This window comes from Sceloporus undulatus, chromosome 6 (genome assembly GCF_019175285.1).
Source record: "Sceloporus undulatus isolate JIND9_A2432 ecotype Alabama chromosome 6, SceUnd_v1.1, whole genome shotgun sequence".
NCBI lineage: Eukaryota > Metazoa > Chordata > Lepidosauria > Squamata > Phrynosomatidae > Sceloporus > Sceloporus undulatus.
In genome coordinates this window covers 53553751-53625839 of record NC_056527.1, presented here as the reverse complement: position 1 = coordinate 53625839, position 72089 = coordinate 53553751, and the positions used below count along the sequence as shown (strand labels likewise).

Below are 72089 nucleotides of genomic sequence, written 5' to 3'. Positions count from 1 at the left end.
GCAAAATCATTATGTTCCAATCATATAATTTTATTTTCCTGTATACTCTAATGGGGCATATCTCTATGTAAATGTATATCAGAGAGTATATTGGATTAATGAAGTATGACGCATGATTAAGTCTAAGATAGACATGTAATTTTTCCTTCATGTTCCTTCCCCATCACTGTTATTTCTGTATTTAAGCATTTAATTTCCTCCTTACATTTGTTCCTTCATCCTGAAGCATCTAAGAAGACCCAAGGCCTCTTCATACATCTTTGAAAAACTGTATTCTTTATGGAGACCTTCCTCACATTCAGAGAACTACCCCAAGTATAAGTGTCTGAGTATTTAGTATTTACATTTCTATACCACTTATCAATCAACTCAGCACTCTCTAAGCAGTTTACAGTCTGTAAGCCAACTACCCTCAACAAGCTGGGTACTCATTTTAGCAACCTGCAAAAAGATAGAAGACTGAGTCACCCTTGGAGCCTTGGGATCGAACTTGTAACTCAAATATTTGATATTTGATACATTCAGAAAATTACCCCAGATATGTGACTGAGTGTTGTAACTCAGATATTGGTATTTCCCAGTGTATAGAATTGAATTACTGTGACACATCATGCAGCCATTACTGCTCAGCATTCATAGATTTTCTGCAGCTGGTTTGCTTTGATCCTTGTAAGACTAGTGTTTCTTCCTGATTAATATTTTACACAGTCCCTGCCATTTGAAATTAGTGGCATAGGTGGAAAAAATGCATTTAAGGAGAAATGAAAATTTGTATGAAGAAATTGCAGTTTCTTTAGATGTTATTTGCATCATTCACCTCCACTTCTTTCTCTTTCCCTCTCTCTTTTAGTACCTGGGATGCAAAACAGGGTCCTGCGAAGGATGCTTATAGCTTGGCCAATAATCCACAGTACAAACTGGAAGTTCAGTGCCCACAAGGTGGTGCTGCTGTGTGGGTTCTTCTCAGCAGACACATTACAGACAAGGTGTTCATTTTCTGCTTTTCCAAATACATAATGTAGAAGTGCAGTTTAGCCCTAGAAGTGCCAGTTTCATGACTTGTGATACCATGAGGAGGAGGGCAAGAAGAACACTGTTTGTCTATTGATATCTTCTTGGGAAGCCCTTCTAGTTGTCCCATAACCCATACAGGTATATCTGGTGGGAACAAGAGAGAGCATCTTCGCTGTAGCTGTTCCTAAGCTCTGGAACTCCCTTCCTAGAGAGATTAGAGTGGTGCCCTCCTTGCTATTCTTTCATAGATAACTGAAGACCTTTTTGTTTTCCTAGGCCTTTGAGGTCTGACAGCTCAAAAGGAAAAAGTCTTTTATATGCTCTTTTTAAATCTGTGGTTGATCTTTTCAATGATTAGTTTTTAACTGCTTTTAATTTTATTGAATTCCTCCTGGAAGTCAAGATGATGAAATGAAAAAACTCTTATACTTTGACAGCATCATTAGAAGGTGTAACTCACTCAAAAAGACATTAATGCTTAGAAAGTTGGAGGGGATTAGAAAGAAAGGAAAACCACACATTGGATTGCTAGACTCAGGGAGGTCACAGGCATGAATCTACATGACGTAAGCAAAACAGTGGATATGGGGTCTTGGAAATGTGTCATCCACAGGTTTACCATGAGTCAGGGCCAACTCACAGGCAGTTAACAACAACTACAGAATTTTATTGACAATTTAACTACGTTTTAATTTTTGTATCAAGTCATTTTTTAGCTATACTTGTTTTGACCTTTGTAAGCAGCCTTGAATCTCTGACTGGGAAGAAGGTGGAATATAAATTATACCAACAAGAACAGCACATTACACATAATTCTTTCCATTCCACTAACTGCAACCAAGCTGCTGCTTGTATTTCCTGCAGATGCATTGGTAATTCCCAAGATGTTTAATGAGATGTACCATAGGAGAACACCTATTGTGCTGTGAGAAATTAAATGACAAGCTTTTGTGAGGCAAGAGTTTTGCTTATAGAAAGGTTAACTGCTATATCCCTGTATAAACCCATACTTGACTCTTAAAAACTTGCTTCCAATTAGCCTCCTGCTGATGTTCTAATTTGCATGCCTATATCAGTGGCTGTTGGATCTGAAGGCAGGTCATCCTTGAATGCTCTAAAAGTAAAGCCTGTCAGGTAGAAGCATGAATTTGCCTGTCAGAAATCTGGGACACAGAGACTGCATCAGCATTTTGGACTGCAGGTGAATTACAGAAAAGTCAGGCATTAGATGAATAAGAAAGTAGAGACCACAAATACATATTGTTTATACCCTGGGTATAAACTAGTAAAGTTGTATTTGTAATTGATTTTTGTGCAGGATGATTTTGCACGCAATCGAGAATTCATCACAATGGTTGTATACAAAACAGATGGAAAAAAGGTTTACTACCCTGGTAAGTGTAAACATCTCACCTCCCCATATGACAGAGTGGACCCAATTTTGGCCTCTGGGGCCACACAAACTGCCAGAAATGCCCCTCCCATAAAAATCCACTTCTGGTTACAAAACCAAGCATGTTTATATCGGAGGTGCTATTTAAAGATAAATTGCTGGTCTGGGAGACTTCAAAAAGAAACATTTCACCATTTGGGGGGGTTTGGGGCCAGAATGATACTTTTTAGCAAAGTCTTATTATTATTAAAATAAATAATAATAAATAAAATATTTATTTATATCCCTCCTCTCCCTACCAGGATCTAGGCGGGTAACAACAGTCCAATACAACAGATATACAGACAATAATAAAATTTCCTTAATTCCCTTAACCCTCCCTCCTTCTCCTAAAAAATATACATAAACATCAAGATACAATACAATATCCTCAATACAGTGTACTTAGTTACAAGGATCGACACAGCTCAGTCTACACTGGGATGGGGAAGATGTACCTGCAGATCACATGCAGCCTTCACATCCATTTTTGTGGGCCCCATTACCTCTGCCACTGGTATTGGCAGCCACCATCACCCTAATTCACACTGTCAGAACTGCAACATCTTTTTTTCTGTTCTTCCCTTATCACTTTCTACCCTACAGTTTCACAGGGCATCGTGGTACAAAAGACACTCTACCACTCTTCTGTACCGTACAGAGACAATGTAGTTACAGCCAGATTTTTTCTACTACTGCAGGTGGCAGCAAAGGCAGTGACTGCCATCAAATTTCAGTGGTAGCAACAGCAGAAAGTTAAACTGTAGTGCTTCCTCCAAAGAATTCCCCAATCATAGGAAGTTGCCCACCCTTTAATCTAACCTAAAGATTTTTTCAAACATGAATCTAAAAATGTCTTTTGTTTTTTCAGCTGATCCACCACCATATATTGATGGTATTCGAATCAATAGTCCACACTATCTGACCAAGATGACATTGACTTCTCCAGGGACTCATACGTTCACACTGGTGGTTTCTCAGTATGAGAAACAGAACACAATTCACTATACCCTCAGGGTATGTACTTACAAACACCCTTGCAAGTAAGACTTGGAGGCGCTAGGAAGAATGGTTGCCACAGCCATCAAATCAGGGAGTCTGCTTTGGGGTAATTCTTACAACAGATGGCTAAGCACATTATTATAGAGCCCTGCTCTATGGGGTGATGTAGAGATTTTTAATTTTATATAAACTTCGTACAAATGATACAGGTAGAAATTGCTGTAGCAAAAAGTTCTTACATACTAAGTCTCAATTCTTCAAGAATTTGTATGTGCTGATTGTGAATGCATGATGACTTGAAGTGGCTTGAAGAAATCTTATTTATGTGATTGCAGCCATCAGATACAGATTTGTCTGTATTTAGTGACCTTTCCATGTGCACTGGCTATTGGTCTGCCTAGGGTCAGGGTAAAAGTTAACCACTGGAATTAAACCTGAAGAAAATTTATAAGTGAATTTGTCAGTTTTCCCTTGTTTACAACATCTGAAGAACCAATAAGGTTTCAAAGTTGTGAAAATCTTGCAAGGCAATACCTTACTTTTGCATTATGCCTTGTGTTGCATATGGCCCATAGTTGTGGCCTACAGACAAAGGTATTGGCCGTTACTAAAAGCTGCCTAATATGCCACTGCAGGCCTAAAAAAGAGAGGACAGTTTATATTCTGTGTGTGTCAGCCCCCTTCCTGTAAAATAGTTTTGAAGGGTGTTTCCCCCCCCCCCCTTAAAAGTTTTACTTTTTGTGTAGAAAAGGAAGACAAAAACAACTATTTTCATAGTTAAATATGTGTGGTTAAAAAAGGTGCCATGACTGCTTTGAAGAACCAGAAGATTGCTACAGGCAAGACTGTCACTGTTCTAACCATTATTGATTGGGGATTGTCTTATATTTTTTGGTTTGGTTTTTTGAATTGCTGTTTGTTTGTTTTTTGGAGCACCCAGATCATGGGATTCCTCTCAAAAGGAAGCTGTTCTCTCTCTTTCTCCCTCTTTTTAAAATTAAAGGAAGCAATAGTGAAAGTACTATAAATAATAATAAATAATTCTCACATATTTTACAAGATATGCAAAAGTATTTCTTGAAAAAATCTATGTACATGTGATTTTCATTCAGAAAGATACCATAGTTTCCACTCAGTTCCAACACTATATTTTCTTATAAGAGTTCCTTTTGTTTTTTGCAATATGAACAATTCTACATTGTTTTTCTTTTTGCTTTAACACAGGTGTATTCAGCATGCAAATTTACCTTCTCTAAGATCCCAACACCATATACAGTATCCAAAAGGGTAAGGAATGATTGGATTCATTCTAGTCATCCAGGAGCATTGGGTGATGGGAGATAGATGCACAAAATAAGACACAAGTTCTAGACGTATGAAGAGAACTGCCTTGCAAGAGGGCAGTCCTGACAAGCTATTGTTGAAACTCAATAGAACTCAGAGCTGCTATCTATTAATGAGTAAGAATTACTTGCAAAACAGCCAACTGTACTTATTAAACTATATTACAAGCTTGTATGTATATTGCAGTCCTCACTTTTTCTTTCTTCACAAAATTAACATTTGTAAAAGAGAAGAAAATACTTGTTTGATTTGTATGCTGATGAACAAAGAAAAACCATTGCTGAAGAGAGGTAAATTTATGTTTGAACTGAATACTGTTGGACTGAAGAAGAACTGCAAAATAGTTGACTTCAGATTTGCCATCTCCATGTGTTTTCTGGGCTACCTAGAATTCCTTCCACACATTTCACGTTGACTTTGTACATTGGAGGATTTTTTTAAGAATCTTGAACAGCAATTTATTACAATGAATTATCATATAAGTACAGTTGGTTGTTTTGCAAATAATTTCCATTGCTTGTTGTGTTCTGTCAGTGTCATTCCATTTCTCTTGGGATATGGTAAATGAAGTGGGTGCTGACTTTTTTTTGGTGTATCTCTTAATACAGCAGTGGGGAATTAGACTGCAGCTCCCATAATCCCAAGATCATATAGCCAAAGGTGAGGACTGATGGAAATTACAGTCCAACAACATATGGAGAGTGATATCTTCCAGTCTCTGCTCTAAAGTCTTGTCTGGTCATAGGATTTTCATGGTAAAAAAAAATTCAGAAGTAGTTTATCTGTGCCTCCTTCTGTACAGTAGTAACAAGCGTTATCTGTGGTCTCTAAGAGTTCCACCTCCTTCTGCCCTGTAGCTGTTCGGCACTTTTCGTCTGGCTCCTCCGCAAAAACCTATCTGACAGGAGAACCTACTAGCAGCACCTCTACCATCAGCATAGCCTCTTTGCTCACACAGTTTTACCACCACAGTGGGAGCTTGCAATCCTACTACCATGTAAAGGTGATGGATCCAAAGCCTTAGTTTGCCCTGTTTAAAATATATTACGTGGGCTTCTTGCACTCTGCGGTGAGAATCAAGTGAAACGCAACAGTCCCTCTTTTAAAGAATTTAAGCAATTCAAGGTTTTTAAGGGACCTGAACTAAAGGAAGAGCACATTTTTCCATCCTTTTAATATGATTTATCATATTTTCTATGGAATAGACAGTATGATTAGAACAAAAAGTTAATCTGACTTGTAGTGTAATTTGAGTCACTTTGAAACTGATACTCTAATGATCCTTGAAGGTTGGAAAGGGATGTAGAGGAAGGTTAAATTAAATACTGCATTTATATATGAATGCTAAGAACTGAACTGACTTGCCTTCAGGTGAATGGACAGTGGAAAGGTCGCAGTGCTGGCGGATGTGGCAATTTTAGAGAGACCTCCAAGAACAATCCTATTTACCAGTTCCAGTTGGAAAAGACTGGTTCACTCCTTATTGAGCTCAGAGGACCAAGGTTGGTGCAGAATAAAACAAGTAGCTCAGTAAAGTGCAATATGATACCTTCATTTAAGACTTGTTATGCAACAATGTTTAATATTGATAGAATTCAAAGACATAGCCATTTTAGTCCAGATCAGTACGCAAAGGGATCCTGCAGTAACTTTGAGACTATTGTTTGCTAATGCTATTGCAAACTGAGAGCAGATTGTAGCATAAGCTTTTGTAGACTTGTCTGCTTCATCAGCCTGCAAAGCTTAGGCTACCAGCATCTTTTTTCTCAGTGTCAAAGGCCCTATACAGACAGGCCAAAATAAAGCTGCTTCGGGTCACTTTGGAGGTATGCTGTTTACATGATGCATGCGTCCTAAGAGTCCGGAAGCTGCACCAAAGCTGTGCACCAGTCCTTAGGACTGGATCATGGCTTTGGTGCGGCTTCCGGGCTCTTAGTATGCATGCATTATTTATTTTGGCCTGTCAGTATGGGGCCAAAGTTACTATAAGATTCCTTTGTATAATGTTACATATTGTGTTTGTTTTAGTCCACCTGTGAGGGTCTAATCAGTTATTGACCACACATCTTCAGCCAATATTTATAGCAATAAAAACTAGAAAGCTTTTTTTAAAAAATGCTGTTTTTAAAGGTGCAGAATTATGCACTCGGTCAGTCCAAAATCTTTCACAGAATTGCACAGGTAACCCTGGAAAATAACTTTTTATCCTTTAACATTGTTTTCCATAATAACTTATGCTTTTATGCTGTTGTGTCCAAAAGGCAATCCAACTTCTGCTCAATTCACAGGCAATATAGCGTTGGACTTGAACTTGTGACAGTCTCTACAATAGGAGACCCAGGTCCTTTGGGCTTTCAGAAAAAGAACAGCGGTGATTACAGGTATCATCTTGTTTGACTTACACATATTTGATTGTATAATTCTGGGTCTTGTATTAAGTTTGTTCCTCTCTCTTTTTCTTTTTTTCCTTTGAAGGTGTGGATTTTGCTATCTGGAAGTTGAGAGTGTATCTGCTGGTGTTTACAATATTATTCCAAGCACTTTTCTCCCCCAGCAGGAAGGACCATTTTTCTTGGACTTTAATAGTGCTACTCCTCTCAAAATATCACAGCTGCAATGAGGTAGCTTTGCTTCATGACCTAAGAATATGGCAGAACTGATAATCTGAATGATTTACCAGTGCACAATCAAAGAAATCCCTAAGAAAATGTTTACATGAGATGTATAAACAGAATATGGAATCTTTTACAGGCAATAACACCTCCAAGTTGGAGCTCCCAGATCCTCTGTTGGACAGTACAGCCTCTGAAAGTGTAGAAGTTGGGATAACCCCTTATTTTACCTGTGCTGTTTCTTAAATTGTACCAGAGTAGAGGGCAAGAAGAGGAAAGTGCTCAAATTTTATCTTGTTTGTGTGAAATAACCTTGATATCTTTTCTCTTCTGTCCAACCAGCTCACTTCTTAAACTTTGTTTTTTTTTCAAATGTTAAGATAAAAGTACCTCCAGTTCTGTTCATCTGGGATACCTGAATTGGTGAAAATCTTTTGTTTTATCACATAGTCTGATCTGTCTCTGATCAGATGCAGTGTGCTTTGGTTGCCTGTACTTTGTTATTTGCTGCTGATGAGTAGGTTAAACGCAATCACTATTCTCTAGAAAACGTTTTGCAAGGGATTCAGGAAATTGCTTAGAAGAGAAAGGCAAGGTTATGTGACATCACTGAAGGAATGGCATCTCACTTCTGACTTTATCTTGAGTTACCTCTTTGCCTTGTTCAGATATCTTTCCTCAAGCCACTTTAAATAAGGGATACCATTTTCCTATGCCATTGTATCTAATGGAACTTGAATATCCATGAATTTTGTTATCTACAAGAACCAAACCCAGCATATAATGATACCACAGCCTCCTTGCCATTAGTTGCAAAGGAGAAATAGAACAGGATATCATCAGCATACTGATGACACCCAACTTCAAAGATCTGGATGACATATCCCAGCAACTTCATGTTGATGTTGAAAAGCATAAAAGAAGACGGTATTGGCCCCTGTGGAACACCACAAACTAATGGCCAAAAGCCTGCACAACAGTCCCCCAGCATCACCCTCAGTCAAGAAATACCAGAACCACTGTAAAGCAATGGTCCTAAGTCCCATATCAGCCACATTGATTGATGGTATCAAATGCTGCTGAAAGATCCAGGAGAATCAGTAAGTTTTTCCCCAGCACTAACAGGATGCACTCCCTTTGTCTAGCTCTCTGTGTAGGTCATTCACCAAGGCAGCCAGTGGTGTTTCTGTCACATAATCAGGCCTGAACCCAGATTGAAATGCATCCATGTAATCCATTTCATCCAAGAAACCCTGGAATTGTGTTGCCACTGCTCTCTCTAGGACCTTACTTAGAAAAGGAAATTAGAGACTGGCCAATAGTTACCTAGGGTGGTGGGGTCCAATCAAGTTTTTTTCTGCAAAGTCTTACAATTGCTTCTTTTAGAGAGAACATAGCAATCTTTCAAAGAAGCATTTTCATCCTCTTCCTAAAATTGTCTTCATTAATTTAGCCTTTCCCGTCAGTGTTGATTTGTTCTGTGCCAAAATTAATTCATCGCCACTCCTTTCAATCCATTTTTCCTAGTTCCACTACCATCAAGGGGCACTCAGTTGGACATTCAGTTGGTTGCTGAGACCCTGTGAGTTTCATGAAGCCTTTTCCAAACCCCTGGACCTACTGCAAAAGGTTTCTTTTCCACTTCCTTCTGTTCAAGATGAGCTTAATGTTTTCCATTGATCTGATTTTGCCCTGATGGAGAACTTTCTTTGGTGGAGGACCTGTGGGCCCAAGGCTCCTCAGTACTCCTCCCTAAATGGAGGGGAAATTGATATATTATGGGGGGGGGATTGATTTATTTATTGAAATGTTTTATAATTTTGCCATATTTTGAGCTCCCAGTTTTTGACATAGAAGATACTTTTCCCTAACAAGAAATGAGCACTCCAATCACCACCTGGTGGAGGGGGGGAAGGATTCTTCTGTGCCTAAAATGACACAAGATGAGCCCAAAACTTGTCCAAAATACCTTCTGGATTTTTTTTTTATTGGAGGGCCATTAGGATAGTCCCTAAGGGGGCAAATGTAGCCCTGAAACCTCAGACAGTTGCCCACCTGACCTAGAGGTGCTTGCCTCTTCCTAAGTTTGTGATGCTTATGTCCCTTCCCAAAAACAAAGACTCATCCACTTGCAGTTTGCATCATCCATCATTTTAAAGGATTTAGTCAGAGGGAAATGGTCCACCACAAGCAAGGAGTCAGCATAGCCCCAAGAATGTATTATTTTCTCACCTTATGCTAGATTTGGTATCCCTTGGTAGGTGCCTGCATTGCAGTTCTTTCTAGGGTTCTGATCCAAGGAAGGTGATGTTCCTCTAAACAATCCTGGAGAGAAAACATTAAATCTTACAAAGCAAGTGCTGGCGAAATGACTGTAATAAAGTTATTATTATTATTATCTTACAAAGCTTCAGATTTGACTCTACTGTGGCCTCTGCTTTTGCATATGAGTCTATTATATAGGTAGAAGATTTTTTGATCATCTCTGACTTGGATAGCCAGCCTTTATCCAGTTCCATGATAAATGCCACAAAGGATGCTATTTCCTTTTCTAGCAGGTCCATCTCTGCCTGTTGTTGCTTTGTTTCTGTAGCAGCAGCACCTGGCCATAGGGTCCTATAGTCTTGTCAATCCTAAGCATCAGTCACAAATCCACTCTTTCGTGGGGAACAAGTTGGGTACCTCTCATTCTCTCTAGAATTTCCAGTGCACCTTCCAAAGCTCTTACAGAATCATAGAGTTAGAAGAGGCCACAAGGACCATCCAGTCCAACCCTCAGCCATACAGGAACTCACAAAGCACCCCTGACAGATGGCCATCGAGCCTCTGTTTAAAAACCTCCAAAGAAGTGTGTTCCACTGTCAAAGATTAGTTTCTCCTAATGTTGAGGTGAAATCTCTTCTCTTGTGCTACACTTCCTCAAAAACAATACATTGATACTCTAAAGGTAACTTCTGCGGAGATCCAAGGAAGGTATCAATTCCACCTTTTCCAATGGCTGAAGATCCAGTACACCCAAAGTTCTATACTAAGGTAGCAGAAGGTCCTGTACACTCAGTCCTGTATATATCAGCATACACTTCAGTGTTGCAAAGTTATCTTTTCTGGGCAGGTCCCCAGCACTTACCTTTCTTTCAAGCTGTCCTCTTCATTGGCTACTCTGTGTCATGATGCAGCCACAACAATAGTCAGAACTAGAGGTGAATTCAAAGGGCAGCTGCTGTCTTTTTCAGTAATGTTGCATGACTTGAGCAGTGAATACAATATAACCTAATCTCCTGGATGTCTTTCTCAGACATCCCAGAAGTGCCAATGTACTGTTGTAGTGCAGGAGTCAAACAAGCTGTATGTACTGCACTGGTGGAGAATCTAGAGTCCTCCAGATGTTTTAGACTTCAATTCCTAGAAGCCCCAGTCAGCATGGCCAAAGGTAAGAGATCAGAGGACCTGGTAGTCCAAAACAGCTGAACCAAAAAGTTACCCTGGCATAGAGTCCTGTGTGTTAAGTGACAGTGTGCAGCACATTTTTTAAAATGTAGGCCACGGTTGCTGTACTGCCATTGGTTCCAGCCAGTTAATTCAGTCTCCAAATTGCACTGTGTGAGCTCTAGATGTGTGCTTTAAAAACTGCTCTCATGCATGTCTTATAAGCATAGGTAACTGGCATGGCAAGGGTAAAGTGTCAGAAATATATTTCAGATTATGGTGAATAACACTATCTACTCACAACATAAACTGGCTGTGATAATTGCTCTTTAAGATAGATTTTGTGAAACCAGCTAATTTAATTTTTAGTAACTTACGGAATTGTCCTGTGCAAAAGTAAAAACTGATATCTGAACTTTGCCATGCTGCAGTAATTAGGGAGGCTATCTAATAAGGATTGGCCAGGGACCTATTCTGTGGTTTACATATGTCCTTAATCATATTGGCAAAGTAATCAAGTGTAACTGAGTCCTCTACTTTGTGGTGACTCATGGGATCTAGCCATCACTCTGATGTGTCTGTTATCATGAAATGTGCATTCAGTATTGCCAGTTTGGCTGACATGAGATTGTGTCTTAGATTACTTTTATGAAATGTCCATTCTTTGTATGAAATTTAAACGCCATAAATAGGCCAAACACAATTCCTTCTGTCCAGCGAATGGGGATTTTTACCTAATTGGTTTTCTTTAATAAAAAAGAAAACAAACTGAGAGAAATGAGGCGGGTTTTTTTAAGAAGTCACAGCCTAAATTTAAGGGTAATGGAATCTGAATTGGATCAAAACCATTTCAAGAAGAAAGGGCTTGAAAAAGATTTAGTGAGAGATTTACTTCTCATTATAGTACTATGTACTACTGACTGAAATTAACAGTGAAAATATGTTTCTTCTTCGTGGTCTCTGCGAATCACACAAATGGGTTTATTCTGCGCCTGCGCAGCAATCTCCGGAAACTTCTAGAATCTCTAGGCAGAAAGCAATGTATCTTTCTGCAACTTTTTGGCGGTAGCTCCACCCACCCATATATAAGGCCCCTGGTGGCCCGCTCCTCTTCAGTTCCTTCATTCCGCCGCGCTAAGCAGCTCTAGGAACTTCGCTAGCTTTTGCTTGCTCTTTGTTATTGGAATCTCTGGCTATTTTGACCTTCAGACTTTCACTGACCATTCTCTCGGACTTTCCCTTGGCTTGACGACTTTCTTTGACCTCGGCTTGACTTTGGACTGGTAACGGACTCTTTTTACCATGGCCTCCTTCAAGCAATGCATTAAGTGCGGAGTTAAATTCCCCAGGGCCGATGGCCACGACAAGTGTGTCCTCTGCCTGGGGGAGGCACACGTTCAGGGCAGTTGTCCCCACTGCAAGGCCATGTCCACTCAAGCCCTAAAGAATAGGGACCGGACTCTCAAGGCCGCCCTCTATGAGAGGGTTCTCAGCCAGCCTAGCGGCTCCGGAGCCCCTGGGGAAGTGGAGGCCTCCAAAGCCCCTAAAAAGAAAGGGGACAAACGCTCCGACCGGGACAAGAAGCGGGCTCGTTCGTCCTCGCCGCCAGCTAAGACCTGCCGCAAGGGGCCCACGAGTAGTCTCAGTGCCTCCGCCTGAGTCGAGGCCAGTACCGTCCATATCGCCTGTTCCTGAGCCGGAGAAGACCCCGACTCCGTCTGTACCGGCCCTCTCCCATACGGTGCCGCTCGAGCCCAGAGTCCTCCTCACCAGCCACCTCTCTGTACCGGCAGACAGCCTACAGATTGTGCAGGTGGACTCTGAATCGGAGAGAGAGCTGCGGGACTCTTTTGCTCCATTCTCCCCTCAGAGGCCGAGGTCAAGATCACCCTCGCCTTCGCCAACAAGGCGACCACGCTCTGCCTCACGGGACCGGGCCACGCTTGGTACAGAAGCCGACGAGGCTCTGGCTGCACATCAGCATCCCCCTGCAGGTCACGACTGAGACCTCTTCCAGGCGTTCCCGGATCTCGTCCACGATCAACGCAGGGAACAGTATCTCATCCCGGTTGACCCGTCCCGCCTCCGCCGGGACCTCTATGCTCATCTTCAAGGCCGTCGTCCGGATGATGACACTTCCCGCCGGGACGACCAGGATGACTTCGGGACATCAGACCCTCTCCTCAGACGGCGGAGTCCATCTCCCTCAAAATCCGGCTCGGGCTCTCCTCGTTCTGCATCCCCAGTTTCGGATGAGGATGTCCCATTTGTGCCTCAGGGCCCTTCTGTCCCTTCGCCTACGGATGACGTCAGGGCCTTTGCTGATAGGGTCATACGGATGGCTGACGCCCTCAAGCTTGAAGTCACCCATCCGGAGGATGATGCCCTCGAACCGGTAGAGAGGAGGATCCACGGCTCTGCCCCGGCTCCACCAGCTCTGGCCTATCTCCCTTCCCTGGAGAAGATCGCCAAGCGCTCTTGGGACGCCCCAGCCACCATACCGTCCACTTCCCGCAGGATCGAGAACCTATATCGAGTTACTCCACCCGCCCCGTCCTGGCTGTCGAACCACCCGAAGCTGAATTCAGCTATTGTTGAAGGGGCCCAGTCTACCTTCGCCCCCAAATCCTCGTCGTCGCCCGTAGACAAGGACAGTAAAAAGCTGGACGCCTTGGCGAAGAAATTCTACACTTCGGCTGCCCTAGACCTCAAGATAGCAAACTATGCAGCTTGCATGGGGGCCTACGTCCAGTTCCTAGTGGAGAAGATGGATCCCACCATTGCGGACTTACCTGACGACAGGAGGCGTATGATGGCGGCTCTCAGGAATGAGATCCACCTTATGGCTGGACAGCAGATCATCTCCGCCAGACACTCCACTGATTGTGCATCCAAGATCCTCTCTGGCTCCATTGCCCTCCACCGCTATGCTTGGCTCCAGTCATCAGACCTTACCCCTCAGGCAAAGGCGGCTATTGAAGATATGCCCTTCGACAACTCGGGCCTCTTCAATAAGGACACGGACAAGAAACTTAGCTTCAGGTACCGCATGAAGACCGCGGCTAGGAAGCATGGTATGTCCTCTGTACCGTCCAAATCTCCTCGCCAGAGGTACCCTGGCCAACGCCCCTGGCACTCAGGAGGCCAGTACTGCTTCCAGCCCCAGGACCGTCCTTACCACCAGGACAGCAACCCCCAAGGCCGTTCCTCCCAGTCGCCTGCTCCACCACCGGACAGGCGCCAATCTTCCCAACCCAGATACCAACAGGGATATAGGAAGAATGATGGCCGGGGCAAAAAGAGGTTCTGATGTGTTTCTGCGCACCTCGTCACTTCCAATAGGCTGAGCCCCTTCTTTACCACCTGGGCCGCCATCACTACAGACTCTTGGGCACTTAACATCGTCCGTAGGGGTTATGCCCTAGAGTTCTCTGAGCTCCCGCCAACTGGAGCTTTTATTTCAACCGTCCCCTCGGACACCCTTCTCGACGAAGTGCGCGCCCTCTTAGACAAGGGCGCCATTGAACCCGTCTCCCCCTGAGTTCAAGTGGTGCTTTTTTTCCAGGTACTTCACTGTACCGAAAAGAGACTCCGGCCTCAGGCCCATAATGGATCTCCGAGCCCTTAATAACTTTATTGTTTACAAAAAGTTCAGGATGGTAACTCTTGCTTCTATCTTACCACTCCTACAGGAAGACTACTGGTTCGTAACCCTATACTTGAAAGACGCATATTTTCACATAGCGATCCTGGAGGACCATCGCAGGTTCCTCACCTTCGCTGTCGGGCACCAGGCGTACCGATACAAGGTCCTTTCCTTTGGCCTTTCTACAGCTCCAAGGGTCTTCACCAAGTGCATGGCACCCGTGGTGGCCTATCTACGTCAGAAGGGAATCAGTCTTCCCGTACCTGGACGACTGGCTCTTTGCAGCATCCTCAAAGGACGTCCTAATCAAGCAGCTAGAATTTGCCTTATCCCTGCTACAAACACTTGGCCTGCAGGTCAACTTCGACAAGTCCAACCTGACTCCTACCAAGCGAATAGACTTCATAGGATCAACACTGGACTCTGTACAGATGAGGGCGTACCTTCCAGAGACAAGGTTCCAAGCCCTCTGTGCATCTCTACAGCTCTGCCTCCGCTGAAGACGCCTTCAGGCCCGTGCAGTTCAGGTCGCCATGGGGCACCTGGCCTCCACCACTTTTGTCACGCCGTGGGCCAGACTGTGCCTCAGGCCCATTCAATCTTGGTTCCTCTCCGTGTTCGACCCCGCTTGAGACACGGCCACCAAGTTGCTCACCATCCCGAGGACGGTACAGAGGTCCTTACAATGGTGGCTCCAATCCGACAACGTCTGTGTGGGGATGCCATTTTTACCCCCTCGGCCGGACCTCTCCCTGACTACGGACGCCTCCCTGCAAGGATGGGGCGCCCATACGCTGAACCTTACAATAAAGGACAGATGGTCACTGGCAGAAGCTACTCTCCACATCAACGTTTTGGAGATGCTTGCCGTGGAGAAAGCACTCAGAGCCTTTCAGACGGTCCTCGCGGACAAGGTGGTGCTCCTCCTCACCGACAACACCACTGTCATGTACTACCTCAACAAACAGGGTGGTACGAAGTCGAGGACTCTGCTATTGATCACCATCCGCATTTGGGAATGGTGCATACAACACAAGATCCTGCTACAATGCATTCACCTGCCCGGCGAACAGAACGACCTGGCAGACCATCTCAGCAGGTCACCTTCCACTTGCCACAAGTGGAGACTTCATCCAGAAGTAGTCTTCCGACTCTTCAATCGTTGGGGAACCCCCCTTCTCGACCTGTTTGCCTCCCGGCTGAACGCTCAGACCGCAAGATTCTGCTCACGGTACAGAGACCCAACATCGGAAGGGGACGCCTTCCAGTTCAAATGGACCCAAGGCCTCCTCTACGCCTTCCCTCCATTCCCTTTGATTACAAGGGTCTTCTCAAAAATGTTGGCCGACCACACGGACGCAATCCTGGTAACGCCGTGGTGGCCCAGACAGCCGTGGTTCGCCCCGCTCCTACGACGAGCGCAGGACCATCTCTGCCTCGAGCACCGGCCCGACCTGCTCTCGCTCCACAACGGACAAGTTCACCATCCCGAGATGCAATCCCTCCCATTGGTAGCATGGAGGATTTGATCCTGAGGACACTTCCATCCGGTGTACAGGACATCATCAAGGCAGCACAGAGACCATCCACACGGAGGTCCTATGCCTACAAATGGGATAGGTTCCTAACCTTTCTACAAGCAAGGGACATTCCACCATCCCATGTCTCCATCCCTGTAGTCCTGGACTTTCTCATGACCTTAGCGGATGCAGGTCTCTCCTTGAGTTCTATCAAATGCTACCTATCTGCCATTTCATCTCACTACCTATTTCAGGACAAGCCTTCTCTCTTTCGGGATCCTCTCATAAAGAGGTTCCTTAAAGGATTCAACAATTTGCACCCACCGATTCTAGACCCTACACCTCAGTGGAGTCTAGATACCGTCTTGGCACATTTGGTATCTAAGCCCTTTGAGCCTTTAGCTACCACGGACCTGAGACTCCTGACTTGGAAAACGGCCTTCCTGGTAGCTATAATGTCAGCCCGCCAAGCTGGTGAATTGTGTGCCCTGAGGATGGACCAACCCTTCCTCCGTTTCCACAAGGACAAGGTGGTGCTCCGCACAGACATCACTTTCTTGCCAAAGGTGGTGTCTGCCTTCCACATCAGCCAGGACATTGTTTTGCCGACTCTGGCTCCTAATCCGACCACAGACTCTGAGCGTCAGCTCCATGCCCTGGATGTCCGCAGGGCGCTGGCGTTCTACCTGGATAGGACATATGCTTCCAGGCGTTCGGAGAGACTCTTTGTGTGCTACTCCGAAGCCAAGAAGGGGCTGCCGGTGTCACCGCAGAGGTTCTCCAAGTGGGTGGCCAGTACCATCCACCTCTGCTACGAACTGGCTGGAAAGCCTCTACCAGATCGGGTTAGAGCCCATGCAACTAGGGCGGTAGCTGCATCCTCAGCCTTCTTGACGGGGATACCCCTTGAGGATGTATGCAAGGCAGCTGTCTGGTCTCAGCCTTTGACATTCATCAAACATTACAGGCTGGATGCTAGGGCCAGGCACGATGCAACCTTTGGGAGGGCAGTGTTGCTTTCTGCCATTTAATAGACCTGTTACACTGTTAATAAATAACACAGTTGTTTGGTTTGCATACTTTATTGATTATGTCATTATTGGTTTTGACACTCCCTCCTCCTCTGACTATAGCTCGCTAGTCTGAACCCATTTGTGTGATTCGCAGAGACCACGAAGAACAGGTTGCTCACCTGTAACTGTGTTTCTTCGAGTGGTCATCTGCGAATTCACACAAACCCGCCCATCCATCCCCTCAGTGTCTGCTCATTGACAACGCTTGTTGCCGCGCTGATTAGCGGCTCATTCGGAACTGAAGAGGAGCGGGCCACCAGGGGCCTTATATATGGGTGGGCGGAGCTACCACCAAAAAGTTGCAGAAAGATTCATTGCTTTCTGCCTAGAGATTCTAGAAGTTTCCAGAGATTGCTGCGCAGGCGCAGAATAAACCCATTTGTGTGAATTCGCAGATGACCACTCGAAGTAACACAGTTACAGGTGAGCAATCTGTACATCTACCTTGTCTCAGGCATAAATCAAAATAAAGACTGTAGTCAAGCTATCAGAATAGGATTTGGAATGGCAGCTACTAAAGAACTACCAGTAGGTAAGTGTAGGTATGCATAAAAACCAAAGTCAACATCATCAATATCGCCATATTTCCAATTTCTATGTGTGGTTGTGAAAGATGCAGTGAAGAAACATAACAGGAAGTAATCATGCAGAATATGGTGTTGGAAAAGTGCTATGGATACCACAGATTGCCAAAAAGACAAACAAATGAGCCTTACCTAGACCAAATCAGGCCTCAACTCTCACTGGTGCTGTACAGACCGGCGCAAAGCGCTGGCCTGCACACATACTAGGGTTGCCTCGGGGCATCCTTTCCAGACGCCCCGCAACCTTAGTACATTGTAATGGCAGCGCCCTTTCTACATGGGCGCCATTACGTCACAGCCACTCCAACTCCAAATGGGGCGGCACAGACGTGACGTCTTGGTGCCGCTGAAGGGTGCTTGTGGTGCCCTTTCAGCGGCACCAGAAGGAGCTCTGTTTTGGAGCTCCTTTGGCCGTGCGTATTGCTGGTGCGGCCTTTAAATGGCCATGCCAGTGATACAAAGAGAAAGGGCCCCTTTCTCCCTTTCCCCGCTGCTGTCGGGGTGTCCTTGGGGCTTGCAGCCACAAGAACACCCCTTTCCAGACCACGAGGAAGCGGCCTTTTGCCACTTCCCCACGGCCTGGAAAAGCGGCAGATTGGGGCTTCAGGGCTGCCGCTGAGGCCCCGATCCATCAGGGAAAGGGGCGGTCTGTAGCCCGCCACTGGAAGCCAAGATGATGCTAATGCTTGGTAAAGTAGAAGTCTGAAGGAAAAGAGGAAGACTGCTTTACAGATGAACGTGCAAGATGTTACCAGGGCTGATAGGGTCATCATTAGTCAAATTGGACATTGAGCAAAAACATGTAGCTCAGATTTCTAAGGCAGAAAGCTTTTTTTTTCTTATAAAAATCTAACCCTGTACCAAATGTGAGGGTTATACATTTCTGTCCTTACTGGTGATGAGAGAATGTCATTCATTCATTCATTCATTCATTCATATGGGTTTTTCTGAACATAGCAGGGATGGAAGGAAGCACTGGAGATTAGATTAAACCTCATTGTTACCCCCCCCTTTTAACATAGAAATCAAGTCATTTGTTTCCTTCAGACACCTCTCTGCCTTTGTATTATGCCTTTTTTAAAAAAAATGTGTTGCTTTTGATCTTAAGAACACAGACTCAACATTGTTATTGCGGAACTCAACAAGAAAGCATTCCTTTTGGGATAATCTGAAGTGATAGCTGCCTTTGAAAAGAAAATTAAAATCAGATGCCTTGTAATTGCTCTTCAGTGATGGACCATCTGGGCTACGGTGAATTGACTCATGCTGTGTACTTGACAGTAACTGGCAGCTTATCTGCTTTGCAGGGTAATTAGTAAGATGAAAGTTAAATCTGCAGCCTGGACTGCCAAATAAGTCAGTAGTAACAGGCTGAAAGCAACTGCTGCTTTTAATTTATCTTTTAGGGTCTCATGCCATTCTGATTTTTCTACACAAATCCATTAAAGAAACAGTTTGAATTTCTGCAAATGTTTGAATACTGGCATGCTAGTTAATATATTTTAAAAGAATGGGGAAGGTGGTCATCTTAAATCAATGATTCTATGTTCAGTGCAAGCCAGGGCAATTACTAATCAGAAGATGGATCTTTTAAGGGTTGGTGTAGGCCTGCTTTAAGATATAATGATTTAAAATAGTGTTGCCAATCAACTTGTCAACACTTTAATCTTGTACTGAAATACCAAAGCAGCAAATGTGTACGATACATACGTCTTGTTCTCTAGCTTTCATAGCTAGTAAGACCACTGCATCATGAATGGTGGCTAGTATCACTTTCACAGACTGATATGTGCGTAATAATGTTTCAATTAAATAAGCTGAACATGAATAACCTTTAGTGGGGTATTGATGCCTCACCAAGGCCTAATGATCACTCTCAACTAGAGCTGAGTCAAGTCACTTTAGTTTGGATTTAAGACCTCTACAGCAAGTGGTCAAAGATTCTGGAAGTTGTAGACCAACATCTAAGGATCCAAAGATAGGAACCTTTGCTCGTGATAATTTCTAGGGAGGCCATTGGATTTCAAACTCTTCGCTCTTTCTTAGTAAGAATGTTAACTTACCAAAGCCTATAAAGTGTAAATAGCATCTCCACTTTAAATATCTTCACCAAACCACAGAATAAGAAAAGAATACCTATTCTTACCTAACAGTTACTTGCATGCATCTGAGCAAGTAATCCCAACTCTACGAAATCTTATGCTACCAGATTCCTTTACATGCTAAATGCTACAGGTATGAATCTCCTACTGGTCAATATTTTATTCTGGATACTGTATTATCTGTGTATTCTCAACAAGAGGCTGATGGTACTGGGAGCTCCTTAGAGGCAACACATGTGGTACAACAGTGGGATTATGGACTCCATAGGGCCTAGAACAAAAACATGTCCTTTAAGGCCTAAGCCAGTAGTTTTCAACCTTCAGTTCTCCAAATGTTTAGATTTCCAACTTCCAGAACTCCTGTCCATGCTGTGAACTGAAGTCTAAAACAGCTGTTAGACCAAAGGTTGAGAACCACAGCCCTAGTCACAGCATGAAATAGGCCCTCTTGAAGAGCAAGGACAAACTGCAAGAGAGTATCTCTTGAAGTATTCAATTAGGCTTTACGTATGGGTCTACGTTCTTGGAATGCTAGAACTTCCCATGAGCTCTCTGCATCACATTAATTTGAAAAATGTGGGCACAAGAAAAGAAATGTATTGGGGTGGGGGAACCAACAAGACTTATATCATTATATAGGCTGACTTTCCTTGTGCCATGCAGATCCCTGAAGAATTAGCATGGTCAGACTGCAGACGCCAGTTGAGTCCAATGCATATTTAACCAAGTAAACAGATGGATATTATGGAAAAGCTGGTTGCATATACCATGCAATACAGAATGACTCAGTCACCATAGGAATGCTACCATTAGCAATACAATTACTAGCAGCCTGGCCCTTGCCTAAGGATATAGGGCATAGTAAGCATATCACCTACCATCCTCACATCTAAAAAGGATTTGCTTCTTCCAAACAATACCTGTGTAAAGCACAAAAAATACTGTTTAAATTTGTGAAAATTTCCTGGCTTGCTAAAGGAGGCAGTATTTGTACCCTAAACCCCTTCACCTAATGGTTAGATTGTCATGCCTAGAATGAACCCACAATGCTTGAGTAGGTCTTGAAGCAACTTAAATGCTATCACTTGCTGCAAAGCTTGAATCTTGTCATGTGTAAAAAAGAGAGACATCCCACAAACTTTTTTCTTTATTAATTACCATTCCATTTGGCACTCTGTGTTTATTTCCTCAGCTGAAATGTAAGCCAAGCGAGCAAATGGAAGGTACATATATAGCTGAGAACATGTTTATAAAGGACTTTTCTAAAAGGATCTAAAACACTTTCAGTCTAAACATACTGCACATAAAGACAATAAAAAGGGGAAGAGGAGAAATTTACTGTAGTGTGAAAGAGTTTCTTTGTACATTTGTTTCCAGAATAGATATACAAGTTGTATAATAGGGGAAAATACAAAACTAAACCAAGAAACATGTGGGGGGGAATAAATGCCCAGCAAATAAATAAGTTTATTAAAGATGTCATATACCAGTGTCAGATACACTATTGAAACGAAAGTCCTATCATTTATTAGTGTAACTACCAGACTTCTCTACATCTAACAGCTGTTATTTGAATCATGCTTCAACTCTCCAGTCTCATTCACCTTTTTGTTTAAGGGATGCTACATTTATAAATCCCTTTACTTACTCCAAAAACATTATACATGACAACCTACAAAGATATTTAAAAGTATTCACTCATTCTTCCATCTTAACTGGCAGATATGCCACCTATTCATGCACACCTCACCATTTTCTTGGTAGGCCAAGGGGTAACCGTAACTTCCTAATCATGCCTAGTGATGGACACCATATGGTACTGTCATCACTTACAGTAAGTGCTGGGAAAGGTGTCCTTGATAAAAAATTTCAATGCATATTTCATATCAGTCACTGGATTCATATTAACTTGCCCTCCCCTCAATAGTTGTACATTTATGCTACTCACTGAGGTATAATTTACCATTCATCAGCTCTGGAGGAAGAGCAGATGCTTCTAGGCTCAATTGCATGCAAGAGCTTTGTTTTATTATCCCAAAACATAATACAGACAATGAAAATTCAAGGTATTTAAAAAGATATGCCACTGGCACTTTGGAATTCTAGTATGTCTGAACAGCAGCCCAGCTCACAAAATGGCAGTCAGCTGCTCCTCTCAAACATTTGGCTTGGCCTCCAGTGCCCAAATGGCACAGAACTATGTCAAGTAGACAGTACTAGTTATTGCTTCTGCCAAACTGCTGCAAAATATGAAGCCTGAAGTACAAGCACAGTTGATGATGTATGTGACCAATATCTGTCACAATGATGTCACTTATTTTTCCAAAAAAACACACACACACTTCAGCCCTCAACACTGATGTAACTTAGTGCAGTTTTAAAGAGTAAACACCCAAAGATTTGGCATATATTAATTATTGGCACAATGTCCTTCTGACATTCAGAAGTTTGGGTATAAATAAGTTAGAATCCTCATTATCTGCAAGAGGACATAATTTCAACCAATCTGCACAGTTTTTCTGTCAGGACAAATCCCATCTTTGACTTTCAGGCATTGTAGGGAGAGTCGCTTCATCCTATTGTCCAGCGTTGTTGGGCCACTAGAAGAAGAGGCGTTGCTGCTACTCCTGTTCTTATTCACTTTGTCAAGTGCCTTGTTCTCTGCTCCTTCCGCCCTGTCACCTATGGAGATGAAATGGAGAGGTTATACTTTCTTGAACTGAAAGAATGTGAGTCAAAACATACATAGCATTAACATATATATTGTAGGTTGTATCCCAGTTTAGGATAACTAAATCCGAACCCAACCCACTGCTATTGCCCATTAATCTCAAGAAATGTGCGATCAAATGGGTTAAAAAGGATTCTACCTTTATGTAGAGTCTATTATTATAATGGAAGCAGTGGATTAATTTGGTTGTGATTGACAAGTCCCATCAGCTTCAATGGGTCTGCCCTGAGCATGTCTTTCTCTGGATCCAACAACATGTGTTTAAGAATTAGTTCCACTTTTTCCACCAATGTTTTATTCAATCTCATGCTTTTCTGTCAAGACTTTGTTCTGTCAAAGTGCAAGTCACCAGCATACTTACATCAGTTGTCTGGCGGTATTCCTTTTCCCCCACTTCTTCCATGAGTATGCACTGGCAGCTGTGTGGTTCCCTGGCACAGCTCCGTCCCTGCAGCCACTGATCAGAGGGGGGGGGGGGGGCAGTGTCCATGCACAGCCTAGCTGCCCTTGCATATCCACAGAAATAAAGAGTAGTTTGTGAAGGCAGAAGGCTGATCTTTCTTCTCCACAAATTCAAAAGTGGGCAGAATATGCCCAGGCACACCCCTGCAGCTGATCAGTGGCCAAAGGAATGGAGCTATTCTGGGAAGCCTCCCAGCTACTATTGAGGTAAATGGGGCAAAGAGTGTTGTGGAAGGAGATACCAGATATCTCCTCCTGCAATATGAAAAGTACAGACATTGGTGGAACCAGTGTATATCACCAACAAGCTTCTAGCCTCAGTATTATTTAAATTACTTCAAGCAATAATCCCCTGTCCCCCACATACCTAGGGCAAGCCTTACTGCCAAATTTTCATGTTGTTTTTCAGATAAGCCCTGCTATCTTTTCTCTGGATTAAATGCAGTAAATAACCATCTGCCTTCACATAGCTCTTACTGTGAAAGACAAGTCAGTTTTGATGGATACAGAACAATTTTATTTTATCACATGTTAATGGACTGCCTTGAAGCTCTCCTCATGGGACAATCTGACACTTCAAACACAGGGTGGCTGTTGAATTACTGTACAATACTTTGAAGCATTACAACCAGCAGATACAGAATAAAATCTCACAATTCAAGACTTTTATAAGGGCAGAGGAAAATGTGAAGATTTCCAGTCCCATTCTGTAAGCACAGGCCATAAGACACAGGGAAAGCACTTAACCTGTGTAAGCTCACTATGCACACGTGCCAGAACTGTTGCACTCAAGGGTGCAGCTACAGGTAGGGGCAAAATAAGAGCATTCTCTCCCATAAAAATTCTCCCTACTATGGAATTTTCCTTCACTGCCCAAATTTGTAGCATTACAGTAATTTGAAACTTCAGTTGATCATTTAGAAATACACATCCAGAGAAAAGGAGCAGGCAAAGTTACCAAGGGAATAGTAACACACCAAAAGTAAGAATTTTAGGTGTGAAAGATTTCCAGTATCTCATTCTCTGCAATGCTAAAAATTGAAGAATAAACTAAAATTTCTGGGGGGGGGGGCATAATTCTCCATTGGAGGGGCAATGCCCTCATTTGGTCCAGCCCCCAATAGCTACATGCCTGGTCATACCACAAATTTAAATAAATCAGAGAGGAAAAGATGTGGCTCCCTAGAAGATGTTGTTAGACCAGCACTTTCAACAGCCATAGACAATATAGCCATCAGTGAAGGACAAAAAATGAGGGGAGCTGCATTCAAACATGGAGGACCTACTGTTTTCCATTCATAGTATAAGGCCATTATAAGATTGGCAGTTTTCTTTGCAAATCTTATCCTAATGACTCCTAGCACAGAAAACATCATGGGCTTTCTTGGTTCAACTTACCCCTTTCAATTTCACATTCAGGAGAAGAAGCCCCACTACATTCACTGCGAGGTCCTAACAGAGGAAATATGCCAAATTCAGAGAGCGAGATAGGGCTGGACAGATCCAGACTTCTAGGTCGTGCCACAAGAACAAACTGGGTTGGCATATCAAAAGGGCTTGTGGGACCAGAACTGAAACTGGACACCGACTGGGTTTCAGAGTCTTCTTCAGATACAACACTGCTGCAGTTGTCATCCTCAAATACTTCAGAAGCCACTGTGTGCATATTGAGAGAGAACTTCCATTAGCAAAGTTATTCCCTTGATAGTTCTTATTCCCAATGCATACCACCTATTTCTTTTGCTGACATCACTAGTTTATGCACACTGTTGCTGCCACCCTCCCCTGAGTTATAGTTACCTACAGTGTATTAACTCTGAAGTATACCTGTGGTAATTCCCATTAAAAATAAGGTCTTTTTTCTCTATTATTGAAGGCCACCTCTAAAAATTGTTGCCTTGAGCTATCATAGTATCATATCAGAGGTAAGGACTGTCTGTGTGTTCTCACCAAATTGATAATGTCAGCAACAGTTTCTCCATGCTGTGGCCTTAAAATCAGCAGCAACAAATGTAACATGGCTCCACACAGTAAGGGATTGGGAACCTGTAACTCTCTCATCCCCTTCTTGATGGACTTCAGCTCTCATCAGCACTGGTACCAGCCAGTGTGTCAATAAGGAAAGGATCTAGATAGCTTCACCATTTTTATATTCATGAAATTTAGGATATTTCAAAATTCTAACTATTGTCAGTCATGTCTAGCTCAGCCACCAATTTCATCATGGGAAGAGAGGACAACTGACTTTAACTTGAGCCAGACTACTAATTCCTTCAACACAGTGCTATGAGTGATCACTGGAAAGGTCCCTCCAGGTTCTCAAGGTGGTTTTGGGGGCTCATTTTTACCAGTTGCCATTTTCATGTGTTTCAACAGGGAAAGCTGCTCGTTGGAAAAACTTGGGCTGAACACTTCCTGTACAGTACCTAACTGCTGTGACTATCAACATCATTTTTATATAGTATGTAATTTTTTAGTTTGGTATCTTTGCTGTAGTATGAAAGTAAAACAACACAAGAAGCTATTGTGAAATCCCTAGCAGCAAAGGGTGGTACTTCTGTCCCTAGAAGGACTACTGGTTTAACTTGAGCCTGGGAAATGTGTGACAATACCAGAGTTTTTTTCTTGGCATACTCCAACCTGTACAGATTTTTCTTTTACTTACTGGAGATATTGTCTGGCTCCAGTTTGCACATCGAAAGGTCTTCTACCGAAGTATTGTTGCCTTCAGCACCTACACCACACCCCCTGGGCCCCATGGAGGAAGCTCGCCTCCTCTCATGGATCTCATCAGAGATCATTTCCAGATTCTTCAGTGCTGTTTTGTATTCGCCTTTTGCCAAAGACAGCTTTGCTTGTAGATCATCCACTGTCTTCTTCAATTGCTAGTGAAGAAAAATACTTTCTTACTAAGAGAGATACACTGCTTAAATTGAATCTTTTATTAATATAAACTGCACAGAGAGAACATCAGGGCTTCTACTCACTGGCCTGCCTCTCTTTAAGGCACACTGACTTGGGGAAAGATTCCAAGGACTTGTAATGTTTCAGTATACTTTTACTGAAATTGTATTAATATATTTTGAATGAACTTATAAAACACTTCAGAAATAATTTATCTTTAAAGACATGATATAAATAATCCTATTACAGGAAGAAATAATATTGTCACCTAAGTTTTGAGAACTGAGCTTCAAAGGGCAAAATCTATCCAGTTTACAAGAATATTCCCCCCACCTGTGCTGAATATTACCATCCATTAGAACATAAAAACCATGCTGGATCAGACTGTAGGCTTATCTACTTCAGCATTCTGTTCACATAATAGCCAGCCAGGTGCCTATGGTAAACCCATCAGCAGGTTATGAGTGAAATATCATCTCCATCTTCATCTCTCCAGCAACTGATAAGCATACTAGGGAGAAGAATACAGCCAACCTCACCAATAGCCACTGGTAGCCCAAATCTCCATGAATATCTAACCCCCCCTTTTAAAGCTATCCTCAGTAGCTAGTGCTACATCCTGCATCAGTGAATTCTAACATCTACATCAGTGATCCCCAAACTGTGCTCTTTAAGGGGTTTTGGACTTCAGCTCCCAGAATTGCACACTACTGGCTAACATTGGTGAGACTTCAGGGAGCTGAAGTCCAAAATTTCTTAAAGGGGACAGTTTGGGGACCACTGATCTACATGATAAAAACCAAAATGCAATCATTCTTGTAACAGGAGTATTTTAAAAAAAGAGGTGGCATTAAAGACAAGACTTGTTTCTTCTCTGAAATTAAACAATTACAATAATGATTTTCAATGTACAGTATGTACTACAAGTTTTCAGTCTTTCTGGAAACTGTTATTGATACATACCTCTAATTGTACATAGTATTTTGCCTTGAGTTCAAAGTAAGGCCTGGGGGGGAAAGAGCACAGAAAAAAGGTTGGTGGTATTATTATTAATAATATTAATATTACAACTGCTATTTACTGACAATCCAATCTATAAATAAGCAAGGGAAATAGCTGCCCTGGATAACCCTTTTATAAATTTTCTCACTCTGTTAACTAATAGTCCATGTTAACAGCTTCTATTCCAGTCCCCCTCCACCCATCTAGTTTTGCTACTACAAAATAACCAATATCCTATGATGCCCACACAGAAAATATGACTACTTCGGGGAGTGGAGGGCAATGTCAGTACATGCATACTGAAGAAGGCACACTCACAAAGTGACGTGAAGTACTCAAACAGTGTAAAGTTTATTTATGAGGGAATCATATACTAAGCTTTTAAACCTAATCATCAGATATAAACAGTAAGTACCAATTTCAAATGTTTCAAGGCTTCTATGCTAAAACAGCTATTAAATAACAAAAAGATTCAAATACAAATTGTTCTTCTATTCTTTTATTTTCTATAGAGGGATAGAATATCTATCCTCATGTCTTCAGCAAAGGTTACCTTTGTATCCCCATAACAACTTCCTAACAAGAGATTTAAGCATGATTACATTCAGTGATATTTCACTGGGCTAAAGCAAACTCAATTCTGTGTTGTGATCCAACAGTGTAGGAAAAGTGGGAAGAGCACTGCCAAAATCTTTGCCATGTCATAAAATACAAGAAGAGTCTTTCATCTAAGGACAATAGAAGTACAGTGTAGGCTTACGTTACGGATTCGTCACCAGTTTCACCCTTTTAATGCATTTTTATTAGCTACGCCTTCCCAGTTCCCATCACTGAAATTTAAGTTGCTATCATTACAAAAATATGTGGGGGTTTTCTGCGTTTACTCAGGATTTCCAGAGCAGCTCATTTAAAAGCAGCAGTACAATCTGAATGAATACAACAAGGTCCAAGATAAAGGAGAACTGTAGTTGGGGGTGGGATGCAGGAGATAAAATTTATTAATAGTGCCTGCATAATTATCAAGATTTTTCCCAGTGTTGTAAATCCATTAGGCCAAGTCAACTACCCTGGAAAAAAAACACTTCACAATTGATCCACCATCACCACCCGCTTTATCAGACAGGGGAGGAGACCAAAGGAGGACCTTCAGGGAAATTCTTTTAACACAGGCAGAGTTCATGTAAGAGAATGTAATCTTTCAGTTAAACACCAAGAACAAACAAATCTCACAAGATGGGAGGCCACATTTCAGGTCAGGTGAGTGCTTGAACCCCCAAAGGACAAGGCCAAAGAGGAAAGGATGGACTTTTGTAAATGACTTGTTAAATATAAATGTGTGTGTGTGTGTGTGTTCCAATTTTATATTAACAAAGGAAATCACACACACACTCTCTCATTATCAATAAATAAAACCCTCCCCTGTCATACTTGATAACTACATGGAAAAACTAATTGCATTATCAACAAATTCTTCTATTCATTCTTGAATAGAAGGGTCATCCAGACATCCCCGTACTATGCAGGAAAACACAAAGCACCCCCCAATAGATGGTCATCCAGCCTCTGTTTAAAGATCTCTAAAGAAGGAGACTCCACCACACTCGGAGGGAACGTGTTCCACTGTCAAACAGCTGTTACTTTCAGGAAGGTCTTCCTAATGTTCAGCTGGAACCTCTTTTCCCATAGTTTGATAAAGACGTTGACTATCACTGGCCCACTGGTCACTTCAGGATGAAGAGGACCCATTGATGAGCACCCTTTGGGTTTGGCCAGCCAGCCAATTACAAATCCACCTAACAGTTGCATTGTCTAGTCCACATTTTACTAGCTTGTTTGCCAGAATATCATAGTAGACTTTCTTGAAGGACTTACTGAAATCAAAATATGCTACATCCACAACATTCTCTTCATCTACGAAACTGATAATTTTATTTAAAAAAAAGGAGATAAGATTAGTGTGTCATGACTTGTTTTTGAGAAGTCTATGTTGACGTTTTGTGATTATGGCATTAATTTCTAAATGCTTATGGACTCTCTGTTTAATGAGATGCTCCAGAATCCTTCCTGATATTGATGTCAGGCTAATACTAGGAAAGATTCTAGATATTTAGCAATACCAGCAATAGCAGCTTCACATATATACCACTTCATACCGCACTAAGCAGTCTTTAAAAAGTTTACAACTGTAAGCTAATTGCCCCCCCAACTAGCTGGGTACTCATTTTAGTAACCTCAGAAGGATGCAAGGCTAAGTCAACCCTGAGTCCCTGGCTGAGACTGAACTCACAACCTTGTGGTTTGTGAGTAAGTAGTTACAGTACTGGCATTTAACCAATGTGCCACCAGGGTTCCTATGAGTAGAGGATTTTTTTTTTTTCATTTAGAAAGAAATGCCATAATTTCCAAAAATCAACTTGGCTTTCTCAAGACACATCATGCCAGACTAATCTTAGCTCCTTTTTTTTATAAAATTACCAGTTTGGTAGATGAAGAGAATGCTGTGGATGTAGCATATCTTGAATTCAGCAAGGACTTTGACAAAGTCAATACATTTGTATTTAGATGTACTTAAATTGGCATTATTTAATATATTGTCAATTAATTACCCTACTGTCAACTAAATGCACTAGTTGACTGAATGCATGTATCAGTCTGCTGCTAAATTCCAGCAGAAAACAATGATGCCAATTTTAAAAAATTCTGAGAAATTATATGAGACCTGCAAGTTACACTATATTTCACACAACTTATTGTTTATGAAAGAGCTATCAAAAAACTAAAAAAAATCCCCTTCTTATCATGTAATACCAGTCATGTCACTCTTTCTTTCCCTTTCTCCCCTACACACTCTCTTTTTCTTTATTGTACCATGCTGTTATACCATCATAACAGTGGTTTGGTCCTGCTTTTGTCTCAGCCTCATTGCACAACATTGTGGGAGATGTCAAAAATGCCAGATGGTGCTATGGTTTGTTTTTCTTCCTGTGACACTTCTCACATTGCAAGTTCTGGGCAGGGATGAGCGCACTGTAATGATGTCATGCTGTGACAGTGATATTATGGCTTAATGAGTACAAGCGAAGCAGTTTTGAAGAATACAGCCTGAAACAACCAGTCAGTATGATAAGCACTTTTGTTTTTCACAAAAGAAAGACATTAAAATGGCAGGGGATCATGTGGTCTACTTTTCTTCATGTGTCACCTCTCACAATGACAGCTTTAGGCAGTGGTAGTTATGCTATAATGACATTGTACCATAATAATGTTACTACAACTATATTTTTTATAGAGAGAAGCAAACCAATCATGAAGCACATGATGCGGCAAATAGGGTAATGAAAGAGGCATTAGTGCATATGAAAAAATTGTGCAAATCATGCTATAACAGCACAAATGTTGCAAGGGTGTGATATACAGAATCAACAATCAGTTATTGTTGCGAATACAGCTGAAGCGGGTTTTGAATAGTATAACCCGACATAACAGCATAGTATGATAAGGACTTCTGCCTCTTCATGCATACAGTTAGGCATCATTCTGTAATACGTGCATGTTGGAATTGGCCCTGTAACTACAAAACAAGTACAGTACACGTACTTGGATTTGTTTATAGCCCTTTTCAGCTTCTTTTCCAACTGTTTCATTCTGCCCGTGGCAGCGTTGTATTTGGCTGCCGTTTCCTTGTGTACCAGCTCACTTCTGGTTTTCGTCTGTTCTGCCTCCATGACCTTTAAAGAAGAAGAAATAGAAATAGGCTTGAGGGGAAGCAGCTGCAGGCCTACTTTAGGCTTAAGCTTTAGTATATTTTTAACAGTACTATTACCACAGCTTCTCCACACCTAGTACAGCAACAGAATTTGGAAGCACATGACCACATCATTAAAGTCATTTTGGCGGGATACAGACCACCCAAAAAGGGCAGTCTGCCGCCGCCTCCATTTCCGTCAGCGGGAAGCCTCAGCTGCCAAACAGCGAGGTTTCCCAGCGGTGGAAAAAGAACCCGCAAAAAGCAGGTTCTTTTTGCGTCGCGCTTGTGACGCCTGAGTGTGCAAATGGTGCACTCGTGACATCGCACGCACGATGGGACGTGTGGATGCTATGCGTCCATCGTGTCAAAATGGCGGCACCCATGTGTACAGGATGCCGCCATTTTGACACCCCCGTCACGTGCTAGGGGTGAGGCCAGTGCATCCTCGGCCAACCCCTAGCACGTGACGGGGGCGGCACAAAGGCCCATCCAAATCAGGCCTTCGTTATTTTGTTAAAGTTGCAAGTGCTTAGATAAACTTCATTTATTTATTTTAAAAACTTAATTGTATTAAGGATATACTCTTGCCCACCTGCCTAAAACTCCAATCTCTACTTCAAAATACAGAACAATGTCTGTCTTCTATGTATATAACACTAAAACCATAAAGAGACAATAATTTTACCCTGGAACACATGGAGCCTACAAAATGTGAGACAGCTCTGCACCTAATCCTAAATGGAGCCCAGGATCTGATTGGTGAACCACTTGAAAAATAATAACCACAATCCTATCAAATTTTACAGAAGTGCAAAGGAAAAATTTGGTACGCATGTAAAGGTATGGCTCTTTAATGGCTTAAGTTCAATATAAGAATCCTGTTCCCCATTTTGAATCTTGTATGATGGCTTAATGAAATTCCTTTAATACCATGTATTGTCACATGCTCACATCAAACGTGTCATGAAGATGTGACTGCACCACAAATTCTTTTTTGGCAGAAATTTGATGGATCACTGTCCAAGTCAGAGCCTGACCATGTTTCAGAATTCCCTGTGTGCTTTTGGGATCAGGCTTAGCTGCCAGAAAACCGATTGTGCTTCGATACTGCACGTGTTGCACAGCTGGCATTTGCAAGTTTGGAACTGGCTCGATGGCTTCTCATTCTTGTGGCCCTAGTCCAATATGCATTCTTATTGCATGATAGCTAAAACATCAAGAAACAATTGGGAGGGAGAGCTACACTAACTGTTCATACATCCAAATGCATCTTGTTCTGACCTACACTCATGGCAAATTACACACATTACAACAGAAGGTGGAAAAGCAGCATTGCAAAGGCTTTGTGCTTCTACTTTACCCAGCCATGCAAACCATGTGTTATTGAAGAACAATACATACCACACAGAATTCTGCAATATTCAGCTCCATGCCCAAAACTTCCAAGAATTTTCATCTTCCTATTGGAAGGGATGGAAACAAAAGGGCAGTTTTGTTCAAGATAAACCAGCAATAGACCTTACCCTTTGGGTGGCATGGTTAAGCATCTCCTGCCAGGCAGAGTCAAACTGGCGCTTGTCATCTTCCAGCAACCTCTGCTCAGCAAGGGAAATAGTCTCCTTAGCAGCCCGTAGCACCTCAGTAGCTCTCTGGAAATCCTGTGTTGCTTTTTGAGCTTCCAGCTGGGCCTATGGTAAGAAATTTAGCAATTAAGCACTGATCAATTCTGACAAATTATTAGAAGGGAAAGCAATCCAATAATCCACATTTTTCTTTGGCCTAAACCCAACTGTTAGTCCTAACTAGAGCAGATCAGTGAAGCAATGGAAACATAGCAAAAAATACACTTATATAAATTGTATTCCTCGAGCAAATCTACCTTAGGTCTAGCAACTGGATTTAGAACAAAGACAGTTTCATCATTTCTTATTTTCATCTACCATTCAGTTACCCATCTCTGAACTACAACTTGGTATCCCCTCAAGATATTTAAACTACAATCCTCGTCACCTGGACTCTGGCTGTGGAAGGACAAGGTCTATAGTTCAAACATGTACAGGACTTTACGTTGGGGAAGGCTGCTGTAGTGAAACCCATCATCGTTTGCTTTTTTTCTATAATGTGCAATTTCTATTCAACCTGGTAGACTGCTGCTTTGCTATAAACTAGAAAAATACTCTATACAAATTTGCCAATTTGTCATGCCCATGAAAGCTTTCTGTTGCCAACATACATAAAATGATAGCACCTCAATGCAATTGTTAACTCCAATTGGAGTACACCACTGGTAAATTAGCCAGATTAAAGAAGTGCTAACTTACCAAATCCCCATTGATTAATCATTCTCCTCCGAATCAGACTGCCAGGGATGTAGCCGGGGGGGGGGGGGCCTTGGGGTCCGGGCCCCCCCCCCCTTCCATTAGATAAAATGAATGGTGCGTGCTGCCACACTGTCACACCCAAGCCCTATTATCACGGTGGCACTTAGTCTGGACCCCCCTTCCCAAAATCCTGGCTACATCCCTGAGACTGCTCCAAACCAACAATGATGTTCAAAGGCCTTTCCTAAGCATCAAGTCTGTCTGGTCAATCCTGTACTGCATTATTTGCCTTTTGACTCTTTACACCTAGATTATAAAACCTGACAAAAGTCTGAAGCATTAGAAACCATTTGGAAGTGCTGCCTATTAGATAAAATCCACACCAGTCCCTAGTGAAGGTTCACTGTAAAAGAGCTCTGATATAGCAAGATGCCTTGTAACAGCATAAATCTAGCAGACATGGTCCTCTAAATTCCTCTGTCAGCTGCTTTCTTCTGATGAATAAATGTATGCTGTGTCTCCCAAATGCACTGGCTAGATAACATGTTTAAATGGCCCATCAGCCCAGCCTTGAATTACAATTATCGTATAATCCTTAAACAAGCATCAGCTATGCAAGTTAACAGCTTATACAAGTGGAGCACAGGAGCTGAGAGGCGGAAGGGGCTGCCAACTGATCAAGACCAACCTTAGCCATTTCTGTTAGCAAAACAAGCAAGAGCACAATTGGCTCATCCCACCAACACCAGCCCATTACACGATTTTCAGCTCTATACTCAGGGCTAGTACAAGGTGAAAATAATGTAAGGAGCTAGTGGGGCCAGACTAGTTTGACCATTTGACTAGGACACCCACTGGATGACCTTGGGCAAGTTACACACTCTCAGCCTTAGAGGGAGACAATGGACCCCCCCCCCCAAGAAACATGACAAGAAAACCCCATGATAGGTTCATCTTCGGGTCACCATAAGTCGAAAACAACTTGGAGGCACACAACAACAGCAACAACAGCTCAGGGCTAGTATTTGGATGGGAGACTGCCAACAAATACCAGGTACCGTACGCTATATTTCAGAAGAAGGAACTGGCAAAAGCACCTCTGAGTATTCCTTGCGCAAGAACATTCTACGATAGTCAATAGATAACCATAAGTTGGCAGGCAACTTGAAGGCACATACACACATACTCAGGGCTCTGAGCTGTTACAGCTTCTACTTTCTAAAATACAACTTTCAAAATCCCACAGACAGCACTGCCCATGTTGGTTAGGAAGAACTAAAAAAATACTTTCCAATGCTCAGTGCCTAAATAGTACAGGGGAAGGAAAACATGTAGTCCTCTGGATCTTGTAGGGTTGCAATTCCCATCAGCCTAAGTGAGCTTGGCCAATGTGGCTGCAGTCCAAAAATATCGGGGGGGGGGGCTATACATTCTTCATTCCTGCTCTAGCTAAAACTATTGCTTTTCCCATATTAGATATTAACAGAATCAAGCTAAGGATAGAACCCATCCTTTCAAACAGATATTTTGATTCCTTAAAGCAGGGATGGGCAACCATAGTCCTTGAGATGTTATTATACAACAAGTCCGAGCAACCTCACTAATGGCTATGTTGACTAGGAATAATAGGAACTGCAATCCAACAACATCTGGAAGGCCCACGGCTGCTCATCCCTACAGTAAAGATTAATGAACAGCTGACATGTTATGAAATCCAATACTACATAAATGCAAAGAAACAGTGATACCCATATATATGGTGAGTTTGAGTTCATTTGGAATGACTACATTTTTATGCCTGAAAGCAATCCTTATGCCCCTGATAATCATTTTGTTTTTAAATGACATTGTCTTGGATTCTGAACATTCCCATTGTTCTTCTCTGTCTACTTCAGATAATTGTTGCATTCTGATTCTATTGAGTCATGTGGCCTCATGTCTACTATACCAAATACACACCACCCCAAGGTGTTAATTAACAGATGTAAATTTAGCCCAGACAGATTATCAGTTATTCTGCTGTAAAAAGTGTCACTCTTTCCCATCTGTCTTAAAAATCCTGTGTTTCATAACATCTGGACAAAGGGAAAAAAATGATAAAACATTCTAGTTAACTCCAGGTTAGACCTACCAGCAAACAATCATTACAATACTACTATAATTATCCCAATTAGCTATTATCTAATAATTCTTGGTAACCATGAAGACCTTCCTTTAGTTTAAATGTCCATGACTAATATATTGTTTCCATTTGTATTTGAATTCTCCAACTAATCCTTAGAAAAGAGAACATCAAACTGAAATGCCCTGGAGAGCACATGCAGCAGGATCTTAGGAGTAACACCTTGTATATTCATAAAACAGTCACAGCTTTTGACAGTTAAGAAAACCAAAGGGACAATAATAGTATGTAGGCAATTTTAGACACTAAACCTAATGTTCTTCTATATATTACAGTATTTTGCTTCAAAATACAGCAGACCACTGCAGATGCATTTGGCCCCTCCTTCTCATTCTACAGAATGCAGCTATGACTTCCATCCCAGAGTCCTGCCCCAATGGCAACCACAGGTTATTAGTCTTTTAAAAATACCCTTCACTATCCAGTCATTCCACACCTTGTCAACCATAATCCCTGCACCAGAATCACCTTTTATTACCAACAGTCTCACTGCTGATTCCATGCAACACACTCAACTACTTTACCACTTAAAAACCTTTTTCAGTGCTTGACCTCCCTAATCATTTAAACATCACCATGTTTTAATCATCTTCTTTACTGCTTGCCTACTATCTTGTCACTTCAAATGCAGGCAAAGTGACGCATCATATACTCATGTGGGAAACTGGTTGTGGTTGTTGATGTGCACCTTCACATCATTTCAGACTTACGGTGGCTCCTAAGGCAAACTTATTGTGGGAGTTTCTTCATAAGATTTATTCAGAGAGGGTTTGCCTTTGCGTGAGCAGAGATTCAAACCCTAGTCTCCAGAATTGTGGTCCAATGCTCAAACCACTATACCACGTTGGATCTCAAATCTGTGGTCAGATATATAACATTTTCTGAAAATATGAAGTCATGAGGGAAAGAAACAGAAATGCTTGGTAATTTTTAAATGCACTATTAGCACCCTTTGCCTGAAAATTACCTTGTTACTTTTGGAACTTAAAATGCATTATACAGTGGACTTGGTATCCACCGTGGCATGGCATTGTAAAATGGTGACCCTTATATAAAATGGTAAAATCAAGGTTTCCTTTGTGGTGTGTCTGTATGTGTATTCATTCAAGCTCTGGATGGTTGACTCTATGGATAAAGAATCTGAGAATAAAGCAGGCTGACTGCATTATAATGTAGTGTTTGATATAGGAAAAGTATAGTTTATTCAGAACAGAATTGCAAACTGACCTTTCTTTTTAAAGTTTTTAGATTTTGTTACAAAGCTACAAGTTCCTGAGCTCTTTCTTTTTTCTTTCATTTTCTTTCATGTTGTCGTTTTAGAGCAGGCAAAATAAACACACAATAATAAGAGAACCATCAACGTTAGTATCTATTGATACCAATATCAAAATTGATTGATACCATCGCCACTGTCCCCCCTCCTCTAGAGAAAGACTCATTTCTAGCGCTAATCTGCCCAAATTTTAGTTTTAAATTTTTTGATGTTTAATCTTTTTTTTAGGGGTTGATCACTGTTTTTATGATTGGGGGGAAGGGTCGGGTTTAGGGGGTTTTAAATTGTAATTTTTAATTGTTTGATGTTTTATTTATACTGTTGGAATCTGCTTTGATTCCTTTGTGAAAAAGCGGAATACAAATTATTATTATTATCATTATCATTATCATTATCAAACAGAGGAAAATATTTTGTCTCCACTAGTTCTACAGTTCTGTGTAGAACTAGTGGAGACATAACATACTTATTCTCATAAAAAGAACAGAGAAAGGGAACCAAAACCAGGAATTATAATGATCTGATACTTTATGTGTGTGTGTATGTGCCTTCAAGTTGCCTATTGGCTTATGGTGACCCCATGAATTTCATAGGGCTTTATTAGGCAAAGAATACTCAGAGGCGGGGGTGCCATTTCCTTCCTCTGAAATATAGCCTACAGCACCTGGAATTCGTTGGTGGTCTCCTATCCAAGTACCAGTATTAACCAGAGCTGATCCTGCTTAGCTTCCATGATCAGATGGGATTTGGTGCCTAAAGTTTAGGGTATTTAGGCCTATAATAACATACAGCCTCACCTAAAACATTTCTTTATATATTTTTAGAAATTATTTTCATGCAGTAAACATCTTTATCTTTTAAAGAGACATTACATGCTCTAACCATTTAAAGTTGCCTTCTCTAAGTGCTTTTTTATGTTAAGTAGTTTGAAATCCTCTGGTTGAACTTCCATCATGCCCAGCATGAGCTATTCTTCCCTGCAGCATAAACATTACATGCCCTCAGCATACAAAGCCCTGATGTCCTAGTTTATGATAGCCTTTTCTTCTTTTGATGAAAAGCCTTGAGGGTATAATTGTTCAAAGAGCTAAGACTGCTACAGTACCTGACCTTTATCAAGTATTAACCCAACCTTTATTAAATATGGAGCAGTGGGGGAAATGAAGGTCACTGCAGTCAAAAACAGACTTCTGACTCTGGGTTGGTGTGACCTGGCTAGACAAAAATATTTATGGGTTCTAAACACAACTCAAAAGTATCTGCCTTGGCACAAAATTACCTATGTTTCTATTGAGCATATGAACAACCACAAAACTGTAATGAAGACATGGAACCCAATACCATTTTATTCTGGGTAAACATGTAAAATTACAAACTATTTAGTACTGTGAATCTGACCAGGCTTTTCCTTCTTCCTATCACCCCTTCTGAAATACAAAATATAAATTACAAATATACAGTATTCAAAGTTTTCAAAGAGAAAGTCATGTTCATCTGTTTCAGCATAAAAGAAGGGGGAAAGGAGTGGGGTGAGTGAGAAATCTGTCCCAGAAGGAATGAGCATCATATCCCAACTGTAACACACAATCCTAACAAATCCATCTAATCCAGCAGCATCTTTCAGACAAATTGATTTCTTTTACCATGAACTTTTGTGGATTTCAATCTATGTCTTTAGATACACTGACAGCCAGCATGGTGTAGTGCTTTGAGTGTTTGACTAGGATACTGGGAAGCCAGGTTTGAATCCCCACACAGCCATGGAAATCTATTGGGAGAACTAGGATAAATCACCCTCTCTCAGCCTCAGAGGAAGACAAAGGCAAACCCCTTTCTGAAAACAAACTCTGCTAAGAAAACCCTGTGATGTGTTCACTTAGGGTCGGCATAAGTAAACAATGACTTGAAGGTACACAACAATATTAACAAATTTAAGAATAATTACATAGTTATGGGATTGGGATCAGAGTGATGCAACTTGTAGTGGTGGCAATAAACCTTCAAAGAGCTGTGTAAGATGATACATGTTTGTTAAACAGCTTGACAGTGTAGAAGTCTTAAAGTTGTAAGATGTGAAAGCAATAAGTTACACTTACCAAATACATAACCCAAAGCATGTGTGCGCGTGTGTGTGTGTGCGTGTGTATATATGTGTATGTATATATATATATATATATATCCCAAACAGATTTCCAAATGAATTCATTTAAGATTACATTTCAGATAGCACTTATTATTTACATACAATAATGCTTTCACACGCAATATATACCCTTGCTTCTACCACCATCAACACATATTTCTTGATTATAGCAGTCTAATGATGGGGGAAGCATTTTTTTTTCTTGAATTTGCTAAACCACTGAAAGTAGAAATCCTTGCTAGTCTACTACAGATTACATAAAGACCTACTAGCACATTCCCATTTGCTTCTACTCGTCATGTACTACAGTGTTAGCAAGATATACAGTGGTTAGAGTGTGCTAAATCTAAAAATAGTGAGATGTACATTCAAGTCCTCAAAGAGCCATGAAACTCACGTGGTACCTTGATCACTCATGCTGTCTGCCTGACCTACTTCACAGAGTTGTTGTGAGGATTGTGTTGCAAGGAAAGCCACGTATACTGTTTTGAGCTCACTGAAGGCAACATATAAATGTAACTGTGAATGGATGGATTAATGAAGTTAACCATTACACTGAGATCCCTTCACCCTATTCATCTCATTATGCTAAAACTAACAGATTACTGTTAATTCTCATCTTTCTTCCCTAGAAAGAAATTATTCTCTTTGCTGGAATTATGCATGGCCTTCATGGGTTGTCTACAAAAATTGTACCAACCTCCAAATCATGAAGAAAAGGAGCTGCCCAATGCAGCAAATCTCAATTTACAAATCTCTTATTCTATGCCTATGCTACAAAATCTGTCACCAAAGACTCATCAAATCATGCACTAAGCCACCTTATACAGAAAACACCATCTGCTCATGGCAATTTGTATAGAGCCAAAAGACTGCATTCCCTGCTGTCTCTTTACTCCTTCCTAAACAATGAAACTGCAGTCATACCACAGCAATAGTGACTGCTGTTAGTTAAGCCTCTCTGGTGGAAGGGAAAAAGAAATTAGCACATAACTACAGATAGTTACATTTAACCAGTTGTCTCCAAATTCTGATATGGGCTGTTAATGAATGAATAAACTTGCTACACTTTACTGGGGAGATGGTAAGTAATTAATTACATTTTGTTAGTTACATCCAAGCTCTGAAGATAAATCTATAAATTATTATACAGCCAGGGTAAACTTAATCTGATTGTTTGCATTCAACAGTACCCACACAGCAATGGACAGAATACTATTAATAAACATCTATTCTTTATTAAAAGTAGTTATTAATTGCTTTTTTGGCCACTGGGGCTCTTCAAGAGGCATACAATAACATGCAAAACACAAATAGCTAGTCACAAATGACCTTGTACAGTCCACTTCACTTAAATTATCTGGAAAAGTACCTGTAGATCTGAATCTTATTTTACTCCCAAACAGCTCCTACTGTTCTTTGGTCTCAGGACCACTTCACACATTAACAAAGCAACAAGGAAACATATATTTCGCCCATATCTATGCAGAAATATACAACACTCAAATGAGAGCCAGCATGGCGTAGTGGTTTGAATGTTGGACTGTGACCCTGGAGACCAGGGCTACATTCCCCACTCGGCCATGAAACCCATTGGGTGACCTTGGGCAAGTCACATGCTCTCAGCCTCAGGAAAAGGCAGCGACAAACCTCTGATCAAATCTTGCCAAGAAGACCCTATGGCCTTTGGGTCACCATAAATTGGATTTTTAAAAAAATAAACATGGTTTTTCCCTCCACCATTTTTGGGTTTTCCCTCACTATCACTTGTTACATTTTGTAATATCTTACCTTACGAAGACATCTAGAGATCTGAAAGTCTGCATGACCCTTTCAGTTAACCCAGTGATTCCCAAACTTTGGCCTTCCAGATGTTCTGGACTTCATCTCCCAGAATCCCAGACCATTGGCCAAGGTGGCTGAGGCTTCTGGGAGCTGAAGTTCAAAATGCCTGGGGGACCAAAGTTTGGGAATCACTGAGTTAACCTAATAAAGATACTACCTGAATAACAGTTTTAGCTAACCCTATTTTTTTTAAACTGTTATAGTCACTGAGGGTATGCAGCCTCACTGCTTTGGGGTGTCTTCTACCACAGGCCAACAGCATCTAGCATTCTTAACAAAATTTAGATAAAAGTAATATTACTTATTTTCAAATAGAGAGAAAATGGGTTTCTTTTTTCAAAACTGGTTTTCGAAACAGTAAATATAGCAATAACTCTGGGGCATCACTGGGGTATATGTGCAAGAAGTGCAGGCCGCATCAGGTGACACTCTAAAAGGGGCTAAGACCACTGCTCCCCAAACATCTGTCTTTTGACAGAAATGGGCTGTGGCATTCATTTGCATCCCTTTAAAATGCTGAAGAGATGGTGTGAGTGGGACAAGGCTCAGTGGGAAGAGAAAGGTGAGGACCCGTTTTTTAAAAAAAGAGAGAGAGAGAGAAATTAAAATTAAAAATTTGAAATTAAAAAAATTAAAATTATTTTTAAATATTTATCCTTTTTAAATTTTCTTTAAAAACATGACATCTTACCAAAAATTTCTATGTAGACATACATAAACACTGAAAAAAGAACAAGCACATTATGTATTAGTGAAATCCAGCACAAACTCCATGTAAGGCTCTACTAAGTTCCACCATACACAGAGCTATTCTAAGAGCAAAAAGGTTTTCTTGAAAAACCACTCTATTCATAACATCAAAACAACATTCAGGTACCAAATCTCTCCTTAATGGTAATGAATATATTAACCAACACAATTTTTTTAAATTTCTCTCTGTCTCTCTCTCTCTCTCAACACCATGAACAAAATATGCTTGTATTCTTGAGTGGGAGGGAGGTGATTTGACACAGCAAAGTAGCACAAGATAATAATTCTGAGAAAGGGACAAAAACAGGTGTCATATTTTCACATCGTTACTTAGAAGAACAAAACAGAATATGGTAAGACAAATTTTCAGAATGAAGACTGTATTTGTAAAACTAACAATGTGGCAGCCCACATTCTTGTATAAAAGTCATCCTGCACGGTCTAGGAGTCTGAACACAACTATATATAAGGGAACCCCACACTTAAACTTCATTCTTAACAATGGACAAGGAAGCTACCAGCTTTACAGTTTTAAATGAATGTTTTATGATTATTTGAAATGAAATTTGGAGAAAATATTTTGGACTACAGTATCCTCCAGTCAGTGACAATGCCAGTTTCCTTGGCTACTGCATTTGAACATGCGGGTGTAACAAATAATTTCATAGATGTATTTAGTTTCCTATTAATTATTTTCAAAAGGAGCTAAGTGCTGCTGCTTTCATTGGCATCTATAATTCTGCTTGGCTGAATGACTGCAGAAAGAGAAGCCAGATGCACAGAGTTAAGATAATTGCCAGTTCAAATAATCAAAACTTTCAATAGCCATTGAAGCCCACCTGCTATTCATTATTGAACAACTATTTGCCAGATGTCCTGTTTCCAGTGGGATCCCCATTTTTAATTAGAATTCCCATTCTTCAACCTTTGCTATATACTAACTTTAGTGAAGTCCAGTTTCAGTCAATGCCCAGCAGCATTCTGAGCCAAAATGTGACACATTTGGATTCTATCAGCTGTTTTTTTCAAGCTTCACTATTATTCATAATTATGACCAGGATCCTGGAGGGACTTTATTCTAGTGGTTGTCTACAGTTCTGTGGCTGCCCAACAGCCTCCAACACTTCCAGTGGGGTGCTTGCCACTTTCTGCACCCACCACTACACTAAGCCTCTGTTCTCCAGTTCTAAGCAAGATTCTGGCCATTACTTATAGTAATGCTTAGTATTTATACTGCACTTTAGAACACTTAATATACTACATATACTCATGTATAAGTCTAGAAAATTTCATTTAAAAATTGACTGAAAAAACTGAGTCAACGTATCCATGAATCAATGTAAGTACTATACTTTAACTCTTATAAAAAGAGGAACTATTCCTTAGTGAAAGGCAAGAATGTAATCTGTCCTGGAAGCACTGACCACCCCACCACCCCTCATATTATCTCATCCGTCCAGCCTTTAGCACAAACTGTTATGACTGCTGGAATTTTGTACGTTCTTTGGCATTGTTTTCCTTTGCTTCATCTTTTAGATCCTTTGTTACATGCTGGGAGCATGTTTTGCCCTTGATGTATCCATGGGTCATATCAAAATTCATAATTTTGACCCCAAAAACTGCCCTCAACTTATACATGAAATCAACTTATTGTCAAGTATATACCCTAATCTCTGAACCCTGTAATATAGACCAGTATTATCACCATATTGCAGAGGCAGGATGCTGAGGCATAGAGGTTGGGAGAGAGGGTATGTGTCTCACCACCTAGTGAGTTCGGGGCCAGTACGATTTGAATTAAGGGCTTCTTCCATAACTGCAACTAGTCACACCACAAATGTAGTAGCATTCTCACTACATAAGTTATCAGCGTGCTCTAACCAAGCTATGCTTTAGTTACTGCAAAAAGAAATTAATTCCAGTTAGGTATTTGTAACCGGTCACTTTCAACCTTTGGAACTCACACAGTGCCTTTGCATCCCTTTGTTTGCCTAAGTAGCCCAGAGAAGGATTGTAATGACAAAACAGCCTGCAAAGAAGTTTAGCTAGTAAGTACAGTGGCCCTTAGTATCCATTGGGTTTTTGTTCCAGAACCTCCATGGATACCAAAATCCGTGGTCCCATTAAGTGCAGTGACATAGTAAATGATATCCCTTAAATAAAAAATCAAAATGAAGTTTTGATTTTTGGAATTTATATTTTAAAAAAATATTTCCAAGCCCTAAATGGTTGAATCCTTAGATAAAGAATACATGGATATGATGGGCCAACTGTATAATAGTTTGCCCAAAACCAACATTTAAAGAAAATGTATTTACCTGTGTACAGCCACTCAAATAATTCTAACCATTGTTTAGGAAATGCAAAAGGCATCACACATCTGATCTCTAACAATACAGTCCACAAATTATGGCTTTGTTTACCAGCTTGACTTCTGGTGTTGTAGCAACTGAACCCTTTCCCTCTTCAAGTCCTCTAGCACATCTAGTGGGTTAAAATTAGAGGCAGAGTTTCTCTCTCATTTGCACAGGGGAAGGTAAGAAGCGGCATATACAAATAAAAACAGGCCCTAACTTGTCTGCTCCAAACAGCATCATATTCTACAGAAGAAGTTCAGAGAAACAAAGTACAGTGGACCCTTGTTATACGCTGGGGTTTGGTTCCAAGACTGCCCATCGATAACAAAATCCATGGATGTTCAAGTCCCATTAAATATATTGACATACCAAAATGGTGTCCTTTATAAAAAATGGAAAATCAAGGTTTGGTATTTGAAATTTATACTTTTTTGGAACATTTTCAAACCGTGGATGTTTGAATCCTTGTATAAGAAATCCGTTTATAAGAAGGGCCGACTGTATAATTCAATGACCAGATCAGAAATCTCTGGTAGCCACTTATGTTGTTGTCCAAAACAAGAAAGACATGCATTTTCCATACCAAACTGATTCTGAAATTCAGAGGAATCTCAAAAGGAATTTCTAAAACTGTAAGGACAGGTAGTGCTCAAAAGCTCATTCCCAATTAACTGTGCATCTGACAGTAACCATGTGCTTCCAGAGAAGACTTAGTGGAATTATTTGGGATTCGGGATGTAAGAGAAGCTTATCATATGTAATGTTTGCATAACTTCAACAGATTTGGACTTGTCAATCGTATGGCAAACCAGAATGTACCGATGCACCAAAACATTAGATTTCCAGAAATATTGTCACTCTGTTTATAACTTTAAATGGTGTACCAAAATGTACTTATTAAGGGAAAGCACACAATAATTTATATTAGATGGAGACACTTACAAAAAACAGAGACAAGAAACACTATATATACAAAATGAATAAAGGCAGAACATGTACATTAAAATGTGGATGAATTTTCATGCTGATATTTTAAAATGAATTTTGTTGAATTCACAAATTGATGTGCATACGTACCAAGATGAACATGCAGTTATGGAAATTATGATTTGAATAAACAGCAATTTTTAATTTTGTAAATTCTGAGTAAACCTTTTTAAGGCTGGGTAAGGGAAAAATCTGCATCTACTGGTGCACACATGAATGCTTTTATTTTGAGAATCCCTGTGAATGTACAGTGGACCCTTGTTATATACTAGGGTTTGGTTCCAAGATCCCTCGTGGATAACAAAATCCATGGATGCTCAAGTCCCATTAAATATAATGACATAGCAAAATGGTGTCCCTTATAAAAAATGGAAAATCAAGGTTTGATATTTGAAATTTATACTTTTTTGGAACATTTTCAAACCGTGTATGCTTGAATTCATGTACTGTATAAAAAGTCTGTGTATAAGAAGGTCCGACTGTACTACATTTTTAAGCAGAGAGCAACAGTGTTATTATTTCGATTAAAACCAACAGGCAGCTCACACTGCAACCCTGAATAAAATCTAACCTGTTGGGTTGGACAGGTTAGATGATACTACATTCAGCTTAGAGAGCAGAATATAAGAGTGTAGTCAGTCTGTAATGACTTTACGAATATTTCAAATGGCTGGTGTGAATGATTTCCTTTCCCAAACTAAACCAACATCCTGCTTTAGGAAATCAACACCATTTCACCGCTTACTAAATTCCACAGCTTCGGAACAGGAAGCCATTTCCTCCTCTTCAGCAGTTTTTAACCAGGTCATGTTTCCGTTCTTCCTAGAATTCAACTGAGCTTGAGCAGAATTTACATAAAGCCATTCAAGCAGGACCCCCAAGAAGACATGATTTCAAAACGAGAAGAAATGTTCAGTTTGTTAGACCTTTGAGGCCTGTGTCAAACTAGCCTGATGTCACACTTCCACACTTTCCTCAAAAAGATGGAAGAAAACAAGCACAGAAAATTTAATTAAGTTTCTTGATGGAAATGAAATAACCTCTAAGAGAAAGTTTACTATGGTGGCAAGTAAGCCCAGAGGGAGCAATAAACCATTAAGGGTCATGAGAGCAAAAGGGCCAAGGCTTTGTGTCATTGCCTACACCAGCAAAACCTACGTCAATGTAAGAACAGCTCTTTCACACACTCTGGTCTGAATGGTGCAGTCAGGCCCATATGGCAGCAATGTGAAAAATTGTGAATATAGGTAAGATTTTATTGTCCAAGATAGAAAGACTCCACCAGATCAACAAAGAAGAGAGAAATAAGACAGACGATCATTCTCTGCAGAGTGGAACAAGCATCAGTACACCAGAAGAGGTCAGCCAGCTCTTCTCCTGGAACTAAGCCAGCTCTTCTGTTTTTTAACAGCTCTGTGGCAGTCAGCCAAATAGAAATACAACTCTCTCCCATATTCAATGACAAGAGATTTTTGTGCCCCCAACGCATCTTGCTTCCAGCTCTTGCCAAGAAGCATTTTGCAAAATGTTGCAAAATCTTGGTTATACACTTTGGTTCCAATTCCACGTTTCGAAGAATCTTACAATTGTGCTAGTGAATTAATCAAACAATTAAATTAGTCTACGTTGAGTTCTGAAATGCAGATTTTTTTTTGTTTGTTTTTAGAGAAGTTTAAAAATCAGCATTGTAGTCAATATGATCAAAGTCCCTGGTTTTTCAAGGATTGTAGTGAATAGGGAGAAAGTAATACATATGTTCAGTTTTCAGACCTAACTATGGACACATGAAAATCTGGAATAACCAAACCTTCTCTCTATACGCCTCTGTGCATTCATGGACTATCTAAAAAGCAGCTTTTGATTTAACAAGGAAACAGATGGAAAAAAATTTGGAGGGGAGATATGAAAAAAATTGCCCGTTCTGCCTTAGCTGCACAAGATGTCCCCTTGTCCCAAAGAGTCTGCAGAAATATTATTACCAGAATAAGTTACAAGTGTGAACATATGAAATGAATAACTGACAAGTAACATTTTGGTTGACAGCAAGCCTAATGAATTTCTAGATCCTTTAAACTAGGACTACAAACAAACGTCAGCAGTGATTTATAAGCCCAGACAGGTTCATCTGCATTCACTGGATGCCAATTTAGTTTTGCTAGCACAGCTGGAAAGTACACAGAAGGATGCAGCTCTTTTGGACTCAGACCACCGTAGGGCAGATTCTGACTCATCTTCCCAATACCAATAACCATGCCTTAAGGTACTTCCAAATGGATAGCTTCTAGCAATCAGTCAAAAGACACTGTACAACTATTCCATCTTTGCCTTCTTAATGGATTGTTTTGGCAGGAAGCTAAAAGCAGAGACAATAGTAAAATATAGGAAGGTTACAAATGGAATACAACATCTTCTGGGCCCCCATAACATCACATGCTTCAAGTTGGCCAAAAAATCTCATTAGGAAACACTTCAGAATGGAGGTGCCAGTGACCATTCAACTGCTTCAGAACAGAGCCATAGAAGGAAACACAGAAAGAAGGAAAAACAGTACAGTGCACCCGCGTCATACGCCGGCGCGCTATACGCATCTTTCAGCATATGCTGAAAGTGTATAAAACATAGCTTTGAAAACTGGGCCCCATGAAGATGATAGTGCCCAGCTGTGGCTGATGGCTCCCCTGTCAATGGGATGGTTAATCCATATCATGGTTTAGTCAAGGCTTTACAGGAACTCTGTAAACTACCAAAACCTGTTCCTAAATAGCACAATGGAGACATTTTTTAAAGCTAGCCAACCCCTGTAAGGGATTTACCATTCCACTGACATGGGAGCTACCACCAGTAGGTCCAGGAACACAACCATTTCTCCTGCTCTTAACAACATGATGATCTGATAACATAAACCTACATCACACAGTTTCTAGAAGGACCATCTTGCCTTTGCCTTAGGCATCAAATGTCTCCAACCAGCCCTGACCACAACATAGGCACTATCTGGGCCTCCCTGGGTTTCATTGCAACACTGAGAGTAGTCACATTAAGAACAGATGATGATGATATTTATATCCCGCTTTTCCCCAAAACTGGGACACAGAGAGGCTAATAAATTTTAAAAAAGAGAATTCAAAACCTACAAAAGTGAACATTAAAACAGAATTAAACAAGTATTAAAACACATCACCCTTTAAAAGAATAAAATGTAATAGAATAATAAAAGCACTTTAAAATAGTTCATATGAAAACAATTAAAAACACTAAAATGAATTAAAATAAAAATTAAACTCTATACAGACCCTTAAAAAACTTAAAAACCAGCAACACAGAGAAATAAGAGATTATTAAATTAGTACTGGATTAACACAAAAGCATGGGGTGGGATGATAAGAAATAATTTTGATTACTATTACAATGGTAAAGGAATTAGTACACCAAGATGGTGATTACCAACAACATGAAAAAGATGATAAATTGGACTATACAGTACTGGGATGGCTTGCATAAGTAGGGATGTTTTCTATTATTATTATTATTATTATTATTTTATTCGATTGTGTAACAAAAAAAGTTATAATCCAGAAATAATTATAACAAATCATATTGTCAAATCAAACCATTTACACTTCCTTATTGTCCCAAAAGTCTTTCATATGTCAGGGAGATCCATACAGGAAATCCTAAGTATAGTTGAGGTTTATCAAATTTCCACCTAGTGGGAGCTGCAAGAATATTTCACATAGTGAGTACCATAATGGTAAATGCCCTGCTAAAAAAAAGACCTAGTAAAATTGAACCTCAGGAGTATGCAACCCAGCTATTACTGAAGGTGCCTGGGGCTAGGTTAGCCTCCACCACACGGAGGACATTCTCCACGGCTGCCCCAGCCCTTTGGAATACGCTGCCCACTGAGCTCCGCTCGTCCACCACCCTGGCCCAATTCAGGAAGGACTTGAAAACCTTCCTGTTCCAACAGGCATTCCCCGAATAAAATCCTGTGGGCCTCCCTCCTCTTCCGTGGCCAAGAGGTTGGGCTATGGGGCTTTTTGCTTGTTATTTTTTGTATGATTTGCTGTATTTGTATTTTAATTCTTCTTGTCCTCTTGTTTGTATGGATTGTATTTTAACCTTGCTGTAAGCCGCCCTGATTATAAGAAGGGCGGGATACAAATAAAAATTTTATTATTATTATTATTTATTATTTACTAGGAGGGCCTTTCCAGATGACTTCAAAATCTGAATGGTTCTGTAATGAAGAAGATGATCTCCAAGGTAACCAAGTCTCAAGTTGTTTAGGGCTTTAGAAAATAACAACAAAACCTCAAACCTTGCTTAGTAGCAAATCAGCAGCTAGTACAATTCCCTAAACAGGGTGTTATGTAGTTAGTAGGTCAACCAACTCAGAAGCCTACTTGAAGCATTCCTCACCCACAGCAGCTTCCAGACAAGCCTGAAGGGCAACCCTATATGCCATGCATTGCAATAGTACAGTCTTGAGGTTACCAGCACTTGGGCCAATTTAGTCAAATCATCTCTGTCCAAGAACATCTCCAAAGAGTCACTTTAGCAGTGCCCCCATTGTGGTAGTGACTCTTTCTTATGAAAAAAGTGTTTAAAAAGGGAGTGGAGGAGTGACTCCACAATTCAGCTATCAGTTGTGGAAGTACCCTCAAAGCTTCTGACATCTCATGTGTAAGAAATGTCCAAGCATCTTCATATTGCAACAAACCCTCATTATATTTATCTGTCTAACAGTAAGGTTTCTCATGCCCCACTTAATTTTAAAAATGAAAATGAGAAGTTCCAAAACCAAGAATTGGTACTGATACAAGTACAGCTATGGAAAAAGATGATCATAAGTAGGTTACTCAAAGTTTCTGAGCCATCATTATGGGTAGGGATTGGGGGAAATAACAGAACAAATCCTTTGACAGCTTATACCTGTGTGGGTGGTACTTGCAACCAGAGGGAGGAAAGAAGAGACAGAAAATGTGTCATCAGTTCCAGGGAAAGTACATAGTTGAAATATCCACTCTGGCATCAGTCAAATTTCTTCACATCAGACATTATGAACAACACCACTGGGCTTCCAATATGCCCCCTGTGGCACAATTAGCAGCACAGGCTTTTCTATAATAATGTTCTTACCTGCCTCGCAACTCTCCGCGCTTCCCAGTAAGGTTTAGAGTCTTCTACAGCTTTCCCAATCTTCTTCACTAGTTCATCTAGTTTTATTGTTGCTTCAACTAGAACAGAACGGAATTTCTGACGAGCATCCTACAAAAAAGGAAAAAGCAGAAAACAACGTCACCAAGACTGTATTCTCAGACCAAATTTAATTAAGTAAGCCTGCCTAGGCACTGTAAGATGGATGAGTTTTGTAGAACATTCTTTCTGGAAAAATACCAGGAATATGGGTCAGACTTCTGAACCAAAAAATATTATGACAGTTATTGATGGCATTCAGATTTGAAGAGTATAAAATGGATGCCAGCATAACTAGGCTTCTGACTTTCTTTGGCAAGTCAAACCAGATTTAAGCAGACATCAATTTTTTTTTATTTCAAGAATTTATATTCCGTCTTTCCACAATGGGGTTCAATCTGTTGTTATAAATTCAAATGTGAAGAAAATAGTAACATTTTTGACTTCACACTAATGCCACCAATAACCATTTAGATTTTTTTTTCCTGTTTGGCAGAACAGAAAAACCTCAGTCTCTCTGTGTTTCCCCTCAGGCTCCTCCTTCTTGCCTTTGTGCATTATTTTTACTTCTTAAACTTATTCATTTACATGACCACACACACGCACATGCACACACACTAAATAGGTGTGACTAAACTAAATGACCTTTTGAATCAGATTGCACTATTCAGGTGTGCACTGTCCTATCTTGCCTCAAAAGTACACCCCCCCAAAATTAAAAATAGAAAACACCCTTTCACACAAAGAAGCTAAAAGATTAACATACATCCAAATGGATAAAATTTATCCACAATACCGAGTTATAGCAGTTTAATACCAATTTATTTATTATTTCTCCAACTTATGAAATCATAGGATTTGGTGAGGTACTTGGAATTCTTTGCCAGTGAGCTCTAATGTACACCACTAAATGACAATACTAGCAATGTCTTGCAGAGATTTTTAAGTATTCCTCACAAAACTATAAACCCCAAGACTCCACAGGATGGAGTCATGATAAAGTGGCAGCAAAATACAACAACTGTTTAGTGCACATTCTGGCCTGGATACCCTGCTAGAGTCCTAGTACCTAGAGTCAGTCACCCTTATTCTAGAAGTGTGAACTACTGCTAACTGTAAGATCAAGAGTTATGCACCCTCACACAGGCAAGATATGCTAAAGGAACTGTGCTCCTACCACTATATGTACTCACTATACACACACACACACACACACACACACACACACAAATGCATACTACCCAAGGCTGGTCACGTTGTTTATGTTGGCAACCAAAGTACAATAACCCTCAAGCATCTCTCCCTAGCTGCCTAGCAGCAACAATATTTAAATAGTTACAACCTGCTTCCTTTTTGAAACATAGCCACTTCACTGTGCTAAATGACAGGGCCAGATCTGCACCTCAAAGGAGGGGGGCAGGTTCTGTATGAGTCACAGTTTTGAGTATAACTGTGAGGACAAAAAAATCTACCACACCTCAATAGTGAGAACAATTGGATTGTATCAACTACCATATATTGCCAACTTTCTTCCATGATGGCAGCATATGGAGGTTCCCAAGTGGTGTCCCACCCAGGCACTGATCAAGCAATGACCTCAGTCAGCTTCAAGACTGCTCTCCATTAAACACAGAATGAGGAACCTGTGGTCTGGGGCATGTATGAGGCCCCTGCATGAATTTCACGCAGCCCAGCCTTATTCATTCTCAGTACTGCAGGTTCATTCTTGCTGCCTGGACGATCCCTCTAAAGATCACTCCATCTTCTGTTTCATGAGTGTATGTGAAAGAAATACAGGAGACAGGTGGGTGGCAAAGAACAAGTAATGGTGGCAGGTGCAGGAGCAGAGAAAAGCAACAATGCAGTCCTGCAGTGATGCAAATTCTGTCCCCTGTGGGATCCATTCCCACACAACATTAGATCTTGGCTCCACACTTCCTGCATGCAGCTCCACACTTTCTTTTCCCAGGAGTCAATGGTCTTTCATAGGAAAAGGTTCATCATGAATATGTGCCTACATGCATAATTCAGGTACATTCACTGCATGCACTTGCTCACACATACACACACACGACTGTTATGTACCTGTGCTGTGAATCAGACAAGCGAATAGTGGACACTCTCCTATGTGAAAAGTACTTTGAGTAGAACAAGGGAAACTGCAGCATGATGTAGTCATATGCCAAATATTCCTGGACTCAGCTTTCCCAGTCTGGTGACTGCCAGATATTCTGAGACTACAATTCTCATCAACTCTAATCAGCCTGGCCAATGATCAGGGATGACAAAAATTATACACCACGCATATGGTGAATACAAAATGTTGCAGCACACTGCCCTAAGAACTGTAGAGTGGAGAAACAAAACATAATATTCTGGTTCTTAATAGAAGTCCTGTCTTTGCTGTAATATCCAACAAGAATGGAAAAGCATAAATATAAAATAATAGGAGTTAAGTATTTTGTGTACATATACAAATACTCTTAACTATTCCTAATTTTCAACATCTTCTCACAGTGAGTGCTACAAATATAAGAAAGGCCATTCTGATTAAGACATGGGGAAAGCATGCACACACACCTTGTTCCATTCATTTTAAAGATATGGCATTGTCTATTAATTGGTAAACAGCTGGAATGATACTATAGTCTACCTACTTCCATTTTTGAGAAGCAAAACTATTTATTCATTGCAAGGATTAGCTTGACATCCAGACAGCAAGACAGGGGAGATAAATTGCAACATAAGCTGGTATATTAACCAGTGAAGCAAATATTTAAATTATAGCCATATTCTCTAAAGCAAACTACTGTACTTCTGATTCACTAAGAATTGTGTGCATCAGTTTTTATAACTTCACACCTACAAAAATAGATCAGAACGACAAGAACGACAAGAACAAAACCATAATACTGTATGTACTTTCTTAAGATTGGTAGGTGGGTGTAATACAGTACTAATGTAAGCAATTTGATCTTGTTAAATAAAACTGAGCTTTCTGTGAAAAGAAGGACTTGAGTTTATAATGCTTTCATTTTCCCATATTTAACAACAGAGTAAACAAAGGGAATGTGTTGTGGATTCTGGGGCATTAAAAACTAGCATATAGATCCAACTCCAGCACACAGACCAATATGAAGAGAGTAAAAAATATTCTTCAAAACTCACAGTGGATTAAGGTGGCCATGTATCCAACTTTACCAAGGACAATCTTCTTATTCAGTGGAAAATCCAGTTCAAATTCAGTTTAAAGATACAGTTGTCATGATTTGGAAAACGTAAGAACCATCTAGACATAGTGCACATTCTTGAAGAAGAAGGGGCATGAAAACAGCCATGAACAGGACCTGAGTAGCAGAGACTTGACTCAGCTCACATGATCATATTGATGTATTTTATTTCTATTTAATTCTTTCTAATTGTGTATCTCTATATATAAATAAATACATCAGATTTGTATTTAGAACATGCCCACTTTTGTTTCCTTTCTTTTCTTACACCTTCGGCAATTATCAGAAGCCAACCCAATTTCAACACCCTTTTAAAGTACAGTATGCAACAATTTTCTATGCAAAAACTGGACACATGCCCAGAAGATAAAAAAAAGTTTTATATTCTAGTCCTCAAGGACAGACATTCATTCTCCTGTGCTTCAGGGATGATAGGTTTTCCGTTATGTTGGTAACAGGCAGAGCATTAAATCCTCAGTTCTCTGGCTAGGAAACAGCTACACACTGTAGTCAAGGATGGGAATGCAATTTATTCTTTCCCTGAGCTTCATATAGCAGAAAGGTTGTACAGTATTATCCTCTTGACAGCCCACTACACTGGAATTGATATTCTATTGACAACCCATTACCCAGTAGAAAGGAATAAATTACTGACTATAAGATATGCTTGCTTTGAAGCAGCATACACTTTAAAATGAATTTAAATTTATTAATCCATCATTAAACCTTTAAATATTCAGAGTAAGTTTCCTGCATTTCAAGATGGCACATTTAGAAAAAATACAAATCTCAGCATAGGCAGGCTATATTCCTACACAGCAATAAGCCAGAATTTTTTAAAACCTTGGGTTGCCATGACCAAACTGGCTGTTAGCACTCACAATTCATTCTCTGTCACTTGGTTCCATGTGTGTGCCTTAAGGTCTCCTGCCAACTTATGCCAACCTCATGAATTTCATAGGATTTTCTTAGGCAAGGATACTCAAAGGTAGTTTTGCCATTTTCTGTCTCTGAAATATATCCTACATCACCAGGTATTTGTTGGTGGTTTCCTATCCAAGTACTAACCAGGACTGGCCAGGATGGGATCTGGTGCCTTTAGGATATTTAGGCCCTTGGCTCCTCATACAAGTGTTTTTTGTTTGTTTACAGCAGAAATTGTTTAGCTAAAGGTACTATAACCACAGGCAGAAGTAATTGAGGAGATGCTTTATATTCAGTGACAGAAATGGTTATGCCATTCAAAATGTTACCATAAGAGGTACCAATGAAAACAAAATCCATTCAGGAAGAGCACCAGTCAAAGCAAGGATGATCCACTCCAAACTTGTGATGAACAGTTTACATGAACATCCTAATGAAGCCCAACGACCTTTGATGGCGAACTAGCTGCTCTGACTCTCAGTTAAGTCCACTGTATCACATCTAATCTGCAAATGAATGCCAGTTCATTATTTTCTCACTAGCCTCTCCTTTTGAGGCAGGTATGACAACCTTTGTTTCTGTCACAGGACATCCAAAGCGACAACTGTTTCTGTGCTGGTTTCTCAGGTTTCACACTGAAGATGTAAACTTCCAATTTCTATTGTTCAACAACAGCTATCAAGTGACTGTGCTTGGCTGAGGAGGGAAGCAGATTATGGCGGGTTACAGACCGCCAAAAAATACGTATGGAATACGTATTAGGGTTAGGAAGGGGCAGTGCTTCTGCACCCCCCTAACCCTAGTACGTATTCCATACGTACAACATGGCGGCGCCCCTTCCACATGGGGGCCGCCATGTTTACGTATCAGACACATAGCATCCAGACGTGTCGCAGCGCCTATGACGTTGCGAATGCACCAGCGGCACCTCGCGACATCATAGAGGTGCCGCAAGAAGGAGCTCTATTTTGGAGCTCCTTTTTTGCTCCGCGCGGGAGCCGTACGGTGTGGCTGCTATGGCTCCCGCACGGAGGAAGTGGTGGCGGCGGCAGACCGCCTCAAAGCGGCAATCTATAACCCGCCTGAGTGATTCGTAGTCCATAAAAGTTGTTTGTCTTACTTCTGTGTATATATAATACAAAGGCTAACCAGACAAGAAAAAACATTCTTTGTCCAGATGGTTCTTAAGTTTTCCAAATCATGACAACTAGTCCAAGTTATGCAAGGAAAATCTACAAGTTACACCTCAATTTCTGCCTTGCACTGCACTGCCAGACACCAGAACATCCTCGTGGGGTGGGGGTGTAGCACATTCTAGCGAAGCACCCCATAAGTGTTTTAGAGTCATTTCGTCCTGAGGTCACAGCTGCTCTGCAGCAGTCCTCTCTGCACTTGACCAGCTGTCTTAGATCAATGGGCAATTTGATACTTCCTTTCATTCTTCATCACTACAGCATTCTGTTTCTTAAAACCATCAACAATGACTTATTCTGTTCCTTTTTGTTTCCAGGCAGGCCTTCCTTGGAACAAGTTCCCACAAAAATAGTCTCGCTTTTATCCATAAACATATGCGTATAAAGCAAGTTAAGAAACCAATTTAATGGGATTACACAGCATTAAAATCAATTTAATTTTAAACCAAGGGTGCTTTAAAACTCTTTCTGCAAAGATTACATCAGTTTTAAAGATTCATTTTCTGGTGAGTTGATATCTCACAGATAGAGCAGGGATGGCCAACTCTTGGAGTTGTGGGTAGGCCAAATTTTCACACCATAGTGAGCTTCAACAAGCCCATAAACTGGGAGGGGGGATTAAAAGGGTGGGGGAATCAAAACTGGAAGTGACCAGAAATCTACTTCCAGATCTGAAATTTTGGTTTTTTGGAGGGATTAGTGGATGGCCTTGAGAAAGGTAAGGGACATGCTGAAAACTTTCAGGAGCAGAAATCCTCCTTTTAAACAAAATCCCAGTGAGAGGCAGCACCAGTGGACCCTCAGTCCCGCAGGCTATACTTTGCCCACTCCTGACTTAGAGCATTGACTGGTCTTCTATTGTGGCCACTCAGAAATAAGCCATATGTTTCAGGCAACTTCCATAAAGAATCTACATTTGATTCAATGTGGGAGAATTCGGTGGGACTATCTTGTTGTGTGACACACAGACATTGCATCCTATGTTTGTCCATCATAGTCTCCTTCAGCAACACAGACTGGTCTGGGGGAAGACCCACCTGACTACGTGTGCATGGACACACATAATCACTTTATCCCTCTCTGTTGGCAAGAACACTGGATTCCAAAATGATGAGCTCTCATAACATATGTTCTGTTCACTCAAGGCTTCTAGCCATTCCTTGAAGATTTTTTTAAAAGCCACCCGCATACACAAAGCCCGTTCTGAGGTATACAACTTCCACTTTTGTCCCAGTTCTCCCACTCCATTCTACCTGGGCTGGACCCAAGAAATGTTGTTGCCTGAGGTAAGGGAAGATATGGCATCCATGCCCTCCTCCACTCCACATGCAAAAGCCAACCAGACTAGCATTTAGGAATCACTTTAATGTGAGAAACAAAATAAGCCAGTTCGTAGGATTCAGGAGAGGACATTACTAGTACACACAACTCTGGTCTCTAACAATTCACCAACACTCCCGACTCCTGCCCCCACCCAGCATCTGCCATCTAAGGTGCCCACCTCTGTCTCCCTAATGGTAAGGCCAGCCCTGATATTTTTTTCTCCCAGATCCATCTTAAAAGCTCTCAACTATTAATCCTGAACCACTGTATTCTGTCCAAACAAACACTGCTAAGCTTCAAATATCCACAACATTTTAACACAGGTTTGAGCAACATCAGGTCAGAAGTCCAAAGGCATATCTCTATCCTGCAACACGGAGATGTCTGTTAATAGAGTAAGCAGCTTGAAACACTTTCCATGGAAGTCCCAAGTCCTTTCCCACCCAGAACTTAGAAGCATGGGGGGGGGAGATTTGGGCTAGCATCCTTAGTCCATGCTAGCTGGGGGATTCTAGGAGCTGTAGTCCAAAGTAGCAACATTTCCAACTTCTGTTCCCACCTACGTGGGAGATGCCTCTTAATTTTTCAGTGCTTTTCTGTCCTTTTACCTTTCCCTCAGACCTCAGCATTTATGTTCTAATGCCTTCAGGTTCTTGCACTGCCTGAACTAGGCAAGACATATGGTTGCCCTCTGTGCTAACTATGAACAGGAGTGTGTTGCTGCTGTCCCTGCATGTTTTGTGTCAAGAGCTCAGAGAGGCTTGAGACACAGTTGAGTGCAAACTTTGGAGAAGACTTCTGTTTCAGTTTGTTTACCAACAGAAGCCTACCCAGCAACCAGTAATATAACCAGATAGCATTTTTTACCACTCCCAGATAATTCACTCCATATTGCTCCCACCAATATGCCAGACATGCCAGCTCCACTGCATATGAAACTTGTGCCCTGCTGGTTCCTTTTGTCCCTAAGGGCAACTAGACGTCTCTCACTAGGGAAATGGCTCAGGTGAATATGTTAGAGGGAAGCTAAATCACACATACACCATATACTCCAATCTGTAAAGGAGGGACGTAGGACAAATGTTTCAATGTACCTAACTGGCAGGAAGCAGCAGTAGTGTCACTAGGTGGTGCCTACCGCACAGGGTGACACCACCAAAGGGAGGAGTGACACCCAGAGAGTGCCCCCACCTCCCTGCCATGTATTATGGCTCACAGCAGGGAGGGAGAAGGCCCAATCCTCCCATCCCTGCCTTACCCTGAAAGGCATGATTTTAAAGTTTTGCAAGGCAGTGAGGGTAAAGGTCCAGCGATCCTCCCATCCCTGTCCCCTTTGGCTTTACTTTAGAGTAAAGCCATGCGGGGCAGGGAGGGAGGGGCCTCTTTTGGCACACCTTGGTATGGGATGCCATTGGGAGGCAGATGTGGTGCCCTTCCTGGCCAAACATGCATGGGAGAAGTGAGGACAGTTTAGCTGAACTAACTCCCTGCATAACCCCCCTCCTTCACCTGTTCATGCAAAACATTGCAGAGAAAGAAAAAGCATCATTTTACTCAAAACATTCTTTACGAACAGGGTCTGGAACAACATCCTGCAGAAGTGGCAATATCTATTTTTATCTCTGTGCACCATTTTTCTTGTCTATGAATTGTGTGCGCAAGCACTGTTGTGGATAAAGCCTGATTCTATGTGGCATGTGAAATCTGTCAAGGGAGATGGTATTGGGGCCATGGCAGAGGTGGAGTGGAGAAAATCACCAAACAGCACGGGTCACCAAATATACCTAGAAGTGCCTGAGTTCATGTCTCTTGCAGTTTAAAAAAAAAAACACAACCTAGTAGTCTCTTGTGGCAAGGCTATCACTTAGCGCTTCTGTCCACAGAATTTGGGGATATAATCTCATGTGACAAGTACAGCAGTTTTCATCTGCAACAGGCATCATTGCTAGGAAAGCTTGGAATCTTGAAAGGCTTCCAAACAACTTGAAGATCAAACTACATGTGACATAAATTGTGTGTAAATAATTAATTAGCACTATTAAAAGTTTAAAAGGTTCTATGGGATAAGGGAGCACAAGCATGGTTGAGAAATTTGCCTCTCCTCATCATCATATATCTACTACTTTCCCTGAAAGAGAAGCTCTTGTAGTATGCATTAATATGAACTTATCCTCCAGTATTAAAAGCAGCTGGAGAGGGGGTCATCAGGACCACTGAGGAGGAAAGGATAAAAACTCCTCCCTGCATTGATCTGTCTCAGCCTCCTTGCTGCCACAATTCACACATATCCATACAAAACAGCTACTTAAATTTTAACAAAATGAACACATTAATTCCTTCCACACAATTAATGTTACGTCTCATTGGAAATTACCCTTGACCAACGTTCTGCTTATACAACTGTTGAGATGCTCTGAAGATGAATGCACAGAAGCCTTCCATTCTGGACCAGAACTAAAGTTGTTAGTGCTAGGATATTAGTGTACAGAAACACGGGGGGGGGGGGGGTAATCTGGCAATTTACAATAGGACTAAACTATTACAGTTTAGCTTTGAAGGTATCATGTCCCCTCAAACACATTTAAATGCTAGAACTGTGCTATATTGATTTCTTTTGAAGGGTATGTATAATTTTGATATGAATAATATAGGTATTTTTATGTTATAGTTCATTGAATGTTGTCCTGTCTTTTTAATAATTACAATATATGTGTATTTGTATTTGTTTCCAGACCCTGAAGAAGGCCTTTCTCATTGTGACCAAAACATATTGGGCTTTTTTTACACTGAATAAACAATTGGCCATCCTGGAGCACGTGGAGCTTGTCTCCTCATTGTTTTCAACCGATACAAAGAACAACATGCTTCTCCTCTCTTTCTGTGCACAGAAACAAACCGGACGGGCAGTTGAATCTTACTTTAACAGTGATAAGGGGACCATGTCCTCCACTGTCCCCAAGGGCCTGTGTAGGTCAAGACAGGGTAAATTATAGGCACAGCTTTGTCTGGAATGGACAAGGGACACAGGAAGAATGATGGGGGGAAGCTGCCATTGTCGCCTCTAGCTTCTGATACCAAAGGAGAATTTGCCTCACTCTGCCTGATGATGATGCTGGCTGTGGCATAAAGCAACACTGGCTAGTCTTCTTAAACAGTATGGTATTAAAAAGCGCTCCCTTCACAAGCGCTTCAGTCATGAACAGGAATATTAGACAAGGCATAAATTAAAATCTCTCCAAGGGCTTCCATAATCCTTTGCTGCAGCATTAATGCTAGCTCGGCACTCTGAGCCAACAGACTTATGGATTTTAACCAAGTAAAAAGGCTCATTAAGAACAAACAGATTAATTTACATGCAACCATCAACAGTCCAATGCCTCTCACAATCCATTCTCTCTTTGTCTCACTGAGACCACTACAGCAATCCACAAAGCACTCCACTAAGGTCATCGGTACAGCAACAATTGCTCCAGAGGGCAATAAGGCATGGGCAAGGAGGAGACAAGATGTTATTTATTGCCTTACAGAGTAGAGGATGCTTGACTAAAACCATGTTGTTGTTGTTGTTGTGCCTTCAAATCATTTCCGATTTTTGGAGACCTGGCCTAAGGCAAACCTATCATGGGGTAGACCTGGCCTAAGGCAAACCTATCATGGGGTTTTGGGGGGGGGGTTGAGAGTGTATGACTCACTGAAGGCCCAGTGGGTCCAAACCCTGGTCTCCAGAGTTGTAGTCCAACACTCAAAACACTACACCATGCTGGCTCTCAACAGACTGCTAGTCAAACTTTTAAAGACACATTTTAAGAGAGCACCACACCCTTCTCCTGTTTCTTCTTTGCTATGGAAACTGTTTTAATTGAATGAAAACTGCCCATAGTTTGTTCTCATAACACTACTTTAAGTGCCAGTCATGTGTGTCCAATACTATACGCTGAATTCAGATTCTGACATAAGATCTCAAGTTACTCTAAATATAGGAATTACTTGCTGTGTGCAAAAGTTGAGACAAATGCCCAAAACCAGTCAGCATGCATTGGAATGTAACACAGGGTAGGTACCCTTTTCTTATATGGCAAACAAGAGTACTAATGACTGGAAGAATACGCAAGGCTTGTTTTTTATTCTGCTCACAACTTGCAATCCAACAAGCCTAATATTGTCCACCACCTTTGAACTAGAATTTATTATGTACTTGATTCATTTAAAACATTTCTACTTTCCCACATTTTACTTTTCCACATTTCTACTTCATATTTCTTTCAATGATCTCATAGGTGTATAGATGGTTCTTCTCCATACACACATATCCCAATATTTTATTTTCACAACAACTCTGACAAATAAATCAATCTAAGCAACAGCTCCTTAATAGCTGAGCAGAGATTTGAAACCTGACCCCTCATTGGGCCAGTTCTACCTTTAGGTCAAATGAGGCAAAGAGGGCAGCAGTGGTAGCCTCCTAACTATTCCTCAAGAACTGTCCAGCAGTTCCTTTCAGTTGATGAGCAAAGCTATGTTTGGCAGTACTACTCAAAATGATGGCAGTGTTCATCCACAAGCTATCAGTTGCCAGTCCACAGCAAGTTTCCCAGAAAGAAAGAAACAATTGTAGTTAAAAGGCACCAATATGTCCCTGACCCATTGGGGAAAAAAGCCAGGCAATCCCACACATTATATATCTTATGAAGCACTGGTTTATGTCACACAGCTTTCCATGTACATGGGGGAGATGGGTCTAAACTAGCCTGTTGTATTAGATCTGGCAGAAAACATTATTCAATTGTAAAATTCAGCTGGCTGTCCATTCACCTTCTGAACATCAATTTGAAGAGAGCATCATGTTGTCCTTTAGCATAACTAGCAAAATGCCTAAAACCAAATGCATTTGAGGAAGTAGACTTAAGTCTATGAAAGCTCATGCTGCCAACTTTTTTCTTTTAGTTAGTCTCAAAGGTGCTACTAGGTCTCTCTACATACTGATTCTACAGACTAACACAGCTGTATCTGACTAACTACTGCTATTGCTGTAGTCCAACATTCTAACCAAACTGCCACAATGGCTGCTAATCCACCTCACTGTGTTGCACGCCCAAGCAGATAACACACATCATATTTATTGTATGTTCAATTTGGTTGGTAACACGAGTTGTGCAGTCCTTGAACAAGTGCCCAAAAGACAGTGGAAAGATTTTGCTAGAAGCCAAGTGTAAAAAGATGGGTCCATTTCTTCACTGTTATGCCCCCAAAAGAATGAAGAGCTTGAGAAAAAATAACCGTATACCAGTACCTCAGTTCCCTGGAACACCCTCTCACCATCACCAGCATGGCCACTTTGGAAACCATAGTGTGTATATAAATTTTTCTGAGGTCTTAAAAAAGACCATAACAGACAACTATTTCTAATGCCAAATAGCAAGAACAGCCTTGTTTTTTGTTTTTGTTTTTTAAAGAAGCAGCTTAAAGGAAAATCAAGTTTTCTAAACCCAGCTCTCTGTCAAACAGACTGGTGGAAGAGAGATGAAAGAACTCAATGCACAGGAACCAAGCAGACCAATATGAAAGAAGAACTGAGAGAACCCACATATTCACATTCATAAAATTCTTAAAGTCACATAAGGCTACCAAATACAAGGCTAAGCAAGATTATGTGTCACCTCTGATTATTTATCTTCCCATGAATGTAGAGTGAGAGCCAGTATGGTGTAGTGTTTTGGGCATTGGACTATGACTCTAGAGACCTCAAAGGAAGCAAAGGCAAATCCCTCTGAACAAATCTGGCCAATAAAACCCTGTGATAGGTTTGCCTAAGGTTTGCTGTAAGTTGGAAATGACTTAAAGGCACATTAACAACAGAATAGTGCCTCCACATCACTGTCCTTTCAGACAAAAACAACCTCCTGCTGTCTCCAAACTACAGACAGACATGTCCTCAATTGCCCTTTGTGATGATCAGTACCCAGAGGCCATATTAGAGACCTCTTATCTGAAATGGATAGAGTGCCCCCCCATTACCTCTAACCCTTTGGCAAGTTACTGACAACTATGTCTGACACAATGACCACAGTCAACTGGAGGATGAGAATGAAAGTTTAAATGTCAAGTGACAGCAAACACTATATTAACTCCTCTTTCAAAACAGGGTGGGGAAGCACATATAAATTAAGATGGACAGGAACAAATGGAACAGATGTATGTAGAAGAGGGTATAAAGAGAGGCAGATAATAAAATTGTACATATTACACATCAACTAAATTTGTCTGTACAGTTGCCATGTTGTTTTCCTGACAAACAAAATGTTATCACATGCTTCCATCTGTCAGACGTAGGACACTTAGAGATCTACTGCTTTAAAAATCATCACTATTTGGAGATACTGTTTTAGCTATTGTATACAGTAGTAGTGATGTGGATAGTCTAGAAAAAACAGAACTGAGAAATGTTCTGTAAACTTTTCCAGTTCTCTAAACATTTGTATCTGATTTAGCATATTTGACTTACATGTTACATTCAAATCCACTGAAAACTTTATGTGGAAATTATTTCACTCAAATATTTATAATAAGGTAGAGAACTGCATAAACTCCCCTTATATTTTATTAAACAAACCCAACTAAAACCTGAACGAACATTGTTTTAGGACACATACCTAAAGATATGTATGTGATATATCTTACATCAACAGCCTAACTTTCTTTTGCAGCATCTTTGATATTAATTGTGAGGAAAAAGTTGATAGCATAAACTTTCGTAGAAGGCTCCAGTAGAAAGAAGATGGTTGCATAAGCGTTTGACAAAGCAGGCTTAAGTCTACAAAAGCATATGCTACCAACTTCTTTCAGTCTTAAAGGTGCTACAAGATCCCTTTGCATACTGATCCAGCTATGTCTTTGATACCTTTTGCTGAAGTATAACTGTAGCACCTTCAGCTTCACTCTTGCACTATTTACCAGTTCCAGTTCAAGCTGAAAAAAAGTCTGAATCAGTACAACTAATGGAATGTTCTATTTCAGTAAAAGATGGATGTAAGACTGTGAGCATGGGCAACTTAGCTTGTATTGTGTTTGACTTGACTACAGTATTTGTATTTCTGATTGAGAAGAAAGAGATCTGCAGGCAGAAGGGAGTATGGAAACATTTTCCATTTAGAAAAAAAATTGCAGATTTTTTTACCTTTCATTTCTGTACCGTAGGCAAACTGATTGAGTATATAGATTAACAAATAAACAATATAAATCTTTTCCAGCAAATACCCATATGGGTTGGTTACATTCTGCATTTAAGCACGCTTGAAGCCCGCTGCAAGCTATTAGATCAACTAGACAAAAACCAAGCAACTAAACCCATTCTGCAAGCACAGCAAGACAAGGATTGTTAAATGGACATTGAGGGGGAAATGAGGGTGTATCCTTTTCCATCCAAACATTTTTGAGGCATGGTAGAAGACTCACACACCTTAGAATGCTGCCCATAGCCCACACTGAACATACTTCATTTTATGTGTTCTTCATTTACTCTTCTGTTTGTGTTTTTAATTTATAATAATAATTATTATTATAATTATAATTATACATACCCTGCTCTTCAGCCAAAAGGTTATCAGAGTGGCTTACAAATTGTTAATTAGAGATTTCCCTGCCCTCAGGCTTACAATCTAAAGAGTCAAGACACAAAAGAAGAAGGAATGGCAGTGGGAAGGGGGGAAATCCAGCAGAATTTCTCTCCAAGGAGGCCTGGACCATGGTAGATGGACTAGAGGGAGGGCCTTCTTCTTTTCAGGCAAGGCCTGATGGATCTTGCTTGTCTTTCTCTCCCTCTGGATGGTGGATGGAGGAAGGACCTTCTTCTTTCAGGAAAGGCCTGATGGAGCTGGCCTGACCTTCTCTCCCTCTGGATGATGGTGGAGGGAGGGAAGGCCAAGGATATGTTTCCTTGGGCACCTTTTAGGGCTGGGGGAAGCATCAGGTAAAAGTATATAGATAGTGAAAAGCCAGGATTCTTGCCTTACTGTGAGGAACCAGTGTGCTGATACATGAAGCCCATTCACTTCCACTTCCCTTTCCCCGCTATGTAAGTGGGTAAAACCATCCCTGGTGGTTTGAGAGATGGTAAACAAATGTTTGCAAAAGTAAGTACAGCGCATCATTCCCTTACACAGGGATCTGTTCCGGACGCACACACACACCCCACATAAGGGAAAAAACACGTATGCTCAAGCCCCAGTAGAAGTAATGGGGCTTGTGCACGTGGCACACCGCAGGATGCGCACCACAGGCCTGTGCCCCATTACTCTTTCCAGGGCTCGAAAGGAGTTTTACTGGCATGGCTTCCTATAATGCAGGCGTGCTGTAAAAATCCAGGAAGGGTTAGTTTATTATGCCAACTGAACCTATAATCCTAATTTGTTGTTGTCAAACAAGACAAGATTTATAAGGCCATTAAAAACCCTGGGTCATTTGGGAGGAACAAAGTAGAATCTTGGGTCCAGACAATGAGCTATTCCTCCTAGCCAGTTTCACACTGAAAAGTGGAACAACAGAGGATTAATCAGGACTGTACCTGCCAAATGGGGACAGCCAAAGAGTATATGAACTATATCACTAGAGCTCTCCAGCAGGGAATTCTAACTGTCTTCCCAAACTACAAATCCCATGGAGCTGTGACAGTGAAAGTAACCTTGTAGTATAGGTACACAACCTCTAATGAAGTAGGGTTAAAACAAACATGGTTGCTGCTCTGAGAATTTTCCTTGATAGTAAGAGCGTACATTACGTGGATGAAACAACTGTGTTTCTCTAATTTCTTGCATTCTTAAGTATGGTTGGGTAATCCTGGAAATGGCAGTGAAGGAACTGCAAGAAATTCAAAAGCACTGTTTGCATACCTATATGGAGGATTAATTACCATTTTGATTGCTATGTATTATCTCTTGGTGTAGGATACATCAGAGGATTAACGGAATTTGGAGCACTATACATAGTAATGTCATTCCATTTCAGTGACTGAGCAAGACATGTGTATGACCTACTTTTGCTTTATCCACTGGCTTAAGCCATGCAGACACTCTTGTAAACATATATATTATATATATAATTTCAGGGTTTCTTAGGAATGTTTTAGTAGGTAACACAAAAATGGAAATGAATAACATTTCCTACCAAAAATGTTTTTAAAATAAAATGTACAGCAAAATTCCACACAAGAATGCAGCTCAGACAAAGCAACAAGGAAAAAACAGTACCTCAAGCTCGGTTTCTCTCCGATTAATATCATCTGTAGATTGATTCAGCTTTTCTAGTTCTCCCTGGAAGAAAGCCAAGAAAAGAACGAGAACATGTTGAGAAATAAGACACTGACAGTACTGGGAAAGAGTCGGGTTATTAAGTGTCATCTGGCATTTCACACAGGGGCCCCAGCTGGAATGTTAAATGGAAACAGAAGGATGGAAGACATTTGAAAGCAAGGCTGAACTTTTACTGCATTAAGGCTTCTGTGGCAATCAAGCAAAAGAAGACAGACTTTGGACACTTTTTAAGGTTATGTATCAGTACTTTCTAGTTTAACTTCTAACATTATTCAATTTTTAAGTTCAATTTTACCTCTTCATTATGAATCACGTGCAGAACTTTAAAAAGTTTTTTAATGCTATATACATCCCAGAATGCTCCAACCAAACATTTTTATAAGAGACCTAGACTTCTGCCCAGTTACAGAAAAATCAGAGTTTGAGAATGCACCAAATTTCCATTTATTAAGATTCTAGTTTTCAGTGTTGTCTCTTTTTCTTCCCCACTTTTATAATTTATGTGCAATATTTTAAAATTAAAGCCCAAAATTATTAGATTACACTTTAACCTACTACCCCTCCAAGAAGCTCAGGTATGTGCACATTGTTCTCTCCCCTGTCCCTCATTTTATCCTAACAACAGCCCTGCAAAGTAGGTTAGCATGAGATAGTGACTGGTTCAAAATCACACAGCAAGTTGGAATTTGACCTTGTCTCTTGCCACTTTAATCCAATGTACTACCCACTAATATTCAGTATAATCTATAGCCTGTTTAGGATAATGGACCAAGGAAATAGGAGAAGTAGAGAGGAAAGCAGTATTATGGCACATTTATATTGTCTTTTACCATATCCACAGGCTTCAGGTTTTTGGAAGAACATTTGACAGCCATGTAGGAAGATGAATTTAAAACTACAGTTCACATCTTCGCTTTTTTTGTGTGACATGATCTAACAGGTTCTAGCTGAAGACCATTTATAACCTTCCATTCACTGCTTTCTCCAGCCTCACTGATCTGAACACATTTAAGAATGGCTTTTTCACATTTCAGCTTTTCCTCCTTGTACAGAAAGGTCCTTTATTCCCCAGTAAACAGCATGCTGCATGATCCCTTTCTTTTCCCCTGACCATAGACTTCTACAGAAATAACATTTCTTGGTTAGTCTTCCTCCCTACCCCATCTGCCCCACTAAAAAACTGACAAGAAGAGGGTAAGCCTCACCAATTTTACTGGAACAGCGTATGAATATTATCGTTATTATCATTATTATTTTCAAAGGGACATATGTGTACACCAGAGAAAGGCATGCAGTATTTTACATTTTATTTCTAATTTTAAATCTGAGCCATTTTTCCAGCCCCAAACCTTACAAACTAAGAGCAAATTTAAAAATACAAAGATACAAGAAAACAAACCCAACACACCAGTCATAATCGTCATTAACAAAATTAAACGTAGCAAGAACACTAATGATAAAGCAGCAAACATAAAAAAATAAAAACAAAACTACCCTTTAATTTGTAGTAATAAAGCCATTTTTACAGCTTGGCAAGAGGTCTAATGTGGAGGCCACACAAACATCTAAAGAAGGGAATTCCACTTCAGGTGCTGCTACTCAAAAGGCCCTGTCCTCCTAATCACCAGCAACCACAGCTATGATATGACCAAACCCCAAACAAGACTTGTTAACAACTTCAGCCCAAACTGGCAGAAATAGGAATCAGCACACAATCGTAAGCTAATACACACTGACCTCTCCATAACAGGACTGCATCAGGGTTAACAAAACTGGACAATTTATCTGAGATAGGATGGGAAGAGGGGGGATGAGAGGTTACTTCTCTCATTCATTAACCATTTTGTTGTTGCTGTTTTGGATTAATAAACTAATTAGTATGGAACAAGATCCCACCCTGAGCTGCATACTGAACTAAACACCTTCAAGTTCCCTTCCAAACCCCTCATTCTCAAGGTTCGGAAAAGGAGCATCGCTTGGTAATGCACCCTGGGCTTTAACCACACCTGCGTTGTTGTTGTTGTGCGCCTTCAAGTCATTTCCTACTTATGGGGGAAACCTACTGCAGGGTTTTCTTGGCAAGATTTGTTCAGAGGGGGTTTGCTTTTGCCCTCCTCTGACACACAGAGAGTGTGACTTGCCAAAGACCACCCAGTGGGTTTTCATGGCCAAGCAGGGATTTGAACCCTGCTATCCAGAGTCTTAGTCCAATGCTCAAACAACTACTGAACACCACACTGGCACCTGTATCAGTTTTCAAGTGTACACACTACAGAGTACTCCAAGAGATACAGAAGTCTCCGTCTGCCTTCTCTATATGCATACACACATATATACGTTGTTGTATGCTTTCAAGTCATTTCTGACTTATGGCGACCCTAAAGCGCACCCATTTTGGGGTTTTCTTGGCAAGATTTGTTCAGAGGTGGTTTGTCATGGCCATCCTCTGAGGCTGAGAGAGTTGTGATTTGTCCAAGGTCACCCAGTGGGTGTACAGAGCTGGGACATCTCAAAATGTTTGTGCAGCCTACTACACTTGGCATCTTTTCAGTCCTATTCTGTCCTTCCTATTACCATCAGAACTCCAGCTCCCATGGCCAACCCTGACATTAGGCAAGGTGAGGCAAATGCCTCATGCAGCAGATTTTAAATGTCACACTAGATCAGCAAATAACTGGCACCGTGTTGTTGCTAAATGGGCAAGGGGAGAGGACTTGGGTGAGATTTCCAGCCTTATAGTGCCGAAATGACTCTCTGTTCAGCCATGGAAACCCACTGGGTGAGGCAGTCACACGCTCTCTGCCTCAGAAAAAGGCAAAGGCAAAGCCTTCTAAACAAATCCTGTCAAGAAAACCCTATGCCTTAGGACTGCCATATGTCAGAAACGACTTGAGGGCACACAATAACAAGGTTCCCAAACACCTTGACTGGGTTTGGGTCCTCCTAGGCACCTTGCCTTGGATGGGCAGGGATAGCCAATGGCTACTGCTGCACCTCAGGAGTCAAAATATCTTGGACCAGCCTTTCTAAGACTGTCCTTAACAGCTGAGGAGACAGAAAGGTGACCTGCCAACAACAACTAGAAAGACTGCCAACACGAGAAAAACAAAGGAGTAGTTGGGGAGAGTCTGCTTTGTAAAAGGTGACCATATATGCTCCTTTTCCAGGGCATGTCCTACATGTCAACCTTCTGTCTGGGAAGAATTCCACAATGTCCTCTCTTTTGAGCATGCCTAAGGAGCATGAATTTATATGTATATTTGTGTTTTTAGCTTTTATTTGGTCGTGTCCTACATTTATCTTGAATGTCTTACTCTTTGCGGTGCCTTATCCTCTTGTGGTCATGACATCTGGTCACTCTGGGTATGTAACACCCACCCACGCTTTGAAGGAGGAAGGGGTGTCGATTTCTAAAGCAACCTTTGCAAGAGAAATGATGGGGGAACGTATCTGGTTTAATGGGGGGGGGGGTTCAAGCTAGCCCTCCTTGCCTCCATGAAGTCAATGATGGCCACAAAAAGGAGACACAGGAGAAGTAGAAAGAAAGACAAGTAGGAAAAAGGAACTGGGTGGTAGTATAAAAAAGGGGAGAAGGCTAGGAAGGTACGGATGGAATATTAATTTAGTTGCAGTACTGTATGTTAATATCTTTAGGTTTAGGTGTCTCTCAATCTTGTTTATAAATGTATGTTTTGTGGATAGGTAGGATTTATGTGTTTTCAGTTTTCAAGTGTGCCAACGTCCATGTGAGTGTAAGCATAAATGTTTAATAAATATATTTTCTAAATAATAAAAAGGAGAAGCAGAGGGGCAAAGAGAAATCATGCACATGCACCATTCCCATGCTGTGGAATTACAAGGCAGTTGGGAGGCGAAGGAAAGGAAGAAAAAAGGGGAGAAAAAGAGAGATATCTGCAGAGAAGCACAATAAGGAGAGGCCGACCCCCGCCTGCTCCTTCCTTTATCCCCACATAAATCCCATAAAAGCCTCCCAGCAATGCAACCAGGATGACCAAATGCCCTCCTTTCCCAGGACGTGTCCTCATTTCCCAGCCTTCTCTCCAGGAGGGATTCCAAAAGGTCCTCCATTTTGAGCAAAACTAAGCATTACATTTATATGAATGGTTTTTAGCTTTTATTTTTGGTCTCTTCCTACATCTGTCTTTTCCAGGACCTGTCCTCCATGCCCACCTTTGGTCCAGGAGGGATCTCAACAGCTCTTCCATTTTGAGCTGGGCTGAGAAGCATTATATTGATATGAGTGGTTTTTTGGCTTTTATTTTGGTCACTTCTTACCTTTTTTCCCTTTTCCAGGACCTGTCCTCCATTCCCACCTTCTCTCCAGTAAGGATTCCAAAAAGCCCTCCATTTTGAGCAGGGCTGAGAAGCATCTATATATGAATGGTTTTTAGCTGGTAGTTTGGTCACTCCCTACACTTGGCTTTTCCAGGACCTGTCCTCCATGCCCACCTTCTCTCCAGGAAAGGAGTCCCAAAAGCTCCTCCATTTTGAGCATGCCTAAGAGGCTGCATGCATTTTGACAGCAGTGTTCTTCTGAGCTTTCCCTTTGGTCCTCCCTTTTTTTGGTGAGGAGGACACCCCTTGTGGTCCCCAAACCCTGACCACACAACCCATGCCCACAAACACACCCAACAACAACACAACGCCTGCTCTGCAGGGGCGCTGCAATGGTGCAATGGTCCTCTCTCAGACCCTCTCCTCCTTTTCCTTCCCTTCTCCTGCAAATGGAGGCACATATGGCCCTTTCCTCACCTGAATGCGGGGGTCCACCTCTTCCTCCTCCTCCTCTTCTTCTTGGAGACCCCCTTCCTCTGCCTTGGTCCTCCTCAATCCAGGCTCCATTTTGGCTGCTCGTTAGCCTTGGAAGGAAGGAAAGAGGAGAAGAAGGAGAAGCCCTGGGCGTTACAATACCCCTCCAAAGCCAATGTGGGATGATAATATATAAAACACAAGTCAGGAGGCCTCCCTTTCCCTCGCTCTCCCTCCCCTTCACGCCTCAGTCCCAGCCCCAGAAACTGGGAAGGCGAGGAAGAAGGAGGAGGAGGAGGCGGTTCTCATGAAGAGAAAAGAAGGAGGGACGCCCCTCAGGCTGCATTTGCCTCCCTCAGCAGCCGCCTCCTCCTCCTTTTTCCCCGGCTGACAGGGCTTGAGGGGACCTTTATTGCATCCACACAGGGGAGATAATCCGCTTTGAGGGCGCTTTTGACTGCCACAGCTCCCATGCTGTGAAATTCTGGGAATGGGAGTTTGTTGTGGCACAACAAACTCCCATTCCCAGAATTTCACAGCATGGGAGCCGTGGCAGTCAAAAGCGGCCTCAAAGCGAATTATTTCCCAAGTGTGGATGCCTTTCCCGCGTCCATGTTGACTCAATAGTCGGCCTTTGTGGCCCAAGTTTTCCTCCATCCCCACTTTTTTAGTGTTCCTCAAAACACACACACTGCAGAAATAATAATAATAATAATAATAATAATAATAACAATAATAATCCAGTTTGAGACCGCTTTAACTTTCCCCCTGGCTCCATGCTAAGGGATTTTGGGGACTGTCACTTTGGGGATAGAGATGCGAAGGTCTGAGGGGGAAAATGGAGGGGACCCCATTTTTGTTCATGCACCTGAGGTCTAGGAAAGCTCCTGCTGCCAATTTCTTTCTTTCAGTGAGTCTCAAAGGTGCCACAAGATTTCTCTACACATTATTATTATTAATGCATCTAAATGCATCTGAAGAAGTAGGCTGAGGTCTAGGAAAGCTCCTGCTGCCAACTTCTTTCTTTCAATGGGTTTCAAAGGCGCTACAAGCCTTTATTTCAGTCTCAAAGATGCTACAAGGTCTCTCTGCATATTATTAAATTCTGGCAACCCTAAGGCAAAGATACAGGACTACAACTCCCATCAGTCCTAGCCAAATGGGTGGCAAGTATGTGAGCTGTAGTTTAGTACATCTGGAAGGTACCATGTTGAGACTTTCTCTGATGATGCCAACCACAGATGCTGATGAAAGGTCAGGAATGAACTCTTCTAGAGCATGGCCACATAGCCTGAAAAACCCACCAAAAAACTACCCTTTACTGTCACTTTCCCTCAAATCATTTACAACGTATTTTAATCCTAAAGCAAACCAATCATGGGGTTTTCTTGGCAAGATTTGTTCAGAAGAGGTTAGCTATGGCCTTCTCCTGAGGCTGAGAGAGTGTGACACCAGTGGGTCTCATGTCAAGTGGGGAATCAAACCCAAATAGCAGACAGGTCACATGTATGTGTATGTAGTTACAAAGTTATATACAAAAAGTACATCTCTGCCAATGGCAAATGAAATTTTATTGTCCTTATGAAGTGGATAAAAGCTTATGGTCCCACAAGACTCATCTTTGTTGTTTATTGCGACAACAAACTAATGCAACTACCTTCTCTGGAAATTCCTTTCAAGACTAA

At 41.1% G+C, this 72089-nt stretch overlaps 2 protein-coding genes across 4 annotated transcripts in view; one reads left to right on the top strand and one right to left on the bottom strand.

Moving 5' to 3' along the window:
* The window catches only part of CAPN7 (calpain 7), a 28982-nt gene extending 21166 nt beyond the window's left edge, over positions 1-7816 (top strand). For 2 of the 3 annotated variants that reach the window (XM_042474682.1, XM_042474683.1), the window contains exons 15-21: positions 851-986; positions 2333-2408; positions 3318-3463; positions 4673-4735; positions 6164-6294; positions 7081-7173; positions 7268-7816. In XM_042474682.1, coding sequence (XP_042330616.1) covers positions 851-986; positions 2333-2408; positions 3318-3463; positions 4673-4735; positions 6164-6294; positions 7081-7173; positions 7268-7412 — 790 coding nt within the window. In that variant the 3' untranslated portion in view covers positions 7413-7816. The remainder of the gene's footprint in view (positions 1-850; positions 987-2332; positions 2409-3317; positions 3464-4672; positions 4736-6163; positions 6295-7080; positions 7174-7267) is intronic. The other variant, XM_042474684.1, reaches the window with a different exon arrangement.
* A 13386-nt stretch (positions 7817-21202) lies between these two features.
* SH3BP5 (SH3 domain binding protein 5) lies at positions 21203-70678 on the bottom strand. The gene is made up of 9 exons (XM_042474105.1): positions 70408-70678; positions 65572-65634; positions 49603-49731; positions 32126-32290; positions 30452-30582; positions 26816-26858; positions 25614-25833; positions 24347-24604; positions 21203-22437 (listed from the first exon to the last, which is right to left on the bottom strand). The coding sequence occupies exons 1-9, from the start codon at positions 70495-70497 to the stop codon at positions 22253-22255; spliced, it is 1284 nt and encodes a 427-aa protein (XP_042330039.1). The 5' UTR covers positions 70498-70678; the 3' UTR covers positions 21203-22252.
* Between the last annotated feature and the right edge of the window lie 1411 nt (positions 70679-72089).

Excerpts from the sequence above, each read along its gene's own strand:
- SH3BP5 (XM_042474105.1), bottom strand. The coding sequence starts at position 70,497 with ATGGAGCCTGGATTGAGGAGGACCAAGGCAGAGGAAGGGGGTCTCCAA. Across the intron at positions 65,635-70,407 it reads AGGTGGACCCCCGCATTCAG|GGAGAACTAGAAAAGCTGAA; the intron begins GTGAGGAAAGGG and ends GCTTTCTTCCAG. Across the intron at positions 22,438-24,346 it reads TGAATGTGAAATTGAAAGGG|GTGACAGGGCGGAAGGAGCA; the intron begins GTAAGTTGAACC and ends TCATCTCCATAG.